At 42.6% G+C, this 60,948-nt stretch overlaps 2 protein-coding genes across 2 annotated transcripts; one reads left to right on the top strand and one right to left on the bottom strand.

Annotated features, from left to right (window-relative positions):
* Window positions 1-9,468: 9,468 nt before the first annotated feature.
* Window positions 9,469-28,952, bottom strand: LOC311136420 (beta-1,3-galactosyl-O-glycosyl-glycoprotein beta-1,6-N-acetylglucosaminyltransferase 4-like). The gene is made up of 2 exons (XM_084170544.1): window positions 28,609-28,952; window positions 9,469-11,081 (listed from the first exon to the last, which is right to left on the bottom strand). The coding sequence occupies exon 2, from the start codon at window positions 11,078-11,080 to the stop codon at window positions 9,752-9,754; it is 1,329 nt and encodes a 442-aa protein (XP_084026670.1). The 5' UTR covers window position 11,081; window positions 28,609-28,952; the 3' UTR covers window positions 9,469-9,751.
* Window positions 28,953-31,632: 2,680 nt separating this feature from the next.
* LOC311136419 (zinc finger MYM-type protein 1-like) lies at window positions 31,633-34,737 on the top strand. The gene is made up of 3 exons (XM_084170543.1): window positions 31,633-31,742; window positions 33,402-33,510; window positions 33,703-34,737. Exons 1-3 carry the CDS (start codon window positions 31,636-31,638, stop codon window positions 34,228-34,230), a joined length of 744 nt encoding a protein of 247 aa, XP_084026669.1. The 5' UTR covers window positions 31,633-31,635; the 3' UTR covers window positions 34,231-34,737.
* Window positions 34,738-60,948: the final 26,211 nt, after the last annotated feature.

Genomic DNA, 60,948 nt, shown 5'->3' with positions numbered 1-60,948 from the left:
TATGTCTTTTTTTTTAAGCTACATAGCTATGTAACATAGTTCTATACACTGAATGTACAAAACATTAGGGACACCTGCTCTTTCCATAACAGACTGACCAGGTGAATCCAGGTGAAAGCTATGATCCCTTATTGATGTCACCTGTTAGATCCACTTCAATCAGTGTAGATGAAGGCGAGAAGACAGATTAAAGAAGGATTTTTAAACCTTGAGACAATTGAGATGTGTATTGTGTACATGTGCCATTTATAGACGTCTATGTTTGGGCCATATCAAGGCTGGTCCAGACCGGACCAAATCTGAACCAAACATAGACGTCTATGATTGGTTCCTATTTGGTCCGAAAAATCAACGTCAGTGGAAATCAAGGCCGGTCCGGACTGTACCAAAGAAATACGTCCAAAAGACGTCTGCGTCGGTCCGTGCTTACTGGGGTGTAGCCTACAGTGTCAGGCCCGCAAATGGATTTTGATGAATGGTAGGCTGTCCGTTTGTCAAACAGGCAGTTGCATTGGCTTTATTAAATCAAATCAAATGACATTTTATTTGTCACATGCACCGAATACAACAGGTGTAGACCTTACAGTGAAATGCTTACTTACAAGCCCTTAACCAACAATGCAGTTACTCTGGATAAGAGCGTCTGCTAAATGACTTAAATGTTAAATGTAAGAAAGAATACCAAAAAAAAAATCACAAAAGAATATAATAAAAGTAATAAATAATTAAAGAGCAGCAGTAAAAATAACTATAGTGAGGCAAATACAGCGGGTACCGATACCGAGTCAATGTACGGGGGCACCGGTTAGTCGAGGTAATTGAGGTAATATGTACATGTAGATAGAGTTATTAAAGTGACTATGCATAGATAATAAACAGAGAGTAGCAGCAGCGTAAAAGAGGGCGGTGGGGGGCAATGCAAATAGTCTGGGTAGCCATTTGATTAGATGCTAAGGAGTCTTATGGCTTGGAGGAGTCTTATGGCTTGGAGGTAGAAGCTGTTTAGAAGCCTCTTGGACCTAGACTTGGCGCTCCGGTACCGCTTGCCGTGCGGTAGAAGAAAGAACAGTCTATGACTAGGGTGGCTGGAGTCTTTGACCATTTTTAGGGCATTCCTCTGACACCGCCTGGTATAGAGGTCCTGGATGGCAGGAAGCTTGGCCCCAGTGATGTACTGGGCCGTACGCACTACCCTCTGTAGCAGTTGCCATACCAGGCAGTGATGCAACCAGTCAGGATGCTCTCGATGGTGCAGCTGTAGAACCTTTTGAGGATCTGAGGACCCATGCCAAATCTTTTCAGTCTCCTTAGGGGGAATAGGTTTTGTTGTGCGCTCTTCACGACTGTCTTGGTGTGCTTGGACCATGTTAGTTTGTTGGTGATGTGGACACCAAGGAACTTGAAGCTCTCAACCTGCTCCACTACAGCCCCGTCGATGAGAATGGGGGCGTGCTCGGTCCTCTTCTTTTTCCTGTAGTCCACAATCATCTCCTTTGTCTTGAATTAGGCTACTATTAGTCCTGATTCCTGTGACTAATCCTTTTGTCTATCAGCTACCCAACTTTATCAGGTGTTATCCTGAGCCAATTTGCAATGATAATCAATGTGTTTACACAGCGGGAAATGCAGAAGTATTTTCTTTTTTGCTATGATCAGCTCGTCATAAATTGACGGATACAAACCTGAAATCACTGATCATGACTTTTTAGCCCATGGGGGGAAATTCCTGGACAGCAGTTGTGAGTAGCCTGATTGTCCATTCCATATTGTCCATTTTTACTTTGACCTGTCCTGTTTTTAGGAAAGGAAAGGGCAAGGGGGATACCTAGTCAGTTATACAACTGAATGCATTCAACTGAAATATATGGAATGGAGTCAAACATGGTTTCCATGTGTTTGATGCCATTCCATTAATTCCATTCCAGCCATTACAATGAGCCCATTCTCCTATAGCTCCTCCCACCAGCCTCCTGTGCTTTCTACCATAGGCAATATCTGCTACATGATTTATGTTAGATAATTTTTTTGACGGAACGTTGGTGGAGCGCTGCGTCTCTCCAACAGCACCCTGGAGAGGCGCACTGGGAATGGACAAACACAAAATGGGCACTGCTTATCACAGGGTGGCATCAGCGCTCACTTAAAAATAACATATGCCAATGAGAGAAAATATATATATATTTTTGCTGAATTATGTTAGGTTTTATGTGTTGTTGGAGGAGCATCTTGGTCAGTTTAGCTCAGAAAATGCCACCCTCTTCTAATCCTGTCTAATGGGCCATACAGCAACACTTAAAAGTTATTCCTAAACTTTGACACACAGGAAGTGTAAGTCGCTCTGGATAAGAGCGTCTGCTAAATGATGTAAATGTAAAAAGTGTGGACACTGAGCTTGCCCCCGCCACCACCTCAGTCTCTGTGGCAATCCACCTACGCCAAACAACTGCTCACCATAAGTATTCTAGAGAACATGTCTTTGTTTCGAAATGAGTGTGCTTCTACATCTGCGTTGCTTGCTGTTTGGGGTTTTAGGCTGGGTTTCTGTATACATCTGCTGATGTAAAAAGGGCTTTATAAATAACAATTGATTGATTGATAACCACACAGAAACCAACAGAACAAATGTCCCCCCCGTCCCCGTCCCCGTCCCCGTCCCCCCCCCCCCCCCGCCCCCCCCCCCCGTGTGTATAATTACCGTCTATAAATGCACTGATTGTCATAAGATAAAGGCCCCAATTGAAGAGTAATGCGGAAGAACCCTGGCCAGATAGCATCTATTTCCCTCTGCTAGAACAGATGTAATCTACATCAGATCAGACTGGCACATAGAAACAGGAACAAAACTAAGTTTACATACTGTACATGTTAAACCTGCCAGACCAGGTTATGTATTTATATCCCTCTTTATTTACGAAAGCATTTAGTTGCCATATTGGTTGAACCTTGTATATTTTACATACATTGAGCGACAGCATGTCTTTGTCTCTCACATGAATAGTTAGCTGTCTCAATTGGTTATGGCCTAGTTACAGCCTGGTTATCTGTTTGTTGTGGCCTAGTTATAGCCTGGTTATCTGTTTGTTATGGCCTAGTTATAGCCTGGTTATCTGTTTGTTGTGGCCTAGTTATAGCCTGGTTATCTGTTTGTTGTGGCCTAGTTATAGCCTGGTTATCTGTTTGTTGTGGCCTAGTTATAGCCTGGTTATCTGTTTGTTGTGGCCTAGTTATAGCCTGGTTATCTGTTTGTTATGGCCTAGTTATAGCCTTGTTATCTGTTTGTTGTGGCCTAGTTATAGCCTGGTTATCTGTTTGTTGTGGCCTAGTTATAGCCTGGTTATCTGTTTGTTGTGGCCTAGTTATAGCCTGGTTATCTGTTTGTTATGGCCTAGTTATAGCCTTGTTATCTGTTTGTTGTGGCCTAGTTATAGCCTGGTTATCTGTTTGTTTCTACCCCCAGGGTCCATAGCTTGTCCAGGTAGCATGTGGACAGGTAGGTTCATCCTAGAGGCAGTTAGACTGGGTTTTCCAGATCATATCAGGTCAAGGCAGTGGATATGGATAATACTCTCTTACCTTCTGTCTTCTCGGATTGTAGCCTATACATTACACCAATGGCTCTCAAACCTCTCCTTGAGGACCCTCAGCCATTCTATGTATTTCAACTATTCCACAGCACACCTGATCCATCCTAGTTCAGGGCTACAACAACATGATGAAACGTCTGGGGGTCCCAGAGGAGAGGTTTGGGAACCACTGCATTACATATCTATTATAGACTTGTATACGTTCTAAATACAGCACTCATAGTATACACATAATACTTGTTATAGATGAATGACCTCTGACTGAATAAATAAGTACCATCACGGTGGAGGGGGACAGGAGAGGTGGGTGACAATAAGCATATACTGTAGCAGACAAGGTTCAAATGTCAACAAAAACACACAAGAAATAGAAATAAGAAGAACATGAGAAAGTAAGTAAACTTTATACAGAGTCAGTTCCAGGGTCAGTAGCTTTATACAGAGTCAGTTCCAGGGTCAGTAGCTTTATACAGAGTCAGTTCCAGGGTCAGTGCAAATACCATATTTACAATGTGCAGGGATACTGGAGTGATCGAGGTAGATACAGTGCCTTCGGAAAGTATTCAGACCCCTTGACTTTTTCTCACATTTTGTTACGTTACAGCCTTATTCTAAAATTAATTAAATAAATAAAACAACTCAACTATCTACACACAATACTCCATAATGACAAAGCGAAAACAGATTTTTTGAAATTTTGCAAGAGATTTTGTTGTAGGCAGAATGCATCGGATTAGGATTCTATTGCATTGACACTCACTACTCAGCCCTTACTCTACACAGACCGGTGCGGCATAAACAATCCATATTGCCATATATGGATCTGTGGCATTTACTTTGAACTGGATTGTGTTTACAGCATGAGCGGTCGTGAGTAGATGCCCTTGTTTTGAGATCAAAGCGAGAGCTGCATGTTGCCACGTGTGCACATTTTGTTCATATCCTTTGCTAGTTAGTGAGTTATTAGCCCAGTTATAGATAATTTTGTAGTCAGCAATAGGGGAGTGATTGCTTCCTGCAAGAGCACAAAACGTGTACATTTCTAGACATTTTTGAAAAGCCTGTCAGGTAAAGAGCTTTTGTTTGCCTTAAAGGGGCAGTGTTGTATTTTGAGACAGGCTTGAATAAGCTAAGTAGCCAATAGGCAGAGGGTAGCATAATTTGTCTGATTCTCTGTAATAAAGGTATGAGAATAATAATGCATTTTATTTTGCAAAGTGGTTTCTTGCACCAAACAACACAACAGCATTTTCAGTCACCTCCTTGTCTGAAGGACAAGTGGATAAACAGGTTAATGTCAAGCCCTGCATGTTTTTTTTCAAAAGTCTCATGGAATGTAGGCCTACATTGAACACCACACATTGGCTGCTACTGTAGGCTGAATGATAGAACATCTATTTACATGTTAAAATGTTATGGGATGCATTTTCTCCATTGTTTTTGATGGTAGGCCACTCTGGTAGGCCTACATTATGATCAAATAGCCACAGTAGCCTACATGGCCACTGTTAAAACTTTAACTTAAAGCGGGTACAGCCTCAGTGTTCACAGTAAACGTGCGCTGGAAGTTGCACAGAATTTTCACAACGTTCAAGTTTGCGCTCAGCAGACCAGAAATTTGCTCAGTGCCTGAGACAATTTGAGGGAACATTGGATATGATCCCTACACAGGCTCATGGGGAGCCTGGGAGGATGGGCCGTCTTCCGGCACCAGAACCCCTTGCAAGTCTTCACATACACCCCTAATGGTGACTATTCAAACAAACACACAAGGCTTGAAGTCTCTCCAGCTCCCATCTAACCATTTATTTCCATCGGCTCCATGTGCATCCTGCATCCTGCATCCTGCATCCTGCTCTGCTCCGTTCCAGTCTAGCAGGTTATAGGAACATGTTACCTGACAAAACAAAACATTCTCTCTCTCTCTTCATCCATGGAATTTGTGACAAGCATCTAACTAGCCGGGTACACTCTCTCCCTCCTCTGCTCCTTCTCTCTCCCTCTCTCCCTCTCTCCCTCTCTCTCCCTCTCTTCCTCCTCTAAGCTCCCCTCTCCTTTTGTCCCCTGATAATGTTTAGATATAATGACCTAGCTATTCAAACCAAATTCTTCTTAAACTGAAGATATCTTAAGTAGAAATTGTGCACAAATATTGAATTTTAAAAGCCTGTTATATTAAATGAAGTGCCCTTTAATATAGACCACATGGAACATTAAATAAATCAGATGTTTTATATGAATAAAGACTTTCTGCATTTTTACATGTTACTCCATGCACCCTCTGTGACTTCTAGGAAGAGTTTAACCCACTTAATTCCCATATTTCTCCAACTTTTCTCCATCATTTTAAAGCTCTAGTTATTGTGTTGCTTTCCCAGTCATTTCTGAAGATTATTATTCATTTCATGTAGTTAATGATTCATTTTAAGGTTAAAAAACAACAACCTGTCCCTCATTTTAAGGTAAAGCCTGTTATGTGAACTGAAGTTTATTTTAATGTGGTGGAACTTTTCCTTATGAACAATTTTTTTCACAAGGGGATTTATGGATGATTTAAGATGACATCATCATCCCTGTTATGGTCAACCCTGTTAGTTTATTTGGCACTTAATAGGCACTTACTATAGTAATTTAATATTTAAGAGATAGGAAAGGTTGAACATGTGCCCTTCATGACAGAATATTAAAATTAGGTGAAATCGTTTATTTTTTTAACCAAGTTACACTACCAAAAAGGGCCAAATTATGTGGAACGACCCAGGTCATCTTAGCCTGATTGCCGTCTCTGTTCAGCTTTTACATTCTACTCCTTGCCACTCCTGTTATTTGCCAAACAAAGGAGTGGCAAGGAGTAGCTTAAAAGGCTGGTACCCAGACTGTAGCTCTCATGTAGCTCCACATTTTGGTTTGCTTCCTATCTTTAGGTTTGGTGTGGGTTTTTCTTTTGTTTGCCTCTTAGTGGGCAAATTTAGTGGGCGCTCATGGTGGGTGTCTTTTAGGTCCGAGTTGTTGTTGCTAGTCAACGTTCAGTGGACACCCCCATGAGTGTCTTTCAAAACCCCTCCTAAAACCCCACCTGTTTCGTTTTGTTTGTTGTCAGTGACTCTTTGTTAGTCCCCCCTTCTGTTTAAGCGACATTTTTGTTTTCTTGCTGGGGAACGTAACAAAATGGTGGCTCATCCGGGATCTAGTTTCCATGAGTATGGTAGTCGCTCTAGTCACCTACTCTGAAGCTCTGCTGTGCCCAGATATTGGAGTGTTCAAAATGCACTTTTATGGTAGAGTTTCTGTCACTGACATCCACCCTGAGGGGTTATAAGACATTAGAGCTCGAGAACAAGGGAAGACAAGTTGAGCGTGCAGCTAAACAAGAACAACGTGTGCATGTCATTCGATTAAGGGAGATAGATCTGGAAGCACTCCAGTCCATCCTGCAACCTCAACAGAGTTTGATTTTGGTCGAAAAAGACTTGTACCGCCTTTCAATGAAAAGGAGGTGGACATATATTTTACTCTGTTTGAGCGGATTGCCACATTCTTAAAATGGCTGTGTGATATTTGGTCACTGCTCCTCCAAAGTGTTCTAGTGGGAAAAGCTCAGAGAGTGTACGCCACTTTATCTCTTGACCAGAGTTCAGATATGACACTGTTAAAGCTGCTATCCTTTGTGCTTACGAGTTGGTCCCAGAGGCATACAGACAACAGTTCCATAAATTACGAAAGACAGAATCAAAGTCATGTTGAGTTTGCAAGGGAACAAGCATGTCTTTTTGATCGGTGGTGCGGTTCTCAAGAGGTCAAGGACTTGAGGATTGAAAGACACTTATACTTCTCGAGCAGTTCAAAAATTGCCTTCATGAAAGGGTTGCTACCTACATTTATGAGCACAAGGATCTCACTCTTGAGAGAGCTGCAGTCCTTGCAGAGGACTCAAGAAAACTACCTTCACAAACAAATCACCCAGTAGTTATCCCTATGCAAAAAGCAATCCAGAGAAGTCACCTCCTACTGCAAGATTTCAGTCTTTTTCTACAGTGACCAAAGATAACTTTTTTTTCGTTTCCGCCAGTTTGCCATTACTGCCGTGAGAAAGGACACATTGTCTCTCAGTGTCTTAAGTTGAAACAGAACAATTAGAGAGAGAAAAAGCAGTTTCTTCTTGTGGGAGCACTCCAGCCCATTAACTCTCTGGTTGGGATTAGTGTATCTCCTAAACAAGATTTTGGATCAGATGTGTATGAACCCTTTGTTTCAGACAGGTCCGTGTCTCTGCAGAGTGGCAATGCTGTTAAGCATCCGGTGAAGATGCTGCGAGACACTGGGGCGGCCCAATCCTTCATTTTGGAGGGTGTTTTGCCTTTGTCTGACACAGATGAGCAGGGACCCTAGGCATCTTTCTTTTGGTGTTTTTCAGAGTCAGTAGAAAGGCCTCTTTACTGTCCTAAGTTTTCATATCTGTGACCTTAATTGCCTATATATAGTCTGTAAGCGGTTAGTGTCTTAATGACCGTTCCGCAGGCGCATGTTCATTAATTGTTTATGGTTCATTGAACAAGCATGGGAAACAATGTTTAAACCCTTTACAATGAAGATCTGTGAAGTTATTTGGATTTTTACGAATTATCTTTGAAAGACAGGGTCCTGAAAAAGGGACATTTCTTTTTTTGTTGAGTTTACATTTTAAAATAAATAAGAGGTGGCTGTTTTGTCTTGTATTTAATTGTTGACAGCCAGTAGACACCATGTTTATATTGGAGAAGGTGACGCATTTAGGTTGTTGTGAAATGGAAGTTGTTTTCTGTTGGTGGTGAGCAAACTTGTCCAACAAAAATATAGGATATATTTGTATATAATATATTTGTATATATTTGTATATAAGGGGGAAGGTGTTACAAGTTTTGGTTTTCCATTTATATTTTGAGGTTGCGCCTTAGCACGTAGGGCGCACCGATTGGTGTAACCTCATTAGTCAGTATGTATTACACCTGTGCTGGCTTGTCCATCTCGTTAGACGGAAGATGTTTCACCTGGCTGGCCCAGTGCTCCAGTTGTCTTGCGCGATGTGGAGGGTCAACACCTTTAGTTGGCTTTCCCTATTTGATTTCTAGAAAGACAATCCTTTATCTGATCTTCCCCGTTTTCGTTTTGCTCCACTTTTTGGTTTGCTTCCTGTCTAAGTTTGGTCTGGGGTTTTTTCTTTTGTTTGCCTCTTATTGGGCAAATTTAGTTGGCGCTCATGGTGGGTGTCTTTTAGGTCCCAGTTGTTGTTGCTAGCCAACGTTCAGTGGACACCCCCATGATTGTCTTTCAGAACCCCTCCTAAAACCCCACCTGTTTCGATTGGTTTGTTGTCAGTGACTCTTTGTTAGTTCTCCCTTCTGTTTGAGCGACATTTTAGGTTTTCTTGCTGGGGAACGTAACATAGCTAATTAGCATTGTATGGCGATGCCAAGACCTTGTATGGAAATGCCACACACAAAAACTGGCATCCATTATAATAACTTTTTCACATCTTTGGAGGTCTGACTAACTCACTCTAATATGAGTAGTAAAAGTCTTAGTAGTAAATGTTTTTTTCTAATCTGAGTAGTAAACGTTTTTGAATATACAGTATGACCAGTTAAAAGAGACTTTATCTCAATTCGAAAAACCTGGTAAAAAAGGCTGTTTCACTTCTAATAGGAGTGCTCATGTGTGCTCATTAGTGGCTTTACTCTGTTTGTAAAGGCAACTTTAGCCAGCTGTTAAGTGTGGTGGAAACTATTGATCCAGAGCTGACATTTCCCCTGTTTACCCTCTGGATTCCCCATTAAATACACAGTCATTATATTGCATCATCAGGTAGGTACATTCACCATTAAATACACACTCATTATTCTGCATTGTCATGTGGGTACATTCACTAGGGGTTTATTTATCACTAACATTCCCAACCTCAAGTATCAATTTGCAAAACAAGAGTTTAACCCTAACCCAGAGACCTGACAGTCTCTCTCATCCAGCATTCCACTTCATCTTTCATATGTACCATAAAGCAAACCTCAGTTAAGTTTCTGACATAATCAACTCAAACACAAAAATCTTAAAAAATACCAAAATGGTGCTATCATTACAATAGTCCATATTCCAACATGAATTAAGCCATTATTAATCAATAAATCATTCATTTAACCTTTTCCTGAGGAGGGAGTCTTTGGTCGTGACTTCATAGCCTTGACCAAGAGTCTCTGTTTCTCCTGTAATTTATCTTCCAGACACTGGATAAGGACTGGGTCAACTTTGGGGTCCACCTTATTGGCGAACCAGCTGCCGTAGTTCAGGAGCCAGCTCAGCTCCCCCGCCCCGTAGATACACACGCTGCGGACGTGTTTCCCTGTGCATGTTGGGTAAAGCGGTCCCTCCAGGTAATTCCACTTCACCAGCCTGGTCTTGCTCATTAGGTCTGTGACGTCGGCCTGGGCCCGGGGCACCTCGCCTGGCACGCCCGGCACCCGTGTCAGAGTGGCCCAGAAGTGTTCGTCTGGAGAGTAGGTGTCGTTCGACCACGCCAGGAAGTCCCTGGCCAGCGCAGACGTGTTCACATATGTGACAAACTCCCGCGAGAGCACGAAGTAGGCACTGCCGATGAACATCTGGATGCCGTGTGGGGGAGGCTCCTTGGCCTTGCCGGTTTTCACCGGCCTCTGGATGTACTCAGTGTCCCACAGCTTGTGGTGGAAGGAGAAACGCTGCTTCTTGTATTTGCTGGGACGACTCGTCTCCATCATATTACCCCCCTGGAGCTTCTTCAGGTCGGCCACCAGCTCTATGTTGGAGCGCAAGGGGAAGTCCTGACCGCACAGGTTGATGACATACCTCCACTTGACCTCTGACCCCATGAGGTCAGACAGGCAGTTAAGGTCGGCTTTGAGGCGGCTGATGCTGGCGTACATCACCGTCTCCAGCTTAGAGGCGATAAAGACGTTGGGCAGACAGCGGGCCACACCCTCCATGGCCTCTTTGAACAGTTCTGATGACTTCAGGTCGTAGTGGATACAGTAGATGTTGTTGGGGGTGTAGACGGCCCGGAGGATCTTGTCCACCATGGAGGCAGACTTGTGGACCACCAGGGAGTAGGCCAGGGGGAAGGCCTGCTCCTCCTCAGACACCTGGACGTCCCCATAGCCCCGGGAGCGGAGGTAGCGCGGGCAATTAGAGGTCAGGTTGATCAAGCTCTCATCCTGCTCCCACACCACCGCTTGTTTTCTGATGGCCAGCGACTTCCCTACCTCGACCGGATCCATGTTGTAGATGGCATTGCAGTCAATGTTGTAGCGGTGGGGAGGCTCGACGTCATCGTAGCCTGCGGTAGTCTCATACGGTTCAATAGTAACGCTGTATTTAACAGTGACCTTTAGGCAGAGCAGCAGCAAGGCACAGATCACCAGCAGCGACGATAACGAATAAATAAAATGCTTCTTCCGCAGTCTGCTTGGAAAAAAACATCTAATTTTCATTCTGTGGTGAGACAAAAGAATAATAGTTAATAAATAACTAACTAGATAGCTAGTTATTCGATCTGTTGCTTAAATGACTGTTGGGCTAAATAAATATTACACAAATAGTCACCTTGCTCTGTAAAGTCAACATGATATCACAGGAAAACGTCATCATGTCACATTTTATCAAAAAGTTAGCGATCAACCCAATGACGCTTGCTTATGTCAATTGGAGCGGCTAATGGGGATCCTAATAAATACCCCAAATACATTTCAGTCAATGGGAAAAGATGAGTGTCAATCAATTGACACTTATGTCGATACATTCCAGTCAATGGGAAAAGATGAGTGTCACAGGGTTCACAGGGCTATGGTTAGGGTTGAGCCAAGACATGGAGATGAATTGAGGGTTAGGGTCAGAGATAAGACGAAGAAACAGAGCTGAGAGCCCATAGAACACACACTGGGGTCTATACTAGAACTCTGAAGCTAATGGCAGTGGTGTTATGTACGCTTTATTACTTTTTTCTAATAATCACTTAGGCTATTACACAGTATGCGTCCATATAGGTTCAATTAGAGTAGCTATGGTTTCTGTTTTGTCATGTTAGTGTCCAATTGAAATGTGAATAATGATGAATGGACATATTTTCTTCATGAACTAGCAGGTTTATGAAGCAGTATTACAGTGAGCCCCAGAAGTATTGGGACAGTGACACGTGTTGTTGTTTTGGCTCTGTACTCCAGCACTTTGGATTTGAAATGATACAATGACTATGAGGTTAAAGTTTGTTTTGGTTGTATTTGTTTGGTTGTGTTTCAGATTATTTTGTGCCCAATAGAAATGAATGATAAATAATGTAATGTTTCATTTTGCAATCACTTTTATTGTAAATACGAATATGTTTATAAACACTTCTAAAATAATGTGGATGATACCATGATTACGGATAATCCTGAATGAATCGTGAATAATGATGATTGAGAAAGTTACAGAGGCATAAATATCATACCGCCCCCCCCCCCAAAAAAATGCTAACCTCCCCTGTTATTGTAATGGTGAGAGGTTAGCATGTCTTTCTTGGGGGTATGATATTTGTGTGTCTGTAACTTTCTCACTCATCATTATTCATGATTTGTTCAGGACTGTCCGTAATAATGGTAGCATCCACATTAATGTAGAAGTGTTCAGAAACATATTATATTCTTATATACAAAAAAAGTGAGTCCAAAATGAAAACACATTATTTACCATTCATTTCTATTGGGCACAAAATAATCTGAAACACAACCAAAACAAACAGCAAATTCATCCAACAGTTTGTAGAGTCACAAGCTTGATGAAATCATTGCATGCTAGGAATATGGTACCAAATACTAAACCTTTGACTACTTTAATACACATATAAGTGAATTTATCCCAATACCTTTGGTCCCCTAAAATGGGGGGACTATGTACAAAACGTGCTCTAATTTCTAAACAGTTCACCCGATATGGATGTAAATACCCTCAAATTAAAGCTGACAGTCTGCACTTTTACCTCATAGTCATTGTATAATTTCACATGCAAAGTGCTGGAATACAAAACAACATAAAATGTGTTACTGTCCCAATACTTTTGGAGCTCACGGTACATTATACATTTTACTATGTGAATCACTATATTCTATTCAATATTCAAATGTTTTATGTGTTATGTAGGCTACAATATAGTAAAGTTATTATTCAATCCATCGATTTTGTTAAGCGAGCATGGTCTCCAAGGAGCCAATGCAGGCAGAAAATGAAAAAGGCCTATATCTTTTTCCATAAAAAACACCTATTTATTAAAACATTTAGAAATGTAGCCTTTGTACAGGTAACCGCTCCAAAATAAAGGAAACACCAACATAGAGTGTCTTAATAGGGCGTTGGGCCACCATGAGCCGCCAGAACCGCTTCAATGCTCCATGGCATAAAGCAGGGCTCTCCAACCCTGTTCCTCGAGAGCTACCATCCTGTAGGTTTTCACGCCAACCCTCATCTAGCACACCTGATTCTAATAATTAGCTGGTTGAAAAGCTGAATCAGGTTAGTTACAACTGGGGTTGGAGTGAAAACCTACAGGAGGGTAGCTCTCCAGGAACAGGGTTGGACAGCCCTGGCATAAAGGGTCTGGAACTCTATTGGAGGGATGCGATACCAGCGATGCATACAAAGCTCTCCCTCGCGCTCCATTTGGCAAATCTGACCATAACTCTATCCTCCTGATTCTTGCTTACAAGCAAAAACTCAAACAAGAAGTACCAGTGACACGCTCAATTCGGAAGTGGTCCGATGAAGCGGATGTTAAGCTACAGGACTGTTTCGCTAGCACAGACTGGAATATGTTCTGGGACTCATCCGATGGCATTGAGGAGTTTACCAAATTAGTCACTGGCTTCATTAATAAGTGCATCGATGACATCGTCCCCACAGTGACCATACGTACATATCCCAACCAGAAGCCATGGATTACAGGCAACATCCGCACTGAGCTAAAGGCTAGAGCTGCAGCTTTCAAGGAGCGTGACACTAATCTGGACGCTTGCAAGAAATCCTGCTATGCCCTCCAACAAACCATCAAACAGGCAAAGCATCAAAACAGGACTAAGATCGAATCCTACTACACCGGCTCTGACACTCGTCAGATGTGGCATGGCTTGCAAACTATCACAGATTACAAAGGAAAACCCAGACGCAAGCTGCGCAGTGACGCGAGCCTACCAGATGAGCTAAATACCTTCTATGCTCGCATTGAGCTGTTCCGGATGACTGTATGATCACGCTCTCCGTAGCCGATGTGAGTAAGACCTTTAAACTGGTTAACTGTCACAAGACAGATTACCAGGACACGCACTCAGAGCATGCACCGACCAGCTGGCAAGTGTCTTCACTGACATTATCAACCTCTCCCTGTCCCAGTCTGTAATACCTACATGTTTCAAGCAGACCACTATAGTCCATGTGCCCAAGAACGCCAAGGTAACCTGTCTAAATGACAATCGCCCCGTAGCACTCACATCTGTATCCATGAAATGCTTTGAAAGGCTGGTCATGGCTCACATCAGCACCATCATCCCAGACACCCTGGACCGGATAATGTAATTATGTGCACGAGCACAAAACTCAACATCTGTCATTTTGGTCCCGTCCGAATCTGCCATGGCAGTAATTTTTACATGGCAGGAGAGTAAAAATTCCAGCCAGAATAACCTACTGTTTTTTGGCAAACTCCCCTGATAATACTAGTCCCATGTGAATCGACATCCCTGTGTTTTGAGAGGTATTGCTCGCAGTTTGAGCAAAAAAACAATAACTGATTCGATAAATTCAACGAAGTGCTGCGCATAGCCTATGCATTCGGAAAGTCCTCAGACCCCTTGACTTTTTCCACATTTTGTTACATTACAGCCTTATTCTAAAAATGATTAAATTGTTTTTTTCCCCCCTCATCAATCTACACACACTACCCCATAATGACAAAGCGAAAACAGGTTTTTAGGATTTTTGCAAATGTACAGTGGGGAGAACAAGTATTTGATACACTGCCGATTTTGCAGGTTTTCCTACTTACAAAGCATGTAGAGGTCTGTAATTTTTATCATAGGTACACTTCAACTGTGAGAGACGGAATCTAAAACAAAAATCCAGAAAATCACATTGTATGATTTTTAAGTAATTCATTTGCATTTTATTTGGTCACCTACAAACAAGCAAGATTTCTGGCTTCAACTGTGAGAGACGGAATCTAAAACAAAAATCCAGAAAATCACATTGTATGATTTTTAAGTAATTAATTTGCATTTTATTTGGTCACCTACAAACAAGCAAGATTTCTGGCTCTCACAGTCCTGTAACTTCTTCTTTAAGAGGCTCCTCTGTCCTCCACTCGTTACCTGTATTAATGGCACCTGTTTGAACTTGTTATCAGTATAAAAGACACCTGTCCACAACCTCAAACAGTCACACTCCAAACTCCACTATGGCCAAGACCAAAGAGCTGTCAAAGGACACCAGAAACAAAATTGTAGGCCTGCACCAGGCTGGGAAGACTGAATCTGCAATAGGTAAGCAGCTTGGTTTGAAGAAATCAACTGTGGGAGCAATTATTAGGAAATGGAAGACATACAAAACCACTGATAATCTCCCTCGATCTGGGGCTCCACGCAAGATCTCACCCTGTGGGGTCAAAATGATCACAAGAACGGTGAGCAAAAATCCCAGAACCACACGGGGGGACCTAGTGAATGACCTGCAGAGAGCTGGGACCAAAGTAACAAAGCCTACCATCAGTAACACACTACGCCGCCAGGGACTCAAATCCTGCAGTGCCAGACGTGTCCCCCTGCTTAAGCCAGTACATGTCCAGGCCCGTCTGAAGTTTGCTAGAGTGCATTTGGATGATCCAGAAGAGGATTGGGAAAATGTCTTATGGTCAGATGAAACCAAAATAGAACTTTTTGGTAAAAACTCAACTCGTCGTGTTTGGAGGACAAAGAATGCTGAGTTGCATCCAAAGAACACCATACCTACTATGAAGCATGGGGGTGGAAACCTCATGCTTTGGGGCTGTTTTTCTGCAAAGGGACCAGGACGACTGATCCGTGTAAAGGAAAGAATGAATGGGGCCATGTATCGTGAGATTTTGAGTGAAAACCTCCTTCCATCAGCAAGGGCATTGAAGATGAAACGTGGCTGGGTCTTTCAGCATGACAATGATCCCAAACACACCGCCCGGGCAACGAAGGAGTGGCTTCGTAAGAAGCATTTCAAGGTCCTGGAGTGGCCTAGCCAGTCTCCAGATCTCAACCCCATAGAAAATCTTTGGAGGGAGTTGAAAGTCCGTGTTGCCCAGCGACAGCCCCAAAACATCACTGCTCTCGAGGATATTTGCATGGAGGAATGGGCCAAAATACCAGCAACAGTGTGTGAAAACCTTGTGAAGACTTTCAGAAAACGTTTGACCTGTGTCATTGCCAACAAAGGGTATATAACAAAGTATTGAGAAACTTTTGTTATTGACCAAATACTTATTTTCCACCATAATTTGCAAATAAATTCATTAAAAATCCTACAATGTGATTTTCATGATTTTTTTCCTCATTTTGTCTGTCATAGTTGACGTGTACCTATGATGAAAATTACAGGCCTCTCTCATCTTTTTAAGTAGGAGAACTTGCACAATTGGTGGCTGACTAAATACTTTTTTTCCCCACTGTATCTACTAGTTCTAATGTATCCATGACATTCACAATTTCCTTAAGAGCATGTGGGTGATTATTTGTGGTGTGATTTCCTTTACGGTCCATTGAGCTATTTAAAACAGTATTATAATCCCCCACCATAATAATATTGTCTTGAGTTGCTTTCAGGCTTGATAATTTATTATATATATTGTCAAAGAATTGTGGATCATCATTATTTGGTCCGTAAAGGTTAATGAGCCATATCTGTTTATGGTCCAATAACATATTTAAAATAATCCATCTACCTTGTGTATCTATTTGTACAATATGCACATTCGGATCGAAATTACTATTAATTAATATCATCACCCCTTTTGAATCTCTTTGCCCATGGGAGAAGTATATTCCCCCCCCCCCCATTCTTTTTTCCACGCTACTTCATCTCGAATTGTTGAATGAGTTTCCTGTATACAATAGATATTATATTCCTTCTCTTTGAGCCATGTAAATATTGTTCTTCTTTTGTTATTATCAGCTAAGCCATTACAATTATAACTGTCTATACTTATTTCACCATACACCATAATGAGATACAAGTTTCAAGTCTATTTATCATTTTATATGTTTGTAAATTTACCAATAAAAAATAGCGTAATGATTGAGTGTCCATATAGCTGTACCGTGATATTTGCACTGCTACGGAGCAACCCTTCAATTGTTCTCCACTAATTCCCCCGCTAAAGCCACTCCCCATCCCAAGTTGAGCCGTCATCCCAGTGATCAGCATCCCACCCACGTCCCTCCGCATCCCTAAGGCCCCGAGAGGCCAGGACCCATCCATCGAAAACAGCACACAGTACCACCCACAAAACAGAAGCAGATTAACCGCCAAAAGCATTTCCAATGCTTTCACCTCTATATATATATAACTATTTTTTTAAAATTATGCATATCCTATTTTCCATCATTATCAATTAATATGCGTAATAATGTCGGCAGTTCACGCGTAGGATTCTAACATATAACCCGGATTGCCATTGTATTACATTTAATTCATTGACAAGCAATTATTATCCTAGCAAATAATTCCCGTGGTCCATCCCATACCCTCCCCCCCAACATCCCCACCCCCCCACAACAGATGCCAGACAAGCACACATGCACATACTCACATACTCCAACACACTCAACCCCCCTCCTCCACAATCCACCATAAAATCAGATACTCAACGGCTGTTATATCCCAGAGCCCAACTCGAGAAATAACTTGATTTACGAGTGCACATACAGTTAAAGCTGATTGAGAAAGCATGCAGATTGAGCAGAAATTGATAACAATGTGAGATTTGATTAATCTACTTAATCTATGTCAAGTCCTAGGTGATGGAGATCAGATCCACCCTCTTCACCTGAGACACAAACACTCTGATCCCCTGTTGTAACCATTTTCCCAAGCATCTCCATGCGGTCAGACCTTTGATTATTTTGTGCCACCTGGGCTACAATGATAAACCCCCTCTCTGATTGTCCGAGTGTGACCCCCTCCCCATGGGTTACTGCAGCCAGTGTTGCCAGCACTGCCACTACCTGGGTGGGCGTACCCCACCGGAATCCCCACCGGCTAGGTAAAAGGTCGTCAAGGTTCTCATTAGCAGCTTTGAGAATTTCCTTGTATATTATGCTCTCCCATCAGGGGGCTCTGGCTTTGTAGGACCAACCCTGCCAGGCAGGCTCAGAATCTTGAGGGGGCGGTGCTGCTCAAGTAGGTCTCTGACAGCATTTATTTCTCTGTTTAGGCTGCATATTCACAGCAGGTCCATAAAAGAGATGGGAACTTCTCTTTGGTGTATGGGTCGCTCAGGTCGGTGTCCAGGTTATAGGGTTAGGGATCTTTCCATCATGATAGGACAATGAAAAATTAGATTAGATGTATACTATATTTAAAAATGTATATCCCTCATCTACACAAAATTGAAAGCTCTCTCTCACTACCCCTGCTCATAGACCCCCGGTCGGCTCTGGGATATGCAACCATTTCCCCTCTCACTCACTTAACACCGCACCTTTTCAAACACAAAAATGCACACCACATGGTTGACTGGGGAATAAATGGGCCGAGCGTGTAAACGCACCCGCATCCACATCTGCCGCAAGGGGGAAAGGACGCCAGAGAGAACACAGGACCAACCACAACAACCATCCGCCAAAACAACAACCTCCCGCCAAAAAAGCCATGTTCTAATTATTTGTATTTAAATATGTATTATTCTGCTTGTTATATCGTTTTATCCTTTTATAAAATACTATACTTACTATAAATGTTATTTAATATTACAATCCCTATCATTGCTAGTATCAGGTGCTCCAATATTTGACTCCTCTATTACAACTTTTAGAATAGCCATGGAGTAGTCTTTGTGTCTCTGAACATTTGGTTGTCAATATATAATTTATCCACCACTAGTGCAACACGTTTCCCTTTTAATCTGTTTTCCTTGAAGATTGGATACAGAACTTTGCGCCTTTCTACAATCTCCCTCGGGAACTGATCATTCATGCCTATTTTCGTGCCAGCAAGTATTTTTCCTAGGCTTTTCACCATAGCTTTATCCTTAAAAAAAGCAAATTTGGCAACGATTGGGCGCTCATATTTCTGTCCTCTTTTTCCTAAACGATGTACACGTTCGAGTTGGATTTTATCGACAGCCTCGAGTGGGATTTGTAGCGCTGTATGCAGGAAGTCCTTCATAATATTCTCTGTTATTTCTCCCTCCTTTTCCTGAATACCCGTAAGTACTAGATTTTCCCTCATCGATCTAGTTTGGATGTCTAGTAAGGCTTCTCTCAGAAGATTGTTCTCCTTTTTTAGTTCCCTAACGTCCGTTTCCATTTTAGAGACTGTCACTTTTAATTCTTTGGTTTCTTTCTCCATTACCAAAGCTTTTTCGTCACTCATTTGAAGACTCGCTTTCAACTCTTTTACGTCTTTACTGACCAATTCTAGTATGCCCAATTTGTCATTTATCGACTTCAACAGGTCGCTTTCCACACTTACCATACGCAGTGGTGAAAAGCATATATCATCTGTATCAGTCGATGAGTCGCGTTTCCTTTTGGGGATCGGCTCTCCACGCTTGTCTTCAGTCATGTTTGGGTGTTGCGTGTTGTTGTAATATTTGTCGATATATTTCTCTAGCCTTATGATCTGTTTTGTGTTATTATCCAGATTGAATTATATTAACTGCGAATATATGAAATGCTCATATTTAGTCTAACTTACTGATTTTGAATATTATGTTTTTATCTTGAGGTGTTTCGTACCGATTTCTATTCAATACGCCATCTTGTCTACGCGTGCCCCGAACTATCTGTTTGTCAGATAGTTCTTAAACCATTTGCAAGACTCCTGATCCAGGCCCATTTCAGACACTTTGAATGAGTAGGGAATGATCAACAGCGTCGAAGGCCTTGGAAGGTCTATAAATAAGGCAGCACAATGATTTTTATGATATCAAATTGTTTTTGTCACATGCGCCGAATACAATAGGTGTAGACCTAACAGTGAAATGCTTACTTACAAGCCCTTAACCAACAATGCAGTTTAAAGAAAAAGTGTTAAGTAAAAAATAGATAGTTAAAAAAATAAAATAAAATAAAGAAATAACAAATAATTAAACAGCAGCAGTAAAATAACAGTAGCGAGGCTATATACAGGGGGTACCGGTACAGAGTCAATGTGCAGGGGCACAGGTTAGTCTAGGTAATTGAGGTAATATGTACATGTAGGTAGAGTTAAATGCATTATGTGAGAGTTCAGTGACCAGCCGGAGGAAGACAACACGACAACACCCTCCTCATGGGATAGGTACTCAGTGTAAAGCCAATTAGCACACAGCTGGGCCCACTAATTGCTTGTCTTCCTAATAATAAATAATAATAATAATAATAATATGCCATTTAGCAGACGCTTTTATCCAAAGCGACTTACAGTCATGCGTGCATACATTTTTTATTTATTTTCTGTGTATGGGTGGTCCCTGGGATCGAACCCACTACCTTGGCGTTACAAGCGCCGTGCTCTACCAGCTGAGCTACAGAGGACCACTCTATATAGGTGTGCCAGGAGAGGAGATGAGGGAGGATTGGGAGTAGAGACGGGGACCTGAGTGTATTGTCCTACATTAAAGAAAGCTTCTTCGTCTGGGGCACCTTGTCTCTCTGTTAACCAAGGCAGACTTTAGATAGAGAGAAGCGTTCCTCCTGTAACTATTATGTGTAGATGATAGTCTAAAGACAGATGATAGTCTAAAGACAGGAGTATTATGTGTAGACGATAGTCTAAAGACAGGAGTATTATGTGTAGACGATAGTCTAAAGACAGGAGTATTATGTATAGACGATAGGGGCGGCAGGTAGCTTAGTGGTTAAGAGCATTGTGCCAGTAACCGAAAGGTCGCTGGTTCTAATCCCCGAGCCGACTAGGTGAAAAATCTGTCGATGTGCCCTTGAGCAAGGCACTTAACCCTATTTGCTCCTGTAAGTCGCTCTGGATAAGAGCATCTGCTAAATGACCAATTATTATTATTTTTTAGCTGTTGTTTTGCTTTCCCTTTTTGAGCCACAGCCTTTTGGTCAACGGCTTAGTTTATGTTTATTTTTTTTGTTACGCTGTTGTTTCAGCGTGGGACGTTACCCTGTATTGGAATTATTTTATTCGGGCGAAAGAAAACCTGTTCAGTAGCAATACAAAAGTAAAGGAACCCCAACCTGAACACTGCCTCTAGTCTGTTAATATCATGCCTCCTGCTTGTGTTAGGGTGCTTCGGACAAGCTGATCCGTTCGCAATAGATAATAAACAGAGAGTAGCGGCAGCGTAAAAGAGGGGAGGGGAGGTGAAGGAAGGGGGGAAGGGGTGACAATGCAAATAGTCCGGGTAGCCATTTGATAAACTGTTCAGGAGTCTTATGGCTTGGGGGTAGAAGCTGTTAAGAAGCCTTTTGGACCTAGACTTGGTACTCCGGTACCGCTTGCCGTGCGGTAGCAGAGAGAACACCAAGACTGGAGTCTTTGACAATTTTTAGGGCCTTCCTCTGATACCGCCTGGTATAGAGGTCCTGGATCTAGGCAATTTAACACATAATCTAAAACAATCATAGTGGCTGAAACAGTGCTATGTCCAGATCTAAAACCAGACAGGTTAACATTTAGAATAGAGTGAGAAGTTAAAGTTCTTAGCTGGGAGTTGGTCAGGGATTCTAATACCTTGGCTAGGCAAGATAGATAACTACTGCTCAATCTCCAACCTAAGTCAGAAGGATCTCTGCCCTTATGTAGGGGGAGGACATGTGCTGCTTGCCAGATGTTAGGGATAACAACAGGAGCAATTGTCTTAAAACTGCATTGTTGGTTAAGGGCTTGTACAGTCGTGGTCAAAAGTTTTGAGAATGACACAAGTATTAGTCTTCACAAAGTTCGCTGCTTCAGTGTTATGAGATATTTTTGTGAGATGTTACTATGGTATACTGAAGTATAATTACAAGCATTCCATAACTGTCAAAGACTTTTATTGACAATTACATTAAAGTTTATGCAAAGAGTCAATATTTGCAGTGTTGACCCTTCTTTTTCAAGACCTCTGCAATCCACCCTGGCATGCTGTCAATTAACTTCTGGGCCACATCCTGACTGATGGCAGCCCATTCTTGCATAATCAATGCTTGGAGTTTGTCAGAATTTGTGGGTTTTTGTTTGTCCACCCGCCTCTTGAGAATTGACCACAAGTTCTCAATGGGATTAAGGTCTGGGGAGTTTCCTGGCCATGGACCCAACATTTTGATGTTTTGTTCCCTGAGTCACTTAGTTATCACTTTTGTCTTATGGCAAGGTGTTCCATCATGCTGGAAAAGGCATTGGTCGTCACCAAACTGTTCTTGGATGGTTGGGAGAAGTTGCTCTCAGAGGATGTGTTGGTACCATTCTTTATTCATGGTTGTGTTCTTAGGCAAAATTGTGAGTGAGCCCACTCCCTTGGCTGAGAAGCAACCCCACACATGAATGGTCTCAGGATGCTTTACTGTTGGCATGACACAGGACTGATGGTAGCGCTCACCTTGTCTTCTCCGGACAAGGTGTTTTCCGGATGCCCCAAACAATCGGAAAGGGGATTCATCAGAGAAAATGACTTTACCCCAGTCCTCAGCAGTCCAATCCCTGTACCTTTTGCAGAATATCAGTCTATCCCTGATGTTTTTCCTGGAGGGAAGTGGCTTCTTTGCTGCCCTTCTTGACACCAGGCCATCCTCCAAAAGTCTTCGCCTCACTGTGCGTGCAGATGCACTCACACCTGCCTGCTGCCATTCCTGAGCAAGCTCTGCACTGGTGGTGCCCCGATCCCGCAGCTGAACTTTAGGAGACGGTCCTGGTGCTTGATGGACTTTCTTAGGCGCCCTGACGCCTTCTTCACAACAATTGAACCTCTCTCCTTGAAGTTCTTGATGATCCGATAAATGGTTGATTTAGGTGCAATCTTACTAGCAGCAATATCCTTGCCTGTGAAGCCTTTTTGTGCAACGCAATGATGGCGGCACGTGTTTCCTTGCAGGTAACCATGGTTAACAGAGGAAGAACAATGATTTCAAGCACCATCCTCCTTTTAAAGCTTCCGGTCTGTTATTCTAACTAAATCAGCATGACAGAGTGATCTCCAGCCTTGTCCACGTCAACACTCTCACCTGTGTTAATGAGAGAATCACTGACATGATGGCAGCTGGTCCTTTTGTGGCAGGGCTGAAATGCAGTGGAAATGTTTTTGGGGGATTAAGTTCATTTTCATGGCAAAGAGGGACTTTGCAATTAATTGCAATTCATCTGATCACTCTTCATGACATTCTGGAGTATATGCAAATTGCCATCATCAAAACTGAGGCAGCAGACTTTGTGAAAATTAGTATTTTTGTCATTCTCAAAACTTTTGACCACGACTGTAAATCAGCATTTCACTGTAAGGTGAACCTGTTGTATTCGGCACATGTGACAAATACAATTTGATTTTAAGTTTAAAAAATACAGGTTAAAGATTCAACAATACAGAGAGTTGTATTAAGAAGGGGTCAAGTGAAGCTCCTGTGGATTTTTTTTTTACAGCGATATTTAGCAAGGCACTAAATACATCACAGACATAAAATGGTTGAAATTAAAATAAATATGATTGTGTGACTGGGAGTACATCATCCTCTATAATCTGTTTCGAGTTAAATAAACTCCCTCTAGAGAAATTAGAGTAACTCTCAGAAACTATTCTTTCAAAAAAGGTGGCCAGTTGAGGCAAAATGGTTATTAAAAGCACCACAAATTTCAATGTTGTATATTATGGGACCAGAGGCTGTCATAACTTGTAGTGGCAATGAGGGGGTGGAGTTTTGTTTCAACGATTTGTTTCAACAATTAAATGAATGCAAAAATGTGCTTTCCATATTGTGGATTACCACCACTCTAAGATTCAATTGGATGACACATATTTTCCCATTGTCTGCCATGTGTTGACATAAACATCAATTGGTTGACACTCATTTTTTCCTGTTGAATGAAATGTATTGACATAAGCCTCAACCCTGTGACACTCATCTTTTCCCAATGACTGCGCTGTATTGACATAAGCATCGATTGGTTGACGCTAATCTTTTCCCATTGCCACCGCAAAGCCTGCTGGGAGCATGAGCAATTGACATAAGCTACAATGGGTTGATGCCTAACTCTTTGCAAAAACATAACCGGATGATGTTTTGAGGCTGATAATAGGCTGGTAAACTGTAGCAACAAAAAAAACAATAGTGGGTCAACTGTGTTTACCCTACACTACTGATGTAGTACCTTATTGTACTGTATATGGTCTGCCTGCACAGCAACAGTACTTCCCTTGACAACACAATCTCACACTCAATTTGTGCAAATATGTACAAAAAGATTTAGTTACTTTTTGTGTGGCTTAATTCGTTTGAAAATACACATTTTTGTGCGATTTAATTAGTAGGAAAAGACGCACATTTTTGTGGGGCAAACTTCAGAACAATCTTTTGAAAGTTATTAGAGCAGTGCATGATGGGCAATGGCTACCCACATTTATTTACATAAAAACAACCCAATATTGTTAATCAACCAGGTTGTCACCAAAATAATTATAATACAATAGTAGCCTTACGTTTTTTAAATTTTTTTATTAATGTCAATACTGTTTTCTATGCTTGTTTTCACTTAATATTTTGGGATACTGGTGCACTTGTAGTCAGAAGGGCCCTTTTTTTGTGTGGGCAACAGTAGGCCTACACGATGTTCTTCATAACGCATTTCATATTTCGTGGAGCCTACATTACACAATTTTTCTTCATAGTGCATTTAATACAAGGCTCCACTTTTTCGTGTTCATAACACAGTCTTTCATAATGCATTTTATTCAAGGCTATGTTGAATTTTATGATGGTTGCCAGATTGGAGGAAAAATACAGATGATTAATTCTTCTTTTTTAGTATCGATTAAGGTATTTGATTGGGGAATGAGGATACATTTTTATGATGGGAAATTATAATACACACCATCGCACACGCACACACACATTCACTTTGTTTGTACTCATGTTATAGCCAACTTGACTTTTGTAAGAATAATTTGTTATACATTTTATTGGTATCTAGTTGTCATGTATTCATTATCTTTAACTGGTTAAATGTTTGTAGTTTGCATGTTTCAGTAATGATTAACATGGTTAAATAGTCATAAATCTCTGCTTTATTTAGCTTTTGGTATATTTGGTATTTTATACATATTCTGTATTTCCACTGAAGAAAGCAATAATTAAATCAACACATTACTGTAAATAAATGGACACTACCTGTTATAAAACCGCCTTGATGACAGCTTTGCACACTCTTGGCATTCTCTCAACCAGCTTCATGAGGAATGCTTTTCCAACAGTCTTGAAGGAGTTCCCACATATGCTGAGCACTTGTTGGCTGCTTTTCCTTCACTCTGTGGTCCAACTCATCCCAAACCATCTCAATTGGGTTGAGGTCAGGTGATTGTGGAGGCCAGGTCATCTGATGAAGCACTCCATCACTCTCCTGCTTGGTCAAATAGCCCTTACACAGCCTGGAGGTGTGTTTTGGGTCATTGTCCTGTTGAAAAACAAATGATAGTCCCACTAAGCGCAAACCAGATGGGATGGCGTATCGCTGCAGAATGCTGTGGTAGCCATGCTGGTTAAGTGTGCCTTGAATTCTAAATAAATCACAGACAGTGTCACCAGCAAAGCACCCCCACACCATCACACCTCCTCCTCCATGCTTCACGGTGGGAACCACACATGCAGAGATCATCCGTTCACCTACTCTGCGTCTCACAAAGACACAGCAGTTGGAACCAAAAATCTCAAATTTGGACTCATCAGACCAAAGGACAGATTTCCACCGGTCTAATGTCCATTGCTCGTGTTTCTTGGCCCAAGCAAGTCTCTTCTTCTTTTTGGTGTCCTTTAGTAGTGGTTTCTTTACAGCAATTCGACCATGAAGGCCTGATTCACGCAGTCTCCTCTGAACAGTTGATATTGAGATGTGTCTGTTACTTGAACTCTGTGAAGCATTTATTTGGGCTGCAATATGAGGTGCAGTTAACTCTAATGAACTTATCCTCTGCAGCAGAGGTAACTCTTTCTTTCCTGTGGCGGTCCTCATGAGAGCCAGTTTCATCATAGCGCTTGATGGTTTTTGCGACTGCAGTTGAAGAAACGTTTAAAGTTCTTGAAATGTTCTGGATTGACTGACCTTCATGTCTTAAAGTAATGATGGACTGTCGTTTCTCTTTGCTTTTTGAGCTGTTCTTGCCATAATATGGACTTGGTCTTTTACCAAATAAGGCTTTCTTCTGTATAACACCCATACCTTGTCACAACACAATTGATTGGCTCATATGCATTAAGAAGGAAAGAAATTCCAAAAATTAAATAATAATAAAATAATTTTGATTTGTTTAACACTTTTTTGGTTACTACATGATTCCATATGTGTCATTTCATAGTTTTGATGTCTTCACTATTATTCTACAATGTAGAAAATAGTAAAAATAAAGAAAAACCCTGGAATGAGTAGGTGTGTCCAACCTTTTGACTGGTACTGTTTATCAGCTTTAAAAGGGTTTATTTACAACCTCTGGGATATAGCATGTTGGGAATAGTGGCATAGGAGAGTCTGACACATAACCCCTAACTTGAGTTCAGTCTTCACCAATGAGAACCAAGAGGGGCCTAGCTTCATCCTTCATGACGGGAAAGGCCTTGATTTTAGGCCGTAGGAAATCCTACATCCATCTCATTAGATCAGAACAGGATGAATCAACAGTGATTCATATTATTGGTTTGCATCCTAAAAAAATGATAGTTGTGTTTTGCTGCATAACACACATTATTTGTCTACCCATATGATGTGGATCATTGTCAGGTTATTTGATATATAAGCTTCAGTAACAAAAGAACACCATGGTTATAATAACACTTTAAACAGGTAGTTTGTAAATGTGTAGAATGTGTTTGTTTTGGGTCCACACTGGTAAGTTAACTTATGTAAATTAGACAGTCACAGAGGATTTTCTTCTGAATAACTGGTCAGAGCATAGCACTTTCCATTCAGCTTCAGGCAACTGATGTAAGGCTTGACCACACCTGTAGTGACTACTTCGATCCATCACGCCCATTGTTGCTTATCCATTGTTCACCAGATATATCAATGTAATTACACCCAACACAATGTTGAAAAACAAAATGCTTCCCACCACTAGATCACATAACTAGACGTGAGCTGGACGTGATCCCAACGCTGCCACCAATGTAGCAGAAGAAAGTGAAAGCTGCAACAGGGACTCTAACTAGTGCTCCTACGTGGCAAAGTGAGCTCCAACAGCCGTTGCCATGAAAGCCTAGTAGGCTTCTGGGCAGAGGCAGTAGGCCTACAATGCAGGCATATGCCTTGTTACAATAGCCTATGTATATAACATGATTGACACGACCGTAATAATCATCATGAAACGACCTATGAAGTGCCATAAGTGTAAGCCAACATAATTAATTATTTTACATTAACCTGTTTAACTGCATTGATATGGCTTAATTGAGCATAGTCCAGACTCGTTATAGTTACAATTACCATGCAGTTGCACCAGGGGAATTTTAACCAAACAGATATTTTTTGCAGGTCTTCTCTTTCCCCACATTTATTGATGAATTAATTCCCCAATCAAATACCTTCATCAATACCACAAAAAAAAACAGACAAATACAGCTTTATACTCCAATCTGGCAACCCTCATAAAATCTGACATAGCAACAGTATCCCAAAGTATTAATCAAAAACATGCATAGAAAACAGCATTGGCATAAAAACAACAACGTAAGGCTACTATTATAAGTATTTCGGTGACAACCTGGTTGAGTAACAATATTGGGTTGTTAATTTTTGGGACACAAAAAAAAGCAGTGTAGAACACCATTGCCCAAAAAGCATTGCTCCAATAACTTTCAAAAGATTGTTCCGAAGTTTGCCCCCCCAAAATATTTTTTTCCCCTACGAATTAAGTCACACAAAAATGTGTGTAATTTCAAACTAATTAAGCCTCATAAAAACGCACTAAAAACACACGAAATCTGCAGAATTCCCTTTTGTACATATTTGCACGAGTTGAGTGTGAGATTGTGTTACCCTTGAGGATAAATACAGTTTATTGAATTTAGTTGAATTGCTAGCAATAACCACGTTTCCAACCACAGTTTTTATGCCAGTATAGTAATACTGTATATTTTTAAAAATCACGCGATGATATGGTGTGCGGTCCTCCACTACAACTAGGGGTAACCATGCAGTTTATTAGGCTACAGATTAAATAAATTATGGTGAACTTCACAGGGTGGTGAAAGTACACAGTGATGAGCTTGGTGCTCCTTTCCAATAAATATCGAGGATCTTATTCTGGTGACATGATGATCGCTGCTTGACTGCCGTTTGACTGCTTTTATTCATAATAATCTCATCATGTCACAGCCTGCCCGCACTGTATCTGGGAGCTGTTGGATAGAGCGCATGTGCCAAGACCAGAGTAGGCAGGCACATTTGTTATTTAGCGCAACAGTTTTTATGACAAAATATGTATGATTTTACTCGCATAAAAACTGTGGATGGAAACGTGGTTTGTGCTCAGCATGTCATGCTCTGGTAAAAGCTATAAACTCATTTCACAGTGAATTACAAGATTTCACGATTTTTTCCTACATTACTCTTTGCACCAGCATACTTTACGTACATGACTTGGAGTGAGAAAAATCATTATTTTTCTTCAACCTTCTTAGACCAAGGTCAAACGAAAGGTATGTGTCCTTTGCGCTTGCTGCTGCTACAATCCCACTGAGATCTGTAAACTTGTCATCAATTTTCCCAGTCAGATTGTTGTTCTATGCATGGTAACCCCTGATACCACACCAGTGTGTTGTTGTTGTAAAGGATGAAGTTAATTGCAAAGCTCGGTCTGTCTTCGGTTAATGTCCCATCACGTTGAAATTATGCGCTGTGCTAATTTATATATCGCTCTCTTTACACACAGACTCTGACAGAGAACGCGTAGTGAAGTTTCCTTTTCACGGAAGCAATGAAGAGAGAGCGAGAAGTAAGTAGGGGGGGGGGGTGTGGTTAGGCTGGGGAGGCGCGTGTCTATTAAAAGTACAGTATGCAATGCATAGTAAATTGCTGTGCTTCTGTCATGGTAAAATCTGTCATGCATAGGAGAAATGACAGGAGCCTACCAGGGGAGAAAACCCAATGACATTTAGTAACACGGTTTGATCCATCACATGGATGACCTGCGTTTGAATTCCTCTGACGTGTCTTCTCAAAACATTTCAGTTTCAGACAGGACAGAGGTGTGCGGGTTTATTTGTTTTGTTGAAGTCAGGTGCCCGCCCAGTCTTTATAATAGCAAAATCTTGGAAATGTGACCTCTGACAAAGAGGTGGCAGCACAGGTCCCAGAGTAGTGTGGCGAAAAAAAACATTTATTGGGCCCATAGAGTTTTCCTGATCTGGTAACCTAACCAGGCAAAACTCTGGACCTTATATGGTATGACGTGATTAATCTGTTTTTTTTAAAGGTTTAATATGGGCTATGATGGGAGCAGAGTTTTTCTAATCAGGTCACATGGTTTTTTATAAACTCCTGGAAAAACTCCTGGCCTTGGGGAGGAGCAACCTTGTCAAACTGCAACAACCTTGTACTTATTCATATGAATTATATTTTAAAGAAGGACTAGGGGGGTTTCCTATACATAGAGAAAGCAACATTATTGGACAATAAAACTCACAGGGCTGAGCTTGCTTTATGCAGGTTTGCGTGGTGTAGTCCTGCCCTATGCAGCTGCAAGCTTAACAAAACATTTACACAGTCTGTGTTTTTTATTTTATTTCCCCTTTATTTAACCAGGTAGCAGTGGCGGCTGGCCGATAGAGGGCGCTAGGGCGCCGCCCCCTTAAATAAAATTATTTTTAAAAATAAATAAAAAATAAAAAAATAAAAATAATAATAATAATAATAAAAACATCAGTATGTCAATATTTGTGTGTTTGAAATATGGAATGCACACAGTAATATGTGTAAGATATGATAGAAAATCATATTCGAAACCTTTCCTCTGCCTGTCAAACGCCTCGTCAGCTCTGGGCGATACAGAAAGTGCCCCGAGGAGGCGGGTCTACGTAGCAGTTAAGCCAATTGCTAATTTAAGATATGAATGTATGACATAAAATGTAGCTAATCAGCGATTTTAATTCGAATCCAAGGAGGGCGATTATTTTATCGCCCCAAGCTCGCCCCTGATAAAATAAGGACCGGGCTCCAGTGGCGCCATTTTTACTAGACGACAATGGCGAACGCAAACGTTACTCCTCCAAGACCCAACCCTAACTCGGTGAAATCTCTCCTCCAAGATCCGTTTGAGAGGAGAACTTTGTCAGAGAAAGTTCGGGTGAAAGAGCTGGGCCCAGATCAACCTGACCTCTCAATCAGACAGCAGGCTAGCGAGAAAGGGAAGCAGTATATGCGCGGCTTCTCCCGTAGCTGGTACACCAGGAAGGCTTGGCTAGCTGGGTGCACTGATGCTAATGCTTTATTTTGCTTTCCGTGCTTGCTTTTTAAAACGACGGGGTCAGATTCAGCATGGACAGGTACCGGAGTGAGGGATATGAAGCACCTGTCAGAGAAGGTAAAGAAACATGAGAACACCAGGGCACACATGGACAACTCTGTAAAGCTAGCTGTATTAGGAAGGGTGAACATTGCTACGCAGCTGGATGACGGCCACAGGATTGCGGTGAGGAAACACAATGAGGAGGTGGATAAAAACAGGCACATTCTATCCAAAATTATCGATTGTGTGAAGTTCTGTGGGGCTTTTGAGTTGGCCTTGCGTGGGCACGAGGAGACTGACTCCTCGGACAACCCCGGCATTTTCCGGGGCTTAGTGGATTTTGTTGCCTCCCTCGACAGTGTGCTGGAGGAGCACCTGAAGACAGCTACCGTTTTTAAGGGCACGTCAAAGACGATACAGAACGAGCTGTTGGACTGTATGTTGTCAGTGCTTAAGGATTACATCCTGGAGGAAGTAAAGAGTGCTGATTTTATCGCCATTCAAGCTGACGAGACGACTGACGTTTCCACCCACTGCCAGTTGGTGCTTGTGATACGCTACATCGATGCTAAAAGTAACGTCCAAGAGCGTTTTTTCGAGTTCATTTTGATCGAGAACGCAACCGCCGACACCATCGCTACAGCGCTGCTGGAGAGGCTCAGCACCATACTCTCACATGGACAAAAGGCCAAACTTATTGCCCAGGCTTACGACGGAGCAAGTGTGATGAGGGGAGCCACCGGCGGAGTGCAGCGTAAAATAGTGGATGTGTACGAAAATGCGCACTACGTCCACTGCTATGCACATCAGCTGAACCTCATCATGCAGCAGGCTACTTCACGCATCCCCAGGATCGGCACTTTCTTTTCCGACCTTGCAGGATTTTCTGCTTTCTTCTCCAGGTCTCCCAAGCGAACCACCGTGCTTGACGAAGTGGTTGCGCATAGACTCCCCAGAGCCTCTACAACACGGTGGAACTTCCACAGTCGCGCTGTAAACACTGTGTACGAGTACAGGGATGACCTCCTAACGTGTTTCCAGACCATCAGAGACTCTGGGAACTTTGATGCCCCGACTGTCAGAGAGGCGGGGGGCTTTGTGAGGATGCTCGAAGACAAGGCTTTCTGTTTTTTCCTGGCACTGTTCCACAAGATCATGCCAAATGTGGACATGCTTTTCAGCCAGCTGCAGAAGAGGAACATCGACCCTGTCTTCATTAAAGCACTTGTCCAGAGGTTCACAGAAAGCATGCTAACAATCAGGTAAATAACTATATTTACTATTGGCTGATAAAGATGCTGTTAGAAAGATGAATAGTTCACTTACAACAGTTTAAAAGCCTAAATGTGTCTGGTCATCAAAGTGAGTGATTATCATAGAGCCGTCACAATTATATTTGTTTTAGTATTTTAAAAGGAAAGAGAAGACATTTACATTACATTTTAGTCATTTAGCAGACGCTCTTATCCAGAGCGACTTACAGTTAAGAGTGCATACATTTTTTCATACTGGCCCCCGTGGGAAACGAACCCACAACCCTGGCGTTGCAAGCGCCATGCTCTACCAACTGAGCTACACGGGACCAAATTAGTTTTGGCAAGATCTGAAAAAAGAAGTTGGTGGAGTGCAACCCTCAAACATTGAAGAATTACAGCAGTTTGCTGCTGAAGAATGGGCCAAATTGCCAGCAGAAAAGGTGCAGCAAGCTCATTGATGTCTACAATAAGCATATGTTGGCAGCTATCTTGGCCAAAAGCTGTGCAACCAAGTACTAGCTCCAGGGTGCCAATAATTTAGTCCATGACATTTGTCTATATTTTCTAAATTACAATTGTAAACTTAAGTTTACAGAAATATAATTAAAGGTGTGGAGACCCATTTTTTCCTCTCAAATTTCAACTGATTTTAGAAGAAATAGGGAATTATTTAAGAAAAGCCCAAGGGTGCCAATATATTTGGACACAACTGTATGCCTTCAGTCTAATTGGAATGTATGGCAGTAGAGTTGTTTGTATTTCTCCCTAACCAAAATGGCTGCCATTAGGATACCATTCAGGATTTTTTTTCACCTGTGTTACCACGACAATCACGCCAAATGAGCATTGCATTTGTGTGCTCCTTCAGTGTGAATGCGCAAATTTGATATGGGTCACATGTAAAACTGATACATAATTGATACAGATTTACGGTATGTTGCCTATATATTACTATATACCGGTATTGATGCACAGACCAGTTTGGGTTTTTACTTTACCTTCTATAACGGTATTTCAATGTTTGGTTTGTTAAATGTGGTAATGCCACTCCGCCATGTGTAACGTCCGTTTTTCTAGTTTACTCCGCAATTTGGGTCGTCTCTCTCCCTCTCTCACCAAGTACCACCCCGTCACTCAAGGAGCGCAGTTGTTGTTACTCGACCACGAGAACAAGTGTTTGTCCAAAAAGACACAATCAGACGTTGATAATAATGCAGGAAAGTACTACACAGTTTGTAATAATTATTCAGGTGTCCACCAGGTCAATTTCTAGAAGAGGCCTAGTTGTTATTGAAGATTAACTTTATTGCTAAGTGCACAGCAGAACAAAATTATGTTGCATCCCTCTCACAAATGTAATAGAAAAAGGCTTTAAAACGTAATAACATCAGTTAATTATGTACATCACAGGTTAAAAGCAGTTACTAGACATAGTTTGTGTGTATATACACACTATCTGTCTGTCTGTCTGTCTGTCTGTCTGTCTGTCTGTCTGTCTGTCTGTCTGTCTGTCTGTCTATATATATATATATATATATATATATATATATATATATATATATATATATATATAAAAAGTCACTGGTTGTGTGTTGAGGGGGAATTACAGTGAGCTAAGAAGTCTGATTGCAAGTTATCAAATTAAACTTTATTTTTTGGACCCAGGGCCTCAATTCCCTCTTTGTGTGGGGACAGCGCATCTGACGAGCAGCAACAGCCCATCAAGCGACGGAGGATGCTGGGACCAGGAGAACAACAGAGGTTGGCTATAGAGGTAAGTTGTGATGTAATTGTCAGTGTTTCCCCATATAACTTTTTTCAGGCCTGGTAGTATGTAGCCAAAACCCTGAACAATCAGCACCTTGGTAATCATATACTTGAGTTGGACATAGGCATGTGTCAGTCAGGATCACTTGCATCAAAATAGCTTAATTGCAAATTAAAGCTGATGATGTATCTTTTACAGGTATGTGATACCATCCTGAGTCATGCCAAAGAGAGGTTCTCCTTCACCCAGCACCTCATCAGCGCAACACTATTGCACGGAGAGTTGTTCCCACAACACAGTGTGAAGTTCCCCGATACAGCGCTTGAAACAACCGTGGAGGCGTACCCCATGTTGAACAAGGCCAAGCTCAAAACCGAACTGTCCCTCATCTATGAGAACAGTGAGTTCAAGGCTTGTAGTGGTGCAGTGCCCCTGTACCAGTTCTTCATGGAGAACAACCTTCAGAGCACTTTCACAGAGACTGCCAGCCTCCTCAAGATCCTCATCACCACACCCATGACAACTGCTGAGTCAGAAAGGTGCTTCTCTACACTGAAAAGGATCAAGACCTTCCTGAGAAACAGCATGACACAGGATCGCCTGAACGCTCTGGCCATGCTCTCCATGGAGAAGAAACTTGTCAGGGACATTCCTGACTTTAATCAAAGGGTCATTGAGAGGTTTGCCACTCAGAAGGACAGACGGGCAAAATTCCTGTACAAATAAGATGACAGACACACACACACAGAGCAGCTCTGGCCGCATGTTTCTTTGTATATAGTTGACCTTAGCATAAAAAATCCAGTTATATATGGTACTCTAGAAATTCTTAATAGTGCCTTTGCTAATATTACTGTATATATGTTGTTTTGTATCAATTAATTGTTGCAGTTCTGGAGCACATTAACAATTAGTCACATTTAGTATGATCATAAAATACTGTATGCTATTCTTCCAGTCAAAGGTTTGAGTTCATCCACTTGATATCCATTTCTATATTATACATCCTTTTATACAGTGTAAGATTTCCTATAAACTTTATAATAATTTCATGTTATTGTCCACTTTCCACTCTGTTCTGACAGCATGCCTGTTGCGTTGCCTGTTTACTACCAATGGTAAAAAGTTCACTTTAAATGCAAATGAAAGGCTTGGGTTTGTGTAATATGTTTTTGTGTAAGAATGCCTCAACTTTTTAATATTGGCATTAAATAATTACTGAATGTTTCACTGAGCACTGCTGTCCTGCAGTTTGTGTTAAAATATATCGCGATGGTTACAGGAAAAAAAAAGTATGGCACAGCCCCACCGAGAATATTTTTCACCAGCCGCCACTGCCAGGTAGGCCAGTTGAGAACAAGTTCTCATTTACAACTGCGACCTGGCCAAGATAAAGCAAAGCAGTGCGATAAAAACAACAGAGTTACATATGGGGTAAAAAAAACATAAAGTCAAAAAATACAACATAAAATATATATACAGTGTGTGCAAATGTAGCAAGTTATGGAGGTATGGCAATAAATAGGCTATAGTGCAAAATAATTACAATTAGTATTAACACTGGAATGCTAGATGTGCAAGAGATTATGTGCAAATAGAGATACTGGGGTGCAAAAGAGCAAAATAAATAACAATATAGGGATGAGGTAGTTGGGTGGGCTAATTTCAGATGGGCTGTGTACATGTGCAGTGATCGGTAAGGTGCTCTGACAACTGATGCTTAAAGTTAGTGAGGGAGATAAGAGTCTCCAGCTTCAGAGATTTTTGCAATTCGTTCCAGTCATTGGCAGCAGAGAACTGGAAGGAATGGCGGCCAAAGGAGGTAGCTTAGTCAGGCCAAGTTTGAATATAAACCAAATTTGATACCATTCACATTTTCTCACAAACAAATAGGCAATAGACTAAATATACAATGTTACCCCTTCATTTACCCTGGCCAGAGGGACAGGGCGCATAGTAGGCTAGATCAGTGTGTATCTTCTCCGGTCCTCCAGTACCACCAACAGTACATATTTTTGTTGTGGCCCCAGACATGCACACCTGATTCTACTTGTCAGGTAATCATCAACCCCTTGACAAGTTGAATCAGGCGTTTTTGTCTGGGGCTACAACAAAAATGTGTGTTGTTGTGGGTACTCGAGGACTATTCAGCTGCTGTTAGTAGCCCACATTTAATCAGACTGAAAAATAGTATATTTTCCATGCATTACGGCATGTCAGATCGCTAATGTTTAGGTGTATAGGCTGCTACATTTATGTAAGAGTTTTTGCATGTTTGTCGGGAGTGATTTGTAATCATGTTTGCTAAATAAATACTGGAGGAAAGTGGAGAGCGCGACTTGCATGTTGTGCCCGCCCCGTGCAACAGGCGAAGAGCCTGCAGCAGCACTCTGATGTGAAGGACAGAGAAATTGTGCGGGAGTTGACAAATCTTGAGGCAAATCTGTAAAAAAAAAAAAAATTGTTGTGGCAAATGCCGCCTCGCCATACGTTTTCTGGCGGCCATGCTCTGACATGATGCAGAATTGATGAGTGAGGCATAGACTGTTTTACATTTACATTTTCGTCATTTAGCAGACGCTCTTATCCAGAGCGACTTACAAATTGTCATCACAGTCGTATTGGCACTGAAAGGTATAGATAGTTAGACATAGAGCTGGTGCTAAACTGTAACATCCTGCTTAGTGACCAATAAAGGAGCTGCTATAGAAGGGGAAGGGATGTTATTGGTGCCAGAAGCAGACTCAGTCAAGACAGCCAATAGGCTACAGATGGGGACATGCATGGCCGTTCAATAGTTACATTTGGTGCATTATCCCCCCCCCCCTTCCCCTGTACTGCTGTTTGGAAGCAGGTTGAGACTAGGTGAGCCATGCATTGAGTCTGGATTTTGAAAACCTTAAAAAATGTTTTGTGAATCCAGACCCTGCAACTTTGGTATTAGGTAAGAGAATGCCACAAGGCTGGCTTGAGCAATGAACGGAAACGATGTGCAACAACTAGACAAACAGAGACACAGCCTGAGAGAAAGTCTGTTTGGGCCATCCAGACAGATCTGGGACCAGGCAACTAGAGACAGATCTGGGACCAGGCAACTAGAGACAGATCTGGGACCAGGCAACTAGAGACAGATCTGGGACCAGGCAACTAGAGACAGATCTGGGACCAGGCTACTAGAGAGAGATCTGGGACACAGACAACACCAGTTAGACAGTTCTCAGTAGAAACAGAGCAGATGTTCAGGCTAGTGGTCAAAATGGCACCATAATCCCTATTTTAGTGCACTACGTTTGACAAGGGCCCATTGGTGTCAGTGTGCCCCATAGGGTCAAAACTATTGCGCTATAAAGGGGATAGGGTACCATTCAGGAAGTTTAGTCTTTGGACTGTACCGCTGCTGCCAGACTGGTTTGTTCAACACCACCAGAGCTCTCTGTTTATCTAAAGAGAACAGAAAACACACCACTGACTGATGTTACTACACCCTGTTAGCTACTACGGCCACAGTGAGTCAATGCAGTTTTAGCCACGGCCACAGTGAGTCAATGCAGTTTTAGCCACGGCCACAGTGAGTCAATGCAGTTTTAGCCACGGCCACAGTGAGTCAATGCAGTTTTAGCCACGGCCACAGTGAGTCAATGCAGTTTTAGCTACGGCCACAGTGAGTCAATGCAGTTTTAGCTACGGCCACAGTGAGTCAATACAGGTTTAGCAGCTACGGCCACAGTGAGTCAATACAGGTTTTCAGTGTCTTACACCATTTAAGCTAGAAACGCCATTCAAACTTAAGTACTATGGGGGATTTATTATTCTCCTAATTGATGGGATGACTAACTTAGAAAGAATGCATTCTTGACTGGGCTAATGTAGGTTGTGTCACCTGGCAAGCTGTGATTGATGTGAAGAGCTGTTTTAGGGGGTAAAATTAGATAAGGATTTGTGTCTCCAAATACTAGACTATACTGGTTCTTTATGATCTGTGAACCTTCCTTGGACGTAGGAATGGTGTCTAGGGGAGCTGGCTCTTCTCACTATGACCGGTTGTTATGATAAACGTATGCCTGGTAACAGAAGAGGCGGGGAACAGCCGGTGCGCCAACGGATAGGCTGAGTAAGTCTAAACCACGCTCAAGTCTCTACTCTGATTGGCCAGCAGAGAGGTGGGAACTCTCTCTCTCTGTAAGAGTTTTTGAAGAACAATCTGAAACAATGGATTTAGTTCTCTGAAGTGCCCTGCGAGGTATTTCAAAGAGCCCGTATATACGAAACATCATATTTACCATTGAAGGTTTTATATTAATTAAAATACTAGTATATCTTAGAAGTCGTGTTGACCTCTTTTGTTCCTAATACCAGATTTGAATTGACGCAACTTTGACAATTGGTGACTTCCGACGTGATCTGGTAGAAGGGACTTCGCTGGGTATTGTCCGGCCCATTTGGTCACCTCTTTCATTGGACTGTGTGTTTCACAAAAAGTCCGGACTACTTAAAGAAGGTAAGCAGATACCTATTGTTAAATAACTAAAGATCTGCACATTGGCTTTATTCAAATTAATTTTGTGAAACACCTGTCTGATGTAAGTGAACTAAATTATGAAACTATTATGAGTAGATAAGCACAATATTGTGACATGCAAACCTTTGGTGAATGTGATGTTAAACCATGGTACCAGAGAGTATTTTGTGCTACCGGCAAGGTCCGTGGGATACGGCTAGGTTCAGGAGACAATACTGACATCTACCGGCAAGGTCCGTAATTGCGACAATACGGCTAAGGTTCGGAGATATAGGGAATAATTGATTTAAGTAATTGCTATCGGCAAGGTTCGTAACTACGACAGTACGACTAGGTTCGAAGAATTACACCGGCAAGGTCCGTAACTACGAGGATACGGCTAGGTTCGGGAAATTTTAGATAAATACTAGCGACTGGCAAGGTCCATAACTTCGAGGATATGGCTAGGTTCAGCGGAGTATTTTTAAAGATAGTAGAGGAGACTGTGTGCCCAAATAGAAGAGGCTGTGTGCCCAAATAGATTGTGTGTGGAGTGTAGGTGTGTCATTTATGACTGTGTGACATATTTGACTGTGTGATAGGATTATGACTGTATATTGTGAGTGAGTGCGATAACTGTGTACTATTTTTGCTGTGTGATAACTGTATACTACGTTTAACTGTGTGCCATTCTTGGCTGTGAATACAAATAATATTTTGAAACAGTAAATAATGAGAATTACAATTAGGAAATAAAGTTTAAAGTGTGCAAACGTTAACAAAAGACACCCATAGGAGGTACTATAAAAAGTTAGACAGTGCGAGTGTTGTCGTGTGCATGAGAGTGTGAATGATAAACCTGTATACCTTGATAGAAAACTAATTGGGAATCAAAAGACGTCTGTGGCTGTCCAAACTGTATAATTTGTGAATAACTGTTGGGTTTGTGGTTGCTTAAACCGTATAACCCATTAAAAACAAATTGGGAATATGAAGGTAAAATAATAAATAACTAGTATGACTAAACTGAAACGTTTGAACTGATATAATTGAATTGTAACGTTTGATGTTTGACATAGCAAAACACTGGTTTTAAATAAGTAAATTGAAGTAATTTGATGTGTGGCGCTTGATTTGACAAAACAACCATTGGTTAAATAATTGAAACACTTGGGTTTATTCGTTCGATTTACCATTTGATGTGTGGCGCTTGATTTGATATAACAACCATTGGGTAAATAATTGTGTCACACCCTGGCTCTGGGACTCTATATGTTGAGCCAGGGTGTGTATATTCTATGTGTTGTGTTTCTATGTCGATATTCTATGTATTATATTTCTGTGTTGGCCAGAGTGGTTCCCAATCAGAGGCAACGAGTGTCAGCTGTTGCTGGTTGTCTCTGATTGGGAGCCATATTTATACAGGCTGTTTTCCCACAATAGTTGTGGGATCTTGTTCCGTTTGGTTTGTTCCGTGTTGGTTGTTAACCTAGGACGTCACGTCATCGTTTGTTGTTTTGTTTGTTTGTGTATTCATCAAATAAAGAAGTATGTTCGCTCATCACGCTGCGCCTTGGTCTACTCCGTCTAACGATCGTGACAGAAGATCCCACCATACCAGGACCAAGCAGCGTGTCCAGGAGCAGGCGGCCTGGACATGGGAGGAAGCGCCGGGAAAGGAGCTGGACAGGTTGGCGATGGCCCAGGTGGGCAAAGGGTGGTCCTGGGAGGACATGCTCGGGGGCAAAGGGCCATGGGCTAGGATTAAGGCCCTGGCGAGAGAGGAGCAACGGCGTCAACAGTGTCGTCGTCGGACGGACGAGAGGCAACCCCAGAACATTTTTAGGGGGGGCACACGGCATGGGCGACTGGGCAGCAGGAGGCTGCCACAGGGCGAAATGGGAGACGAGGAGAGAAGGCCACCGGGTTACGGGAGCCATTGGTGAGAGGAGGGAAGGAAGTTGTAGAGGCACGGCGAGAGGTACTGAGGTGTATTGCCAGTCCGGTCCGGCCCGTTCCTGATCCCCGTTTAAGGCCAGTGGTGTGTGTTCCCAGTACGGTCCGGCCTGTTCCTGTTCCTCGCACCAAGCCTACGGTTCGCGTCGCCAGCCCGGCCCGGCCTGTTCCTGTCCTTCGCACCAAGCCTACGGTGCGCGTCGCCAGCCCGGCCCGGCCTGTTCCTGCCCCTCGCACCAAGCCTACGGTGCGCGTCGCCAGCCCGGTCCGGCCTGTTCCTGCTCCTCGCACCAAGCCTACGGTGCGAGTCGTCAGCCCGGTAAGGCCCATTCCTGCCACTCGCACCAAGCCTACGGTGCGCGTCGCCAGCCCGGTCCGGCCTGTTCCTGCCCCTCGCACCAAGCCTACGGTGCGCGTTGCCAGCCAGGCCCGGCCTATTCCTGCTCCTCGCACCAAGCCTACGGTGCGCGTCGCCAGCCCGGCCCGGCCTGTTCCTGCCACTCGCACCAAGCCTACGGTGTGCGTCGCCAGCCCGGCCCGGCCTGTTCCTGCTCCTCGCACCAAGCCTACGGTGTGCGTCGCCAGCCCGGCCCGGCCTGTTCCTGCTCCTCGCACCAAGCCTACGGTGCGCGTCGCCAGCCCGGCCCGGCCTGTTTCTGCCCTTCGCACCAAGCCTACGGTGTGCGTCGCCTGCCCGGCCCGGCCTGTTCCTGCTCCTCGCACCAAGCCTACGGTGTGCGTCGCCAGCCCGGCCCGGCCTGTTCCTGCCACTCGCACCAAGCCTACGGTGTGCGTCACCAGCCCGGCCCGGCCTGTTCCTGCCACTCGCACCAAGCCTACGGTGTGCGTCGCCAGCACGGCCCGGCCTGTTCCTGCTCCACGCACCAAGCCAGGGGTGCGAGTCGTCAGCCCGGTCCGGCCCGTTCCTGCTCCACGCACCAAGCCAGGGGTGCGCATCGTCAGCCCGGTCCGGCCCGTTCCTGCTCCACGCACCAAGCCAGGGGTGCGCGTCGTCAGCCCGGTCCGGCCCGTTCCTGCTTCACGCACCAAGCCAGGGGTGCGCATCGTCAGCCCGGTCCGGCCCGTTCCTGCTCCACGCACCAAGCCAGGGGTGCACATCGTCAGCCCGGTCCGTTGCTGCTCCACGCACCAAGCCAGGGGTGCGCATCGTCAGCCCGGTCCGGCCCGTTCCTGCTCCACGCACCAAGCCAGGGGTGCGCGTCGTCAGTCCGGCACAACCCGTGCCTGGGTCACCGGTGCCTGGTCAGGTACCGGTCAGCTGCTCCACACCGGAGCTTAAGCAATCCGCTCCTACGATGTCCAGTCCAGCTCCAGCCAGCGGGGCCAGACCGGACCAGGGGCGCTACGGGGGGATTATTGGAGGGTGGTGGGCGAGCCCGGAGCCGGAACCGCCTCCGAGGAGGAATGCCCACCCAGCCCTCCCCTGTTTGGTCTATGTTGAGGCGCGGTCGCAGTCCGCGCCTTTAGGGGGGGGTACTGTCACACCCTGGCTCTGGGACTCTATATGTTGAGCCAGGGTGTGTATATTCTATGTGTTGTGTTTCTATGTCGATATTCTATGTATTGTATTTCTGTGTTGGCCAGAGTGGTTCCCAATCAGAGGCAACGAGTGTCAGCTGTTGCTGGTTGTCTCTGATTGGGAGCCATATTTATACAGGCTGTTTTCCCACAATAGTTGTGGGATCTTGTTCCGTTTGGTTTGTTCCGTGTTGGTTGTTAACCTAGGACGTCACGTCATCGTTTGTTGTTTTGTTTGTTCGTGTATTCATCAAATAAATAAATATGTTCGCTCATCATGCTGCGCCTTGGTCTACTCCGTCTAACGATCGTGACAAATTGAAACACTTTGGTTTATTTGTTTTGATTTACCATTTGATGTGTGGCACTGTAAGAATACTGCTTTCAAACAATTAGACTGAAATAATTAGGTTTATCGTTGAGATATAGATATGCACCGACTTTGACTAATTAGGTGGGAATAATTTGATTTGGATGAATGGACTGGAGTACTTTGAATAACGGCAGATTATTGGAAACGCGCTAAAACGAGAAACAGCTCCTCACAGCTCCTCAAAAAGCCTGTTCCCACTGGACAAGAAAGAGGTAGAGTTGCGAGGGGAGGGGCTGGAGAGAGCGAAAGTGTGGCTTTTGGCGCCAGGAAAGACTGGGAGTTGGCTGGGAACGCCACACGGGGTGATTATTTGAGAGGTGCATGTGGGTTTCTGACGAGAGATGTTCTAAACTTGCTCACCCGAACGTAGACGTACGTCATGGGTGAGAAAGTAGAGAACATTAACATTTGCATTTTTGGTAATTTGGCGGACGCTCTTGTCCAGAGCGATTTATGGGAGCAATTGGGGTTGAGTGACTTGCTCGAGGGAACATCGGCAGATTTTCCACCTGGTCGGCTCGGGATTGGAACCGGCGACCTCTCGGTTGTTGGCGCGGCGCTATTGGTCACTAAACTGCCTGCCGCCCCATATGAGTTTAAGATTGTGGCGTTGTTAGATCATGTGATGGTGGAATAAACTGACCATAAGTAATGTTGTTTTAGACGTAATGTATAATATAGTACAAAGCAAATAGAGGGTTAAATTTAACTAATTATCATGGTAGAGCTAACGTAGTACAGTGAGGGAACTTCATTTTGTGTTAGAGGGTAAGATGAGAAATCATTGTAATATGCTATTGGTGGAAATCTATTTATCATTTCAAGGCATGGAGTAACAATCTGCATTTATGAGTGTAAATTTCACTGCTGATGTGTTGATTGAATGGGTACGATGGAGTATTTGGTTTGGTAATGTTGAATTGACTATTTGTAGCGTGTTTTGGGGTTAAATAGAAAAACTCACTTATTCAATAGGGAATGGGTGGAGAGAGAGAGAGTTTTTACGTGTATTAAAAGTTGTATAAGATAGCTTTAGTAGTATTCTAGATAGGTCTATGAAAATATGTTACAAGTACGAATGACATTATTTCCTAAGAAGGAAGATTGTAGGGAAGTTTCCCGCGCCTCCCCCATAATGTAGGAAGGAGCAGGAGAGGGGGAGGAGATGTAAGAGACAGTACATAGTTCAGATGATAGGAATGTCATTAAGTGTATGCTGATCAACGATAGCAAGTATTTGTTTTATTAATTAGGGCCTAATCAGAGAGAACAGTTAAAGAAATTGAATAGCGAACTGAAATGGGTTAGCGGGAAAATGCAAAATTGTTGGTACATTCTAGAACGATAATTTATTTTGGTTACGGGGATGCAAGTATGCATTGGCTGTTGTGCTGGGGAAATAGCGCCAGCCTGTGGTGGGTTCTGGATTGGTGAAACAGGGGGGACAGGAACAATAGAAGGGGAGACAGATTGTCACGATCGTCTAATGAGGGAGACCAAGGCGCAGCGTTGCGAGTGAACATATTCTATTTATTAAATGCTCACACGAACAAAACAATAAACAACGAATGCGTGACGTCTATGGTTCAACACGAACACACACAAACAAAATCCCACCACCCGAAAGAAAAACAGACAGATTAAATATGGCTCCCAATCAGAGACAACCAGCCGACAGCTGACACTCGTTGCCTCTGATTGGGAGTCACACTGGCAAACATAGAAAATAGACAACCTAGAACACCCACCAAAGAAACGGAAAACATAGAATGAACACACCCTGGCTCAACATAATGAGTCCCCGAGCCAGGGTGTGACAGTACCCCCCCTAAAGGCGCGGACTGCGACCGCGCCTAAATAAGAGCAAAAACAGGGGAGGGCTGGGTGGGCATTCCTCCTCGGCGGCGGCTCCGGCTCCGGGCTTGACCCCCACTCCTTCTCGAACCCCCCAAAGTACCCCTGGTCCGGTCTGGCCCTGCTGGCCGGAGCTGGACTGAACACTGGTGGAGCGGATTGCTCTAGCTCCGACGTGAAGCCTCTGACCGGTGCCGGACCAGCCACCGGTGGAACAGGCACGGGCCGTGCCGGACTGACGACGCACACCACTGGCTTGGTGTGGGGAGCAGGAGCGGGCCGAGCCGGGCCGTCGAAGCGCACTCCCGACCTGGTGCGGGGAACAGGCACGGGCCGTGCCGGACTGACGACGCACACCACTGGCTTGGTGTGGGAAGCAGGAGCGGGCCGAGCCGGGCCGTCGAAGCGCACCCCTGACCTGGTGCGGGGAACAGGCACGGGCCGTGCCGGACTGACGACGCACACCACAGACTTGGTGCGGAGAGCAGGAACGGGCCGGGCCAGGCTGGCGACGCGCACCACAGGTTTGGTGCGGGGAGCAGGAACGAGCCGGACAGGGCTGACGAGACGCACCACAGACTTGGTGCGGGGAGAAGGAACAGGCCGGGCCGGGCTGGCGACGCGCACCACAGACTCGATGCGGGAAGCAGGAACAGGCCGGGCCGGGCTGACGACACGCACCACAGGCTCGATGCGAGGAACAGGAACAGGCCGGACCGTACTGGGGACACACACCACTGGGCCTACGCAGGGATCAGGAACGGGCCGGACCGGACTGGTAACACACCCCAGTACCTCTCGCCGTGCCTCCACACTTTCCCTCTCCTCTGTGACCAGTGGCCCCCTTAACCTGGCGGCCTCCTCTTCACACCCGCTGGACCGCTCCATCGCGTCCTCCTGCTGCCCCGTCGTCCACGTCGTGAGCCCCCCCCCTAAAAATTTTCTGGGGTTCTCTCCTCCCCGTGGACCAGGCCTCCCTAGCTCTCGCCAGACTCTCGATCCATTGCTTCATAGACCAGCCTCTCTCCTCTTCACTTAGCGTGGCCCAGCCGAAACTCCTACTCCCCTGATCCAAGGTCCTTCCTCTCTCCTCTTCATGCTGCTTGGTCTGGTTTAGGTGGGATTTTCTGTCACGATCGTCTAATGAGGGAGACCAAGGCGCAGCGTTGCGAGTGAACATATTCTATTTATTAAATGCTCACACGAACAAAACAATAAACAACGAATGCGTGACGTCTATGGTTCAACACGAACACACACGAACAAAATCCCACCACCCGAAAGAAAAACAGACAGATTAAATATGGCTCCCAATCAGAGACAACCAGCCGACAGCTGACACTCGTTGCCTCTGATTGGGAGTCACACCGGCAAACATAGAAAATAGACAACCTAGAACACCCACCAAAGAAACGGAAAACATAGAATGAACACACCCTGGCTCAACATAATGAGTCCCCGAGCCAGGGTGTGACACAGATTTTCCTAGGGGGTTGAACAAATAATTGATAATGGATCATTTGAGATGAGATCACATGTAGCAGAGATAGGGTAATCAATTAAATAATCATTGTATACTCGAGGAATTTTGAGTGGTTTAATTGATTAGTTATGAGGAATTAGATTGATACAAACAATTATTGATGGGTTAAGACTGGGGATATCTGTATCATGTTTTGTGTATACTACCATCTTTAGATTATAACCAGGAGAAATAGATTAGCTCATCTCAGTTAGGCAGTATTTAGGTCATAAAAGTGAGCTACCAAATTAAGTGAGGCCTGGCTATTTGTGGTTGTTGTTTTTCAAATTGGGTTAAAATGGGTTCACAGAGCCAGAGGCTGTACAGAGAAAGGTGGAGCCCCCATGTTGCCCTAGTGAAAGAACATTCAGAGGAATGGTTATCACTAGGTAAATGGATAAAACAGGGGAAAAACATTACTGACTGGCAGAATACACCAAATGGGGATCAGTATGGCCACTCCACTGGGAGATATAGAATAAAGTTAAATTGGAGAGCAAAAACCCTGCCCGGGGTCCACTTGGAGACAAGTTTTAACGGATGACAGGAAGAGATTTTCTTAACTCAGGAACAGGAGGCTGAGTTAGCAGCAATTACGTTCAAATTATGGTCACAAGGACCAGCAGATGTAGGACTAATTAAGGGGGTAGCTCCAGTACAAGTGATTCCTCGATCCGATAATAGACCATAACAAAAGCAATACCCTATGAAACCAGAAGCAATAAAAGGGATAACACCTACATTTCAGCATTTACTTAAGGGAGGGGTGATAATTCCTGGAGATGAGGCACAATGCAACTCTCCAGTATTTCCTGTTAAAAAGGCGGCACCTAGCGCCGACTGGAGGATGGTCATGGACTTGCAGGGGGTTAATAGAAATATAATTCCCAGAGCTCCATGTGTACCAGATCCACATACATTGCTAAACCAATTGAAACCAGAGAACTCCTATTTTACAGTGATAGATTTAGCTAATGCTTTCTTTAGTATCCCAGTTCATCCGGATAGTCAGGGGTGGTTTGGCTTTACTTTACTTTTCAGGGAAGGAAATTGACTTACGCTAGGATGCCTCAAGGCTACTCGGAAAGTCTTACAATCTTTGCCCAGGCTATAACTAGGAATTTGGGAAAGTTTGAACCTAGGGAAGGAAGCCAAATGTTAGTTTATGTAGATGATATTCTATTGGCTAATCCCACTCAGGAGGGATGTAAGAGGGATACAATCCAATTGTTAACCTTCCTGGCAGAACAGGGACACAAAGTGAGCAAAAAGAAACTTCAACTTTGGCAGAGCGAGGTCATTTACCTAGGACACACTATAACTCAGGAGGGGCGAATATTAAGCTCATCCAGGAAAACTGCTATACTTGAAGCGCCAAAACCGTTAAACAAAAAACAAATGATGAGCTTTTTGGTAATGATAAACTGCTGTAAAGCTTGGGTACTCCATTATGTACTGCATACGGGTAAATTAAGTGATCTTATCTATGGGAAGGCAATGGCAGCCCATGGTAAAATAATTTGGAACTCTGAGGCATACATACATCAGGGATGTTATCCAAATGGTAGAGAGTAAAGAGGGATATGACATTGGTCGTGATTTAAAGATGAGGTTTTTTTTGGTGGGCTATTAGATATAACTGGGTTAATCATGAACATAGAGGTTTTTATTCTTTGTTGCTAGGCAGAAGACTTAGGTGACCTAAATATGGACTTGTCATGTCCAACAATCAGTCTTCAGGTCAAGCCCGGGAGAGCCTGGGTAGAACAGAGTTTGAACTAAACATGATTGTTTTTACAAGATAAGAGATTGAAGATTGGATTACTAATTGATTCTGAACTGGATGAAAGTCGAATTTAGCTGCCATAAAAGACAAAGGAAGTGGGAGGAGCAATAAAGAAGCAAAAGACAATCTCAAAAATGAAAGGCATGGCAATTGGATGATAAATTACCTAAGGGATGGTTTAGGAAGGTGGTAATATTGACACATGGGCAAATCATGTGTCAAAAAGGGGGAGTGATAGGATTAAATAATAAATATATACGAAGGAGAGGACAAAATACTTTAAAAAATAAATTTAAAAAAACAATAGAAATTGAGAGCTCAACATGTATGTGTGAAGATAGTTTATTAACCACACCCGTATGTCAGAGGTTTTGTGCCCCACAGGTGAACTAAAGGAGAAGGTGACCCACTCTATCTCACCAGGAGACTGGGTGTGGATCCAGTCCCTAAAAGAAGAAAAACTGGAAGCAGGCCTGTTGGGAAGGGCCCTACCAAGTCCTATTAGATCCACCTGGGTGCATGTCACACACTGCAAAAAGGTAAACCCAGTTACACCTGATGAACAAACACAGAGTTAGGAGAAAGAACCGATCACCACTAGGGCTCGGGGGTTGGCTCCTTAACGAAGATTCCCTTACCCTGTCTGATCATCCCTGTGTGAGTTCGGTAGAAGGTGAAGCAATGGGTTGGCATCTGACATGTTCTCAGGGCGAGGGTGGGGATTCACAGGTCTCCCGACGGTAGGTAGCTGTCTGATTGTGGGGGCCATATTCCTAACACACTCAAACCCTCCTGATCAGCCAGAAGTAGTAGTTAACCTAACACAAGTTGATAAAATAATACCTGAGCACAGTCTACGAAGGCATAGGAGACAGCTAGACGTAGGGAAAGGGGAAGTACTAGGGACTTTAGGGAAGGACATCACCATATGTATGTCACCATGTACATCCAGGGACTATGTAGTTGCTCATACCGAGCGGGGGGGTTATGTAAATCTCCATACACAGTTTAGGGACAGGTGTATTATTGTGAAAGTAGGGAATTACCAGAAATGGCAGTGCGACCCATAGAAGGGTAGGTACTGTCTGAAAGTCTGAAGTACGCAAAAACAGGTTTATCCTCCATGCAAGCCACCTGGGAATGTGGTGAAAGAGTCTTGTAGTAACTTGAACTATCTGTATCCCCCGATAACAAAGTCATTCCGACCTAGGTTGCCTACGTTTGAAGTCTCAGGGGATTCTAATTGTTTTTCTAGGACTAGTAAGATAGGATACAGAGTAGGGCATCTTAGCTCCTGCTCCCACACAGAGAATATCACAACTAAAAGAGAACATGACTAATCTCTCCTCTTTGTTGCAGCCAGAGGATTTTAGGAACCAAAACCAGGCCCGTGCTGACATCTGATGGTTGTGTGGTGATAACTGATTGTGAACTCACCTACATATGTAAACAATCAAACGTGTCAGAGACTGGTGAGTTGTCACGTAGAAAGTAGGACCTCCTCCCGGGATCCTTTGATGAAAGGATATACAGTGGGGAGAACAAGTATTTGATACACTGCCGATTTTGCAGGTTTTCCTACTTACAAAGCATGTAGAGGTCTGTAATTTTTATCATAGGTACACTTAAACTGTGAGAGACGGAATCTAAAACAAAAATCCAGAAAATCACATTGCATGATTTTTAAGTAATTAATTTGCATTTTATTGCATGACATAAGTATTTGATCACCTACCAACCAGTAAGAATTCCGGCTCTCAAGACCTGTTAGTTTTTCTTTAAGACGCCCTCCTGTTCTCCACTCATTACCTGTATTAACTGCACCTGTTTGAACTTGTTACCTGTATAAAAGACACCTGTCCACACACTCAATCAAACAGACTCCAACCTCTCCACAATGGCCAAGACCAGAGAGCTGTGTAAGGACATCAGGGATAAAATTGTAGACCTGCACAAGGCTGGGATGGGCTACAGGACAATAGGCAAGCAGCTTGGTGAGAAGGCACCAACTGTTGGCGCAATTATTAGAAAATAGAAGAAGTTCAAGATGACGGTCAATCACCCTCGTCTGGGGCTCCATGCAAGATCTCACCTCGTGGGGCATCAATGATCATGAGGAAGGTGAGGGATCAGCCCAGAACTACAAGGCAGGACCTGGTCAATGACCTGAAAAGAGCTGGGACCACAATCTCAAAGAAAACCATTAGTAACACACTACGCCGTCATGGATTAAAATCCTGCAGCGCACGCAAGGTCCCCCTGCTCAAGCCAGCGCATGTCCAGGCCCGTCTGAAGTTTGCCAATGACCATCTGGATGATCCAGAGGAGGAATGGGAGAAGGTCATGTGGTCTGATGAGACAAAAATATAGCTTTTTGGTCTAAACTCCACTCGCCGTGTTTGGAGGAAGAAGAAGGATGAGTACAACCCCAAGAACACCATCCCAACCGTGAAACATGGAGGTGGAAACATAATTCTTTGGGGATGCTTTTCTGCAAAGGGGACAGGACGACTGCACCGTATTGAGGGGAGGATGGATGGGGCCATGTATCGCGAGATCCTGGCCAACAACCTCCTTCCCTCAGTAAGAGCATTGAAGATGGGTCGTGGCTGGGTCTTCCAGCATGACAATGGCCCGAAACACACAGCCAGGGCAACTAAGGAGTGGCTCCGTAAGAAGCATCTCAAGGTCCTGGAGTGACCTAGCCAGTCTCCAGACCTGAACCCAATAGAAAATCTTTGGAGGGAGCTGAAAGTCCGTATTGCCCAGCGACAGCCCCGAAACCTGAAGGATCTGGAGAAGGTCTGTATGGAGGAGTGGGCCAAAATCCCTGCTGCAGTGTGTGCAGACCTGGTCAAGACCTACAGGAAACATATGATCTATGTAATTGCAAACAAAGGTTTCTGTAAAAAATATTAAGTTCTGCTTTTCTGATGTATCAAATACTTATGTCATGCAATAAAATGCAAATTAATTACTTCAAAATCATACAATGTGATTTTCTGGATTTTTGTTTTAGATTCCGTCTCTCACAGTTAAAGTGTACCTATGATAAAAATTACAGACCTCTACATGCTTTGTAAGTAGGAAAACCTGCAAATTCGGCAGTGTATCAAATACTTGTTCTCCCCACTGTATATATTGATGGGATAGGAGTACCTCGAGGGGTTCCAGAACAATTCAAAGCTAGGAATCAGATTGCAGCTGAGTTTGAATCAAGTCTTTTTTGGTGGTCAACAATTAATAAAAACGTAGATTGGATGAATTATATTTACTATAACCAGCAAAGATTTATAAACCACACTCGTGATGCATTAAAGGGATTAGCTGAGCAGACAGCGGCAACTAGCTTAATGACATGGCAGAATAGAATAGCTTTAGATATGCTTTTGGCTGAGCGGGGCGGAGTTTGTGTTCTGTTTGGATATATGTGCTGTATTTTCATCCTCAAACAACATAGCACCGGACGGGTCCGTGACAAAAGAGCTTCAGGGGAGTAACTACGCTGACGAACGAACTGGCTGAGAACTCTGGTATTGATAGCTCCATAAACGGTTGGTTTGATAACATATTTGATAAATGGAAAACTATTGTTGTAACTATTCTGGGTGAAGTTATAGCTTCTATGGGTATACTTGTTCTTTGTGGATGTTGTCTTATTTCCTGTGTCTGAGGTTTGGTGAGAAAAGGAGATGGGGAAGGTTCTTTCCCAACAGATTGTGAGATACGGCCCAATCCTGGACTCCGACCTAAGGAATTGAGGATTTGACCTACCAGGCTTGGTGGAGTGACACTAGAGGGTGTCTAAAGGGGGCCAAAATTTACTTCTCTGTTTTGTGTTTTAATAATCTTATGTTTTGTGTTCTATTAATCCTGTGTTTCATGGTTTGAAGTTCCTTGGTGACTGGTAACAATTTGCAAGTTGGGTGTAGATGGACTGAGGGTTTTTATTTTTTAGTATCATTATGGCCTATTAATAAAAGTGTGATTATTTTTGTTTGTATTGTATTATAATGAATGACACCCTGTGTTTTCTTATTTTTAATCACACCCTAGTGGGTGTGAAAAGGGGGATTATGGGGGATTTATTATTCTCCTAATTGATGGGATGACTAACTTAGAAAGAATGCATTCTTGACTGGGCTAATGTAGGTTGTGTCACCTGGCAAGCTGTGATTGATGTGAAGAGCTGTTTTAGGGGGTAAAATGAGATAAGGATTTGTGTCTCCAAATACTAGACTATACTGGTTCTTTGTGATCTGTGAACCTTCCTTTGACGTAGGAATGGTGTCTAGGGGAGCTGGCTCTTCTCACTATGACAGGTTGTTATGATAAACGTATGCCTGGTAACAGAAGATGCGGGGAACAGCCGGTGCGCCAACGGATAGGCTGAGTAAGTCTAAACCACGCTCAAGTCTCTACTCTGATTGGCCAGCAGAGAGGTGGGAACTCTCTCTCTGTAAGAGTATTTGAAGAACAATCTGAAACAATGGATTTAGTTCTCTGAAGTGCCCTGCGAGGTATTTCAAAGAGCCCGTATATACGAAACATCATATTTACCATTGAAGGTTTTATATTAATTAAAATACTAGTATATCTTAGAAGTCGTGTTGACCTCTTTTGTTCCTAATACCAGATTTGAATTGACGCAACTTTGACAGTACTTTACACTACTGCTGAAGCTGTGATTTCCAACATTATATTCAGTTGAAACAATGTAACTTTTGACGCAAATCAGCTATTTTGGGATGGTGTTGGAAATGATGAATATGAATCTTTTAGAAATGTCCCTTTAATTGTTACAAGCACACACACACGGACACATCTGCTTCCAGGAAGGGTTTTATATAGGTGTGGTTTTGTCAATGGATGCACACCTCTTCAGTAAGGAAGAGCATGTGAAAGTCCGTCAACAACACAACTATTTGCTTCTTCTCTTGCGACGGAAAACGCACTAACCAAAGGTAGGGGGAGGCGGTGTCCTGCAGCTCATCCAAGCGCCCTGATTGGTTGGATGAACAGCGGTTTGAAGGGTGATTGACAGGGCTGCAGCCCAATTAGGTTGAGAGGGACAGCCTTTTTTACACTTACGTATGATGTCTTGGTCTACTTCTATGCCATGTAAATCTGAAATCAGAACAGGAATAGCTTGTAGCAATCAATAGGTACAGCTGTTTTAGTAACTACATAAGATGGCTACTTCATTTTCACAAAATGTATCTGGTATCATTTCTTACAAAATTTTAGTCATTTAGCAGACGCTCTTATCCAGAGCGACTTAGTTAGTGAGTGCATACATATTATATATATATATTTTTCATACTGGCCCCCCGTGGGAAACGAACCCACAACCCTGGCGTTGCAAACGCCATGCTCTTCCAACTGAGCTACATGGGACTACAACCGACAATAACTTTTGAACATCAGATCAGCAGTTACTTACCTCAATTCCGGCTTCAACTTCCTCTCATCTGCCCTGGGATCTTTCTGTAATTCCAGGACAGTGGCGTCAGGGAAATTGAGAGGGGGAGTGGTTTGCCTCTTCATCAACAACTGGTGTGCTGACTCGAGCGGTGAAATGTCGACCCATTATTCACCAGTCTTGGAATACCTGATGGTCAAATCAAATCAAATTGTATTGGTCACATACACATATTTAGCAGATGTTATTGCAGGTGTAGCGAAATGCTTGTCTTCCTAGTGTAGTGTATTAAAATTATGTCTTTGTTAAATGTTTTTCATGACGAAATGGAATGTTGGTTGTTCAGGCCAGAGGGGGGATGTTTTATGATGTTATTTGAAATGTGCCGCTTGGAGGGTGACGCCCGAGGGGAGACTGGTGATTGGCCAGAAGAGGGGGTAACCCTTATTTTGGCAGTGTCTATATAAGAAGGGTTTTGGACAATAAACCCCAGAGCGGTTATTATAATTCGAGGCAACTGCTCTCCAGACGACGCGTGTCTGTAATTTATGCTGTAACCTCGTGGTATGAATAAAAACTTCTGACACGATGCAGCATAGATGGACTCTTTTGTTGACAGCAATGATGACCACCATTCATCATATACGACATAATGGCGCCCAACGTGGGGCTGGGTTTGCGTCTCCTCCTTGTTTCAGTCAACCGCCGGTCTAACTCTCTCTCTGAAGCATGGAAAAGGGTGAGTGTTCTTACCGCTTCTGAGGTTGTTAGATTGGATATGACTTGTGTACATTGAGGGGATGTTCCATTAGGACCTGGCCTCGGTGGCGTTGTTGCTGGTCGACTGGAGTCTGCTAAAATGTGATTTCATTGGTAACTATAGACAATGATAATTAGAGTGATAAGTTGATATTTCATTGGTAACGGGTGACAATGGATTGGTAGACAATAAATGTTGAAAGACGTCTGCATAGTTAGGGCACCGGGAATCTGGAAAAGCCCTCTTGATCGAGGCGATTCTTTAGGAATGGGCCATAAAATCCTTGCAACGCGTTATGTGGTGTAAGGTTAATTCTGGGAATTATTAAGCTGGACGAATTATATGTATGTTATATACTCATCGTATGGTTGACGAACTATAATGCTTGGGGTAACCTCTCTATGATTATCCAGAACTTACGGCAACACAAAGTTAGAAGGAGATATTACTGATAGACAATGATTTGGCCACGGTGCGGGGTGTTCATTTGTATAGCTAGTAGGCTGCAGTTAGCTGGAGGTTGGTGTTAATGCTGGATTGTTTCAGGCCACGTGGTGCCTCGTGGCTAAATGCTAATGTTAATGCTTAAGGCTAAATGTTAACTGTGTTTTGTGTCACAGTGTACCTCAGGCTAGTGCTAACTGCTAATGCTAATTGTGTTGCGTGCTACATGCTAACGGATATCCTTAGAGATTCCATTGCGATGGATTAAAGTCTCTTAAACTTGTCACTGTCTGTAAGTCAGGTTGTATGTTTTGTGAGCGCTGTTAAATGTTGTTTGACTATAAGGGGGAAATGGGAAATTACAGCTGGCTGTTATTCTTTCTGTTTGGGGAGAGAGAATAGAAAATCTTCCTTTCACGGTGAAAAGGGATTTTTGAATGGTTGTGCGCATGCGTTTAATTTTGCGATACTACCCGACAGAAAGGGGGAGTTTATGACACGAGATTAGGACACGTGTTGATTTTACGGGGCTAAAAACTACGAAATGAGGTTGGGCTAAGCCTACAAAACAAAATGGTGGCTTAAGGTCATAGGTCCCATTTGGCGTTACCCTGCAAGGGAAGACAGACAGAGGATAAATTTTAACACGATGATTCTAGTTTAAACGGCGGTGGGTTAAGATGAAACTTGTTTTGGGACCTATTGAATTTATAAATTAAATATATGATAATGGATTGAATTAAATAATTAAATAACGGATTAAAATAATGTTTTTGAGCGATCTATTTAGTTCTGAGTTTAGTCTTAGAGTGAATAATGTAGAACGAATGAATATTGAATGGTTGGAAATACTCAGTGATGGCATTAACTACTAAAAGCTGTTCTTGTGTCTTTGTCCCTTGTCATGAGAGACAGGAGAGAGGGGGAGCGAGGAGATACAGGAAGTGATCACGTGACGCAGCAGAGGATCAAGTCATAAAAAAGGTTACTGTTACAAGATATGTGATGTTATGACAATTTTACATGGGCTTGGCAAATACTATTTCATTAAAAATTGCATTTTGGAGGCTGTGTATCATTGGGGTTTGATTACAGATGTGTTGGGAATCAAGGATGGATTGAGGATTGTTCTGTAAATTTAAGATAATTAGAGCTAATAGAGCAAGGGGTTATGGGAATTGGAGTATTGAAGGGTTGTAAGGTTAGAAGGCTTTGTTTATGTGTATTTTAGTCTGAAGTTTATTAACTTCATTTACTTGCATTTGATGGGTTGTGGTAAGATAGCCAACACTAATTGATATTGGTGACATAGGAATAGGAATTGGGGTTAATTATTCAGGATTGTTAATGGATTTGTTTAGGTTATATTAAGAATTACAGGGGGGAAGCCTATATAACTTATATAGTCTAAAATAACATAGTTCACAATAAAGGAATATAAAAGGCTTGATATAGGGGAAAATTGATTAAAATAGTCATTTTTAATCAAAGTAGGGTTAGAGTAGTGTTAGAAAGACTAATGGCAGATGTTAGTACACCTTTCTCACATATGGATTCAGCAGAAAGACATCCACCTTACGAGAAGGAAGCTTTCAGTGATCATCTAGCATGGTGATTATGGCATCAGAGATGAAGACGAATACAAGCAGAAACGACGATGAAGATGAATCCAGAAGACGGAAGAAAATGAGATGTCTGGAACGTGAAGGAGAAGAGGATGATGAAGATGAGAGTGATTGATGAGAGGTCATGGGTGGAGGTGACTCTGTGATCAGAGGGAAGTGGCAAGAGAGGAAAGAAGAAATGGATACTAGAGATTTGATCTCTGATGAAAGTTGAAGGTACAAGAGCAAAGAAGAAATGGAGAAGTGGAAGAAGTAACACGACTGGATGAAGACCTCAAGAATTGAAGGAGAAGAATAATACAGTGAGGCCAAAGGAAAGGTCACTGGTAAGAAGATGATATTTCAAGAACAGAACTTAGAAGAGAACCTTTTGAAGAATACGGATATGTCAACGACGAGGACAACAGGACGAAAAACTCAATCAAATACAACTTATAACTGGTGGTGGAGAAGAAGAAAATAAGTGTTGGTTATGAAGAATCAGAGTGAATCAAATCAACAATCACTGTTACAGCTTTAACTGAACAATATCAAAGGCAATTGTACCAGCCAAGGGGGGACCAGATGTTCCATATCGACCGCCAGTTTCTGGACAGACACAGAATTGGAGAGGGAGAAGAACAAAGAAGAAGGAGGAATATTTCAGCTACACTTTCAGCAACTTTCAGAAGACTGGTATAATTATGGACAGATTGGGTACTTTACCTGTTCATGCAACAAGTTAGGAGGAAGAACAGAGAACATTTTTAAGGAAGATACAGGGGCAATTCAAGATCACCTGTTAGTGTCTAGAGGAGATCCGGAAGGGGGGTGCATTGCTGAGAGCCTCGATTAGAGGAGAAGAGAAAATAGTCAACAATTGAAGTAAAAACAACCGACCATTAGAAGTGATAGTGAATAGGGGAAAAACTTATCTGGGTTCAGTCTAAAGAGGTTAAACATATCACTCTGTAAAATAAACTAATTAGGTTAGGATAGGGATTGGAAGTTGTAAAACAGTTTAATTACTCTTAAGGAATCAATTGAGCTCTGCTATAGAAGTCAAATAGGAATTAAAAGAGACAATATACCAATGACATTGTGGGAAGAGATGCATGGTGTAAATTGAAGTGTTCAATCAGAGGCACACTAGACGACTGACTGTCTGGTAGAATATTTTAAGAAGTAGGGTTTTTTGGGAATCATTTGCTTAAAAGATAATATCATAGGAAGGATGATAATGTATTAGATTACCTGTTAGACAATCTGTCTGGGAAAATAAACTTAATAGAGTGACTGTTATTCTGGGTTACATCCTGACACAAAGAGATTTGAGGTTAGGCTAAAGGTGTTTAGTCGGTTTTGCCAAGTCTGTGTGTAATGAGTCAGAAGCAGGTGGGGAACTTTCCCAATCACATAGTCTAAACATTTGGTGGTAGGGGATTTTGTGAAAATCAGGGGAAAAGGTTTTAAATGTTATGAGAGAAAAGCTTAGATTAAAATAAGTTAGGAGTAGATTAGGGTTGAAGGAACTCTGAGACAGTAAGCTAAGTTTCAAAGTTAGTAGTAAGACAGAGAGAGAACAGTGAGGAAGGACATTTTAAAGTTTAGTGGGAAGATATGGTAGGAGTTTAAATCGGTTAGGAGCAGATGCATTGAGAAAGTATGTGTTGCTGAATGATTTGAGGGTGATTGAGTATCTATATTTACAGTTTCCAGCAGGGAGATCAAGGTCATTATAGGTGTATTTTGTGTAATCAAAAGTTTGAAAGTCAGGGATTTAGAGATAGGACTGAGATTTGGGGAAAAAGTGACACTAGTGGTGATGGATGGAAGTACAAGGAAAGAGTTCAAAGTCTTAGGGGAAAACTGGGGGAAAACTAGGAGTAAATAAGGACATTAACACTTCAGTCTATTAGAACAACAGGGAGAAGCAATTTAACTCTTTCAACATTGATAGGTATTAAAGTCATAAATATATTGCATTTGATTATAAGGGAACCAATACAGCACCAATGTTAGGGAAAAATACTTATTAGGGTTTTGGATGGGGACGTTCCTCCCATATGGAGAGATAATTATGGAGAATAAGTATTGTTATCAGGACCAGGAGTAAAAGGAGGTATAGTTTAGAAGAGGGTTAGGAGTGACTGTTCACTTATGTTGCGTAATGTTACAGAGAAAGGTCAGGGAGAATATATGTGTACTTATTTAGGGCAAGCATTAGAATTTGTTCCGGTTACGAATTATTGGTTAAAAGGCTATGTAATTCAGAAAGTAACGCTTATAATGGAAGAGTTGAGGTCTGTGGTAGCCTCCACAGTCATTGAGGGAGTTCAGGAGGAGTAGAACTGAATGGACAGTAGTCACTCCAACAGTAGATAATACACAGAGGATAATGGGAAACTTTGCACTAGAAGTAATTAGGGTTGATACAGCAGCTAAATCAACTACTTTAATGGTAACTTTGGAAGGGATTAATGATACTATGGCAATAGCAAATATAGGAGTATGATACCGACAACAACTGTTCTGAAATTAAAGGGGGTTAGCAAGAAGGACTCAGGAGGTTATGGTACGAATGGGGTTAAAATAGGAGAGCAGATAGAAACAATATAGATTAATCTGAAATGGAGAATATAGATTCATCATGGAAGCTGCAGGATGGGGTCTTTTGATTTTGATGACAGAGGGGGGGGGGGGGTATCTGATCAGTACTGCTCGTTCCTCTGTTGTGAAAATTAGAGATAGATTAACTCATTCTGTAAGATCAGTGAGGAATCTTGAAGGTCCATGTCTGTTGAGAATTTCAGCACCAGACGTGTTAGACGGTCGCGCGGCCTCTATCAGGTGTGGTTCAGTCTTATGCTTTGTCATAACTGTGGTATTGGCAACAGTCATTGACAGATAAAATAATGTCGCTGTCAGAACAGTGGTTTAAGCCTAGGTTTAAGTAGTGTTCTTGGGTAAATGAATTACCCTATGGGAATTGTTAAATGGGAAAGGAAGATCAGGTAACAACGGAACCATGAAGTATTCAGGTGAAACATTGAGGGCTAAAAGTTGTTTTTGTTCTAATAAAACATATGAGGTAAGGGGTATGTTTATGGGAATATCAGAGTGTGAGGAGTATAGGATAACCTTGGATAAGTATGACCTTAAGGGTAGTAATGACAAATAATAGGTTACTTTTTATATATCAGGTAGTAAGAAGAGCAGGACTTTGATGGTTAAAAGATTAGCTTTTGACTGACAATGTGACTATGGGAATTTTAGAGATATTTGGTGGGTTTGTGATGATAGAGTATATTCTTACCCTATGGGGGATAGGATGTTGTTACAGGTCAACGTTTAAGCTTCCATATGAGGTTTTTACCATTAAAAGAGGAGTGGTACCAACCCAGAAATCTGAAGCTAGGGTTGAAAATGGGGTGAAAAGAGACATGGCTACATGTCATAGTCTTCAAGCCTATCATTGAAGGGTAAGTCTAAGGGAGAAGGGGGGACTTCATTCATGGTATGGTGTAACATTTGGGAAGATAATATTGATAAATATTAGTTATACTTTGAGTCCAGATAGTTCAGATAATATCACTGGGGTTATAGATGCATTATAAGGGATGTGTTTGGGAGATCTGAGAAGATTTGGTTGCAAGATCAATTAGGCCAGTAGGGGCAGTGATGGGTCAGATTTTAGTTTCAGCTTTGATAACACTGGGTGATGTTTGTAATTTGTTACTTACCTTTGAGAAAGTTATGATATTGAGATAGGTTGGAGAGTGATTCCTGGAGACAACACTCAGATGCCGGTGTTGACGGTTCCTGATCTGGATAAAGATGGACAAGTGGAACTGATGGATAAATATCATTTTGGATTATTTGATGATTTTTCAAAAAAAAAATTCCAATATTAGTATGATTTTTAGTATGATTTATGAATCAAAGGGGGGAATGGATAATGTGATTCATGCATCATTTATGTATCATTTTTTAAATTCTTAGGTGAAATTGAGGTTTAATTTGAAAGTGGTTGTTTTGCAAAAGATACTGTTTGGTCGTTTCTTTTCTTTTCATTCCAGAAGCATTTGGGAGAACATGTGGAGATTGGAATATTCAGTCAAAGACAATATGAAGGGACAATATGACTGGAGGAGATGAAACAAGGAGGGTGTGGCTGATTCCATCATTAACAAGTCCATTGGAAGTCGAGACTACGGAGGAGATGAAGTGTAGTGGACTACATTCCAGTGTCTGCAATGAAATATAGACATATTTGATGTGTAATACATAATTGTGTCATATTCTTAGGTATTGATTTTAGTAGAATGATGTTTGATGTTATTGAATGCAGATGAGGATCTTAGATGCTTTTGTTTATTTCGATGGGGTTTAGGGAAAGGACGTTTAGGCAGGGAGAGATTCCCTTTCAGGTCCTATGGGTTGACCAGCCTGAGAGTGGATGTTTCTGGATAGGATTTTGTTTGCAGGGGAAACATGTGTATTTAATGGCATCATAGTTTCAAATGTATTTACATGGTTTATGAGTTTATCTGGAGTACCGCGGTGGTTGCCTGGGGCAGAGGGACCGTGAGAGAATTTTACTGTCTTGATTGATGGATGGATGGATTTGGAACAAAGGTTGCCGGATAGGTTTTTCGCTCTCACACTCCATAAAGATTTATTCATAATTCATAGTAATGTGTTCATACTTCACAAACAGTTGTTCATATTTCATAGTAATGTATTTACACTCCATAGAGATTTCTTCATATGTCATAGTAACGTATTCATACTTCATAAACAGGTATTTCATAGAAAGGTATTTACACTCTAGAGGAGAATGTGTTTGGTTTAATGTTAAAGATACTCAATAAGATAAATGGTTAATAGTCATAATCCTATTCTGTTTGGTTTCGAGACGTTTAGGTTGTCTCGAAAGGGGGGAATATGTAGTGTATTAAAATTATGTCTTTGTTAAATGTTTTTCATGACGAAATGGAATGTTGGTTGTTCAGGCCAGAGGGGGGATGTTTTATGATGTTATTTGAAATGTGCCGCTTGGAGGGTGACGCCCGAGGGGAGACTGGTGATTGGCCAGAAGAGGGGGTAACCCTTATTTTGGCAGTGTCTATATAAGAAGGGTTTTGGACAATAAACCCCAGAGCGGTTATTATAATTCGAGGCAACTGCTCTCCAGACGACGCGTGTCTGTAATTTATGCTGTAACCTCGTGGTATGAATAAAAACTTCTGACACGATGCAGCATAGATGGACTCTTTTGTTGACAGCAATGATGACCACCATTCATCATATACGACACTAGCTCCAACAGTGCAGTAGTATCTAACAATTCACAAGAATACACAAATCTAAAAGTAAAATAATGGAATTAAGAAATATATAAATATTAGGACGAGTAATGTCGGTATTGACTAAATACAGTAGAGTAGAATACAGTATATACATATGAGATGAGTAAAGTAGTATGTAAATGTTACGAACCCCGTGGCTTTAAACGTCTAGGGTGGATGGACAAGAGACCCGTAACATAGTTCATGCAAATTAGAATCGTGACATGGAAGAGTGAGAACAAAAACTACACGACAACCATAAACTACCGTCAAACATAAAATGTTTATTTTTGAACATACGGTAAAGGTTTGGGAAAAAGGGCTGAGCAGGACCC

This window comes from Coregonus lavaretus (assembly GCF_964263955.1).
Source record: "Coregonus lavaretus genome assembly, chromosome: 10".
In the NCBI taxonomy this organism is placed as follows: domain Eukaryota; kingdom Metazoa; phylum Chordata; class Actinopteri; order Salmoniformes; family Salmonidae; genus Coregonus; species Coregonus lavaretus.
Note: the sequence above shows the minus strand (reverse complement) of the source record. Positions and strands in the feature narration are given on the sequence as shown.

What these genes read in the sequence shown, in the direction of transcription:
- LOC311136419 (XM_084170543.1), top strand. Translation starts at nt 31,636, where the DNA reads ATGCCAAATGTGGACATGCTTTTCAGCCAGCTGCAGAAGAGGAACATC. An exon ending in GAAAGCATGCTAACAATCAG is followed by an intron (nt 31,743 to 33,401) that starts GTAAATAACTAT and finishes TTTTGGACCCAG; the next exon opens with GGCCTCAATTCCCTCTTTGT. An exon ending in AACAGAGGTTGGCTATAGAG is followed by an intron (nt 33,511 to 33,702) that starts GTAAGTTGTGAT and finishes TATCTTTTACAG; the next exon opens with GTATGTGATACCATCCTGAG.
- LOC311136420 (XM_084170544.1), bottom strand. Translation starts at nt 11,080, where the DNA reads ATGAAAATTAGATGTTTTTTTCCAAGCAGACTGCGGAAGAAGCATTTT.